Source organism: Pituophis catenifer, unplaced genomic scaffold (assembly GCF_029215685.1).
Source record: "Pituophis catenifer annectens isolate HBS135680 unplaced genomic scaffold, rPitCat1.0.hap2 SCAF_3, whole genome shotgun sequence".
NCBI classification, from domain to species: Eukaryota; Metazoa; Chordata; class Lepidosauria; order Squamata; family Colubridae; genus Pituophis; species Pituophis catenifer.
Window position 1 is genome coordinate 173034437 of NW_027256883.1, and position 72089 is coordinate 173106525.

Sequence of the window (72089 nt, forward strand, 5' to 3'; positions counted from 1 at the left end):
GGAAAAAATATTTGGGAGAAGAAAAGAGGGTTAGAATATTTAATTTAGCCTAAAATATAGGCTAAATTAAAGCATGACTATTGTGATCTTAGATATGTTTAAGCATACAACTTAAATATAGTTATATTTGCATTTTCATTTACAGATAGACTCACATGTTTTGTTTGAAAACTAGATTCAAAGGCCCGGTGACATCCTATAAATGTCTATTTAGAAGTAAACTGCATTGTATTCAAACCCCGGGATGTTAAAATAGGATTCGAGGCTCGGAAATATGTAACTCCACTTAATGTAACTACAACTAATGCCACTCTTGATTTCAGTGTAATTAACTGTATCTGGATTACGAATAACATTTCAGACTTATTTCCTTTATGTTAAAAAAAATCAGCAACTTTTGGAATTCAAAGGATGTACTTGCTATGAGTTCTAGTAACAGTCCCAAAGCATCTAGAAAGTACTACGTAGGAAAAAAAAGTTGTTTGCTTGTTCTTATGTACAGTATATGGACAATGAAAACAAAGTTTGAAGGAGACAGAGCATTTGAGATTTAGGTCAATTGCCTACTATACTGCATTTTCATGTTATAAAAGCAGGGATGAAATCCAGCAGGTTCTGACAGGTTCTGGAGAACTGGTAGCGGAACTTTTGAGCAGTTTGGAGAACCTGTAACAGAAATTTTGAGTAGTTTGGAGAACCGCAAATCCACCTCTGGCTGGCTTCAGAGTGGAGTGGGAATGGAGATTTTGCAATATCTTTCCCCCAGGAGTGGGAAGGGAATGGGGATTTTGCAGTATCCTTCCCCTGCCATGCCCACCAAGCCACACCACACCCACCAAGCCATGCACACAGAACCGGTAGTAAAAAAAATTTGGATTTCACCACTGTATAAAAGTCTCCTAATTTTTCCTATTTCTTTTAAAATGGAAAAGGTACTCAGTTCTTTCGAATTAAGCAAATCTGATGAAGAGTTTATTTTGTGTTGTTTAAGAACTGCCTCAACCATATTTCAAAAGGCTTTTGATGAGTTGCAGAGTTACAATCAATTTATGTTATGTACAAATTGCAGCATAGCCTAAATGCAGAAAGGTAGGCAAGACAGTCTTAGTTGGGTATGAGAAAGGGTGGTGATTACCAAAATCTAGGGACTTTCAGCTGCATACTACTCTGGAGCCATAGTTGTTACATCTCTGTTATATTTTAAAATTAAGTTAAATTTAAATTTTAAAAAAATGAAAATGTCCTTTCTTACTCTAAACAGCATCAGATAGATATTAAACAACTCTCAAATAAGTGAAAAATCTTTAATTTCTAGGAAACGTCTCCCTGGATGAACTATTGTAAAGGATATCACATCTAAAAGTACAAAAATAAAATAAAAAAAACCCCAAACTCCACGTTTATTAAGAACATTCCCAATCCCATTGAAGCAGTTTGCTATTTTTACAATTTCCATACACAAATGCTTTGTCAGCCCTGAAGAATTAATGTTAAGATGTTAATGTTTTTTTTTAAAAAGATATTATAATTTCATTTAGGAATTTTTACTCCTAACTCCTCTTTGTAAGTGCAGTTGAGCTTTTCCAGCTGCATTAAGAAGGTCACAGCATTTTCACAGTTCTGTGTCAGCAACAACCTGGGGCTTCGTTTGGTGTCCATTTTTTGAGGATGGCTGGCCAGTTCCATTTTCCCGAGCCCCTCCATTGAGATTTGGTTTATCTTGCAGGTCAGACTGTTCTTGAGAGGCCACAGGGATTTCAGGGTTGCCATGGCTATCATTTTCGATGTAATAAGGATCTTCACCCTAAAGGGGTTAGAGGTATAAATAATAAGAAAATTCTGAGTTAGACAAAGCTGTTCAAAGGTCTATAAAATGATTTAGATTCTGTATAGAAAATAAAATAAATATCTGTTCTTTCAGTCAGGCAGTTCAGTCAGGGATTTTGAAAAGTATATTAAAATAATACTAGTATTCTTGATGGAGTGAACAGGGAGGCCTTGTGTGTGTATGAAATATATTTCAGTGGCCTATGTGATCAATGAAAATAATACAAGTAATTTGAATATAAACTTGTCAATAAAATGAAAGGTTGGATCAAATACCAAGAATCCAGTATGCAGTTTCATTAATATTTTTGTCTATCCTGGTATCTAGGGTTTGGAGCAGAAAAATTATTCATAGTTTACTTCCAGATTTTTTTAAAACTGGAAGCACCAGAAAATTAATCTGGAGTTTTTTGCTCAGAGATCAGATGTTTTAGCAATAAGCTATGAAATATCCCCATGGATTGTAAGAGGTCTTGCTCTGACACTTTGCCCTATTATATGATTCATGTACAATCTCACCTGCATCTATATTTCTTGATTGTACAGACTGACAGTAATACCACTGATTTGTAGTAATGGAATGATAGTTTAGTTTCTGAAAGCTAATGTAGTCTGCATAATATATAGTTCAATAAGTAAATAAATGGAATAACGGGTCATTCATTAGCTATTGTTGTGTTGACACTGGCATTCAATTTGTCAAGATTTTATACTATTGGTATATGGTAGGACTGTACAGTGCTTTGGATTCAGGTCTGGGAAAAGACACAGCTTCTGTAAAGGTGTTGCAGGTGCTCCTCCCAAATGTTCTAAAATACCTTTCAAAAATTGTCTGTGAAACTCTACAGAGCTCTGTGTTTGCATTCCAGGTTAATGAAGGTGACCTACAGAAATTCATTGTATGAAAGTGGTTATTTAAAGAGAAAGATATTTTTCTTAGAGAGAAACTCTTTTTTTTTTTTTTTTGAAAAAAAATATCCTGGGAAATTACATGCACAGTCAACTTATATCTGACTGAAACCCCATGAATGGTGTTGAAGTAAAAGTAGCAGATAGGAAAAGTGCCCTTTCCCAATTCCAACTTCTCTACTTCGTTTTACCTTCTTCTGGATTTGGGAACAATAGTTACACATCCCCAAATATTAAAAAGAAAAATTAATTACAGTTGCAGTTGTGCATTTAGCTGACATAGTTAAATTCAAAAGGTTTCCAGCAAGCCTAAAGATAGAAGAAACAGAAATTTAAAGCAACAAATGAATTAAAAAAAAATTCTTTTTCTTCACATTCTTTATTTCATCATTTGGTGATAAAATCATAGGGAAAGTTTTTAGTGCAGCAGAAACAAGAGGAGAAAATCCAGTGTGAATTTAAAGCATGAAGATCTTGGGAAAATATGATTCCTATTTGATGGTGTTTGTAAATTGTTTAAACTTACTGTTGAAAAAAGTAAACATAACTTGAAACTGTAGAATATCTTATGGAAATGAGCACACCACTTATAGTAATGGAAGAATAGCAATTCTGTCATTTTTCTCTGCAACTGTTGTTACATGCCCTGAGCTTTCTACTTGTTCTGCCAACTATAAGCACTAACCAGCCTTTCTCCCATGGGACTCCAGCTTCGTCGTTTCATAAGATAATATCCAGCCAATCCCAAAAATGCCAACAGCAGGCCAGTGGTGACCAAGGCAATAAGGGTCCCCTGAGAATGGACCTGGTGAATCTCAGTGCGTTCCTGCTTGTGGGATTTTATCCCAAGCTAAAAGGAAAAAACAAAATAGGATTGAACCAAAGAAGATGAAAACACTTGTCAGGAATGCAAACGGCAGAAATGATAGACCGTTAAAGATCATTCGTCATGTCATACTCCATACAGTTTATGTCTTTTAATAAAATTTGTTACACAGAAAAGGTGCTTCTTCTGAAGTTTTTGTACCCTAGTCTAATACAGCAACCTCCTACATGAGGTAGCTTTAAGGCTTTCACTTTGACATACGCTCACATCTTGTTTAAACAAGACACAGTAGGAATGAGGAAAGGACAACATAACAGTTCCAAACTGTTTAGAGAGTTAAAATATCCAGTTTATGGGGAAGTGGGGCTGTCAAAATGCCCTATTAAATCTTAAAAACAAAGCCTTTAAAAAACAGTTTTAAAAAAGTAAGTTCTTACTAAAGATTGAAGGTTCTATAATCGTCGGTCATTTATCTTTTTGGGCTGATAGCTTCCTGGAAGAACTGAAGAGGGAGAATTAGCCTCTTCTGGGAATAATGGGTTATGTGATGCTTGGGCAACAACTTAAAAACATCCCAAGACATTTGTGCATTATTGCTATTACATATTTCACATGTGCTAGTATAAGCAATAACCTATTGCATATAATACAGATTAATTCTTTATATCATGGTATGACATTAGATCTGAGGTAGACTTACAGAGTATAAAGTAAGACAAAAACAGGTAAATAGCAAAAAAAATTGCAGAAAATGAAAAGGCACAAAGGGAGAGGACTAACAGCAATAAACAACTTCAGAAAGATTGGGCACATGTGCCAATTGGCTATATTTCAGGCTAGACAAGTACATTGGGAGTAAAGGAAATAAATACAATAATAAAAGGATGTGGCTTGAGGAAAAGGAAGAGGATTATATAAGAAAGAGCGAACTAGTGTAAACAATCATCCACCAGTGGAATAAATTTTGCCCTCCATGTAAACCTACCTAAATAAATTATAATTCTTATTCAAAAGTGAGACACAATAGGTGGAATAGTATTGTCCATTTTGGGAGAAAATCGCAGCAACATAAAAGAAAACCCCATCAAATCTCTTAATCCAAAGTAATTCAAAGCACCTCATTCACTGTGATTCTTTCAAATGAGTCAAGAATTCAGTCTGAAGATTCAGTGTGAAAGTGTGAGTTGCTGAATCTCCTTGAAATTGAATCACACAGCTTTAAGATATTATGCATGTTTGGGAAGATGGTTTGGAAAGAGAGAAGTTATGTGTACTTCATATGTTTTGTATGTTAAATTACAACACAAAGGAAACTAATTTCCAGGATGCAATTTCATGTCTTTAAAGAATGAAACAACACCATGAAAACAGTTTCACTTTGTCTTCTGAAATATTCTCTGGTGATTCTGATAGCTAAAAGTGGTTTCTTCACAAGCAGGATACTGTAGATGCCCAGAAGCCTTTTCTGCCCAATGGAACTTCTGATTGACATTTTAAGTTGATAACACCTCAAATCCAGGAAAATACATATTGCTTATTACTTAAATGTGTTATATTTTAGTAAAATACTGATATTTTATTCCACATTCTTTGTGAAAAACATCACTGTTCATTTACATGATTTTAGTCATAAAGGATCCTGGCATACAAATATACTATTCAGATTTTGTAATATTTTAGGTTTGAATTTTTTTTTATTCTGTCTCACCCAACTCCTATATATAAAAGCATGAATAAATTACCGCTTTCAAATCCGGCTGCTTGTCATCCAGAAAGCCACACAATGCTTCTGCACCTATATTTTCTAAAGCAGAGAAAACTGAAATTTACTTTCAGAGAATATTGGAATTATTTATCAAGCAAAGCAGCTTTAACAACACTTACAATATCACTTGCGCTGGTTTTATTCAAAGTTATATATGACTTATATAACTGTGGTTTATTCAATAAGTCACAATTGACTAGAATGATAAAACATAGCATCATTATATGCTGCTGATACATAGTATATATACCATAGCCATGAGTAGATATGCGGTAGAAGTGTTAACTGACTCCATGGTGAGTCAGTTGTTTGGGTCTGGATGAGGAGGAACACACTTTAATTGAATCTCTCCAATAAGGAGTGGCTTTGGATCTGCAAATCTAACAATTACAGAAAAAATCCATTTCTTAAAATTCTAAACAGGTTGTATTTCTTTGTTCAAAGATGATTTTTAACTTAAGAATTCTCCTGTTTGAAGACCAGATGTCAGATACACTTTTTTTGAACAATTACAACTTTGTTTCCTTGATTTGGAGGACTTGCTCATAATCACTAAAGTTCTAGTCACTTCTATTAGATCATAGGTGTCAAACTTACGGTGTCACATTGCCGTCATGATGTTTTGTGATGGTTTTCCCATCGCAAGATGGGGTGGGCGTTGCCATTATTTCAAAATGCTCAACATGGGATGACTCTTTAAGGACCTGTGGAAACTGCAGCTGTTGCAGAATGAGCAGCTGCAGTACTAATGGGAGTTGCCTTAGTTTCCAACTGAATTCTGGGTGTGGTTTAAGGTGGTGGTTGCCACATTTAAAACCTATATAGATCTGATCCTGGTTATCTGGCCATCTTCTCCTTAATTCATTTGCCTGTCCAAACAAATGAAATAGTATAGCAATAGCAATAGACTTAGACTTATAAACTGCTCCATGGTGCTTTACACCACTCTCTGGGTAGTTCACAATGTAAGCATATTGTCCTCAATAATCTGGGTCCTCATTTTACTGACCTTGGAAAGATGGTAGGCTGAGTCAACTTTGAGCCGGTCAGGACTGAACTCCTGGCAGTGGGCAGAGTTAGCATGCAAATACTGCATTCTAATCACTGTGCCACCATAGCTCATAAATAAATAAAATCAACTCTTCCACATTCTATCTCTCCAAGATTATAATACTGATGTGATCCTAGAGGCAAGCATTCTTTGAAACTCCCTTACAATGGAAATGTTACATCACTCTTAGGCTCCAGGAAAACTTTGAAAACCAACTCATTTTGTCTTGCACATGAAGAGAGTATTTTTTTAAATTGAAAGATAGGACACACTGTATGTGTGCTTCTGGAAAATAATTATATGTATTTAAGGATTTCGGGAGTATTTTATCTGTTTACCTCTGTTTAGCTGCCTAGATACTATGGGAACGGACAAAATTCAAGTATAATAAAAATACATAAATAAATTATAAGTAATGGTTTACAAATCAAACTGAATGTGTTTACACAAATTTAACAAACACTAAATAAATAAAATGCTAAAATAAAACTAAATAACACTATGGCCCATGTAATCTGTGAATCCAGTCAGAGTTTCCAATTAGTATTTGAATGTTGTTGTAATATATACCATCTATCATTTTGAATTGAATGACAGGAAGGTGGAAAGAGGTTATAATTTTTTATTTGCTGCTGGCCACAATATCTGGCTGATTTTGAAAAAGCTAAGCTGGGATAGATTGGTTAGCACTTAGATATGAGATCACAAGGAAATCCCATGGCTGTAAACTAATTGGGAAGTAAAAAAACCAAAACAAAACCACTTCCTGACCTTAATTTGCTGTTGAATAGAAGTAACAACTAACTGAGGACACCTAATACATTTTTAAACAGTTGGTTTTTCAAATACTTTCTGCATTCCCCCACACCCCAATCTAGGGATGAAGAAGATAGCAAAAATATTGGGTTTTACTCATCTTGCAAACCCATAATTGCTGGATTGGGGCTAAATGTGTTATATATAAGATTTGTTGAATCAGCCAAAGGTAAAATAATGGTTTCATGCGACATGGAAATCTAGTCAATCTTAGTAAGTCATTCATGGCTTCTATCCAATTTGATTACAAGCTATAATAAATCAGTTCAACTAACCTGTATTGTTAACTGCAAGCAACAACATGCAGTGGTGATTCATATCAGAGTCGGCCAGTTCAATAAGGCATGGCACTTCTTTTTTTTTACAGACCAATTTGCTCAATCCCTCCCCTTTGTTTCTTTTAAAGTTTTCCTTAAAAAACAAAACAAAAACAGAGTTACTGTTGTAGAACATTTTTCCTCATTTGTTTTCTTTACATTTATCCAACATCAAGTGGCATATTAATTATCACTGGTTTCTGTAAACATGACAATATTCCCATGAGCTACAGTCTATTCTCCCAGTAGCATCTATTTGTCGATTTTTTGGCAAAAAAATCTACAAAGGTTAAGAGAAACCATAAACATTAAGAACAATTTTCCAAGAAGGCACATCAACTCCATTTATGGAAGCCCTATTTCCTACTATGACTATTAAAAGTACATGCATAGGAATATTCTTTACGGTACAATGAGCACATCTCTAAAAATGGGACAGATTATGTGAATTATAGCATGTGAAAGGAGAGCTACAGTAGTTAAGACAGAGTTTAGAGCATGTTTTAGCTATATGCTTGGGATTCATAATTTGCTTCCCTGAAGTATAGTGGATGAAAAGGATTACATGTCCAGTTATTAAAACATTATAATAAATCAAAATAGAGAGAATATGTACTGAAATATTTGTCAACACATGTCTGTGGATACTGATTACTAATTAAATATAATCTTAAATTGCTGATTAAATAAGTAATGTTATAACAATTCATTCTGCAACTATATCCTAAACCAGGCAAGGCACTCTTAATGTTTTGAAATCATGAGCACCATGTCCTTTTTCACTGTTACCAGGCAGGAGATGAAGGAAATAACAAGCACAGACTTGGCCTTCCTGTTTCAGAAATGCCTTGAGTATTTCAAATGGTTGTTTCATGGCACATTTTGCAAGGATAAAATCTTCCCACATAAAGATTAAAATAAAATGTCGCCTTTCCCAAACAGTTGTGGAGGAGACAGGAAGAAATCTGTGAGGCTGTAGTTATTTTTTTCCCCTCCACTTGTTCAATTTGGACATCAAAGGAGAGGCATAGGTCAAGGTCAGACTCAGAAGAGCCAGAGCTAAAATAATAATCTAAAGCAATTTAGAAATATAGGCTGGTTCAATAAGTTGGGAAAAAGACAGAGTCTTTCTCTGGTTGTTGAATATTTCATGTCTAGTATGTATTCAACTAATAGAACTTTCTTCTTTAATTTTTTTTTAACATTGTGGAATTTGGAAAAAAATATGTACAGAGGGTTTCTGTCCATCTGTTTGTTCATCAGCACAGTAATTATATATAAACTGACCAGAATGATGCCAAATTTGCACTAGAAAGAGAAGCAGGTAAAAGAAAGTTATAAAATGGGCTGGATCTGCTTGGGAGCTGTGGAAAAAAAACACTGCTGGTAAATTCCCCCTATGCCTCCTTTATGGGAAAGGCAATTAGGCAGCTGCTGAGAACTTTTCCCCTCCCCTCAGAGTAGGATATATGCAATCCATGTTCTACAGCAAACAATACACACACAAAATTTTACTGTTGGGGCAGCAACAGAGCAAAAGACCAATTTTTTCATGCTGTGTCTATATGGAAGGATACTAATCTTCCTGAAATTCTGCCCTCCCTTAAATCTCATGCAATGGAGCTCACCTGTAAAGTTTCATGGCTAGTAAAAATAAATACTTGCATGTGCAGTATTTAATTTACAGGCAGCATTATTACAGATAAAGAATCTACTTTTAATCACAATTGATTATACAAGAAGCATTATCAGTACTTCCCCTTAAGTAAAACAAAAATATAAATGTCTGTCTGTCTATCTAAATATTTATCAGGGAGAAATCTTTCATCTCAGTCCACTTTGAATTACACATAATCCTTGTTTAGCAATCACAGTTGGACACAAGTAGCTCAATTTTAAGTAAAGCAGTTGCTAAGTGAAACTGCAAATGTCTTAAAGTTTTATTTCAGCTTTTCTTTGCTTTACAGACCTGCAACAAAAGTTACATTTCCATCATTGTCATAACTGCACTCAAAGTCTGAGCCAGTCACTAAATGAGGATTCCCTGTATATAACTTTCTACTGTCTGGGGGGATTCATGGATAGATACGCACTTAGTGTAGGATTTTACATATTTAGAATTTGGGATATCAAGTTCAGGTGGTTTAATTGGCTTCAGAAAAATCTCAAATGGTTATTTAATGTGGCCCAATGGAATAAACAAAAGCTACACAATAGAAATAAAAATGTAAACAATCACAGAATGCATTATGCAAGGGAAATGGAAGAATGCAAATAAAACCTAACAAAAACCATTCCCACAGATATTAGTTTGGGATATTAAGGAAAAACACTCTTATGTTTTTTTTTTCTTTTTTGTGGAAAGAATTGTTGAGAGGATGTCAGAGTTTCCTTTCTAGTGAATGGAACAGCTTACTGGAAAAAGCCTGCCAGAAAGACAAACAAGTGAAAAGGTTCATTCTATCTATTTGTGGCTCAGCCTCAGACACAGCAATCAGTCTTAAAAATAATGCATGAGACAAAGAAAGAAGGACTGATCCCAGTTTCCACTAAAAATTAGCCAAGAGATAAAGCTGCAAATTGTGTGTATGTTCAGGACAATAATACATTACAGTATCTTTTCAGTTTCTGTGGTAAGTGAAAAAGATCACAACAAAGAAATGTAGGTGCGCATAACCTACAGGTTTAAACTGATGCCTCCTAGATGTATCAGCTATCATAATCTTTCTCCCATTGGTGGAGGCTGGTGCAAGATTTTAGCAATTAGGATTGAGTAATAATAATTATTATAAAACAATAAATTATAAAGTGATATTTAAGTTTATGCTTGGAATATTCACTTATGCAACTGATTTTGCTTGAAATCACACACACACACACAGAGAGAGAGAGATGATTCAAAGATGAATTTTATAATAGATTCCTGTTCATCATACCATTATAATATCATCATCATCATCATCCATGTTTCCTCCAATAGCATGCATGGTCATCACAATTAAAGAAAATATTATGACCTACGTACTTAGCCATCCATAAATTCCTGTTCATGAAAAAGAAAAACCCTGTCCATATACCAGTGAGTAAAAATAATGTTTCAGATGGAAATCAGACACTAGTTTGTGACTTTCTTTTACAGAATATATTATAATGCTCCATATTGACAAATTAATGTTCACAATTCATTAGTTAGTTGACAATTTTTGCTTATTAGCTATTTTTGTTTGAATGCTAAGTAGTGCCTTATTAGCCAGTACAGCATTATTAGCCAGTTGTTAATAATTTAGAAAAACCTACAAGCCATTACTAATATCAGAATTGTTATTGAATAATATATTGGGGATATGCTAACATGTGATTTCCAAGGCTTATATAAGCCTTTATCAAAAGTTGTGATGACAAAGCCAGAACTTCAGTCAAACGGGTAATTCGGTAAAAGTTTCACATCCTGATTCATTTAGGCAGTTTTCCTAATTTGGTGTCTTCTAGCTGTATCAGAGGGACGCGGTGGCTCAGTGGCTAAGACACTGAGCTTGTCGATTGAAAGGTCTGCAGTTCAGTGGTTCGAATCCCTAGTGCTGTGTAATGGGGTGAGCTCCCGTTACTTGTGCCAGCTTCTGCCAACCTAGCAGTTCGAAAGCACATAAAAAATGCAAGTAGAAAAATAGGGACCACCTTTGATGGGAAGGTAACAACGTTCTGTGCGCCTTTGGCATTTAGTCATGCTGGCCACATGACCATGGCGATGTCTTCAGACAGCGCTGGCTCTTCGGCTTTGAAACGGAGATGAGCACCGCCCTCTAGAGTTGGGAATGACTAGCACATATGTGCGAGGGGAACCTTTACCTTTACCTTAGATGTATCAGAACTTCAATTTCCAGGCTTTCTAATCAATGATTTCAATATATACGTTACTGGCAATGTATGAAAAACTGGCATTGTATAGAACGCCTAGGAAATCTATTGAATGCATGATGTTTTAGTCAAAAGTATGAAATGTTTGTGTTATTTTAATATGCTATGTTTCTCTAGGTATTATATACGTAGACATTATGCAGAATGCCAAAAGCTATTTAGGCAAAGCATGAAAAAAGAATCATGAAAAGGATTAGGGTTAGGATTAGGACTAACATACAGTATATGAAAATGAAAGAAGAAATTCAAAATAAAGTACAGGACTTTATTATTGAAAAAAATAAGATAAAAAGACCAGTATTGAGCTACTTGTTGCAACAAGGAAGGCAAGAATGGTATTTTAGGGGGAGTATTTTATAATTTGCCACTTTGCCTTTCGGCATTGCATAGAAGTCACAGGAAATGTGTGACATATTAAGCATTTTATACTTTGACATCTCATTTTTGGCATTCTATAGATTTCCTAGGGCATTCTATAAAATGCCTAATTTCACACATTTACAGGAACATATAAATTATGTCAATCCTGCAGAGGAGTAATTGTGGTTGTCAATCATGTACAGTAACTCAAATAACAATAATGATCAATCTGATAAAGTTTCCCTAATACTGATCCCCAATACAGTGTGTAAATGAATGGAGTTAAAGGGTAGCTAACCTGCTTTTTGTTATCACAATTTTAAATAAATTATTAACACAAGTGGATGTTCTTTGTTTTTTTGCTTAAATATCAGCCCTCTAGGTGGCACTTATGCTACAAAAGTGAACTTTTGTAGGAGTTTAAGTCAGTAGATGGTAAACATAATTTTAAGATTTGCAAAACAGAAATTTTGTGGGACTTGCAGAGAAGCCATTCTCCCATTTCTGGAACTCTTGCTTTATCCAAGCATTCTGCTCCTTGAACTCAAAACTTTTCTCAACCAACTGGATTTAACACTTTCTAGTCAATGTCTAATCAGTTTCTTTATGATCTCCCTTCCAATTCAGCTTAATTTTCCTTGTTATAAAAACAGGATGCCATGAATTTTTACCTCGGTCTATCCTCCAGGACAGATGCTAAGAACTAACCATAATGATGCCAAAATTAAGAAATTGGCATCTTGACATCACCATGCAAAAACATACTTGCTTCACAATGTCACATATAAGTATGCAATGGATGCGTTGTTTCACAATCTCACAGTGCTCATTTCATCATTTTCCATCCTTTTCCTTTGTCTAGATATCTATGCTTTTCAGCTATTGGACTCAAATGAGCTATTACTCTCTTTCCCCTTCCCTCTTACACATGTAGAGAAGCTATATGCTGTTCCTACAACTATGGATGCTGTAGTGGAAAAAGTGCCTGGTGTGTAAATATGATGCTGGAGTTTGTTGGACAACTTATAGACATAACAAATGGAATGCATGAAGTTTTAGGAACAAAGCATTGACAAAGTCTAGAACCAAATGGGTCATGATGAACATTTGAAATACATGTGATTTTGCATTGAATAGAAACAAATTGCACCTATTGTTTTAAAGTTGGATGTAGGGTAACCATCACTTTTACTTTAACATGTTAGATCTTCCGCACCAAGAAATCCCCCCCCAACCTTTTATCTTAAAGCAAAGCAAAATTTCCATTATAATGAATGCCTCCCTTGCCATTTTCTCTTTCCTGCCTACTTACACAAGATTGGACTTCATGGAGTTCCAAGCATACCACTTCAGTGGCAGGAGGCCGCTGCTTGATTTTCATACATGTGATGTTGAACTAGAAAAAGAAAGGATGGAAGAGTATATCATTGCATTTCCCTTTGTCTAGTGTCATTTGTTTATTTTATTTGCTAATTGCATTTCTGTGAAATCGCCAATTAATTGATATGTGCTTAGAGAGTCCTTGGTGCTCTCTAAGCTTGGTTGTTGGTTGTCAGATGGTTCATCACCCAGACTATGGTGATCATCAGTACTAGCCAGTACTAGTATTACCTAGTTTGGATAATGAAACATCTGCAAGAAAACAATTAAGTTCAGAGAGCACCAAGGACCCCAATTTCAATCCTGAGCTACAAATATTCTCCTTTATTGATATGTGCTTACTGAATAATTCAAGAACAAAGAATAAATGGCATTGCTAATATGTGACAGAAAAAACCCAAATATTTTTTTCTTGTGGAAAAAGTAAATCCCAAAGTATAATAACAGAAATGACTAAAAAGGTCTTTTTATGCTTACATGTGATTTTAAACAAATAGGTGTATTAAGCAGACAAACCAGCAAGTTGGTGTAAACATGACTACAAAGAAGGTGTTAGACAACTATCGCTGAGAAGGCTATTCTATAATAGAGAGATCAACATGAAGAAGACTGTTTCTGAAATACTAGTTCACCTTATGTGATGAGGACACACTGAGCCATACCTGTGAAGATAATTGCAAAGTTCAGGATGGCAATATGTGAGAGATAATTATCTTAGGAAATATTCTCATGGTTCTATTATGTTAGAAAACTTTCAACCATTTTCTGAAAGGAGACATAATTCAAAAATGTATCTGCTTCCATCAGACAAATAGTATTACATGGCTGAAAAGACCATTGGTGAATTACAGGGTAACCTGAAATGGAGATGTCAAACCAAAGAAATCTGCTGAACTTAAATTTTATCCACTTGAAATCATAGGTAAACTTCTTCAAAGGCATCAAATCAAACACATCAGATAAATGAAAGAAGGGTCAGTATCAAGGAATATGTTACTTTAGCATCAGTTTCTTTTGTTTTAGGAATATTTGGCTTTGTAATTCCAACACTGAGGACAGAGTCAATGTAAATTCAGATTAAAGCCAATGTTTATGCAATAACAATTTTTATTGCACAATTAGTTTTACCTGTACTCAGATACATTTTCATATAGCAAGATGAGATTGTGTGACAATTCACATTTTCTGAACACAAAATAGTAGCAAAACAGTAACTAGTAAAATGGTCATGTAGAACATTACAGTGTCTGAATGTCAAATGCTATTAAAAACCTGAATGTGGGAAAGCTCATTAGAGAAGACCACAGCTGGGAGTTGCAAATTTATGTTCCCTCTTCCCTTCACATTTGTGCTCTGGGCATTTTGCCAATCAGCTGTTGAAGCTTCCTCTGCTGAGGAAAAAAGTTATGTAAACACATCCATTCTCTTGCACCCTCTTCCCCAATAAAATGAAATAAGAACAACAATAGCCTAGGTGAGATTCAAAGAAATAAATGGGCACCTATGAGAACCATCCAAGGAGCTGAAGAATATAGGCTGGCACCTTTGCAAAAGTATCTGAAATACCATATCAATGAGACTGATTAATACACAAATCATTGATTTACAGTAATAGTCCCAATAAAGGAGATTAATAGTTTTCCTTTTTCATAACAATCCTAAATTTTCACAATCTTACCATCACATTGTTGTTCTCAGTCATGGTTGTAATAAGAAAATTGGTAGAATTATATGTTGTTGGCTTAGTAGGTTCATGTATTAGAAGCGGTGTTGAGGTTAAATTTTGAATCGTTGTTGTCTCATTGTTAGTAGTCAATGTTGCATTCCACTGTGTAGTAAATGACTTAGCTGTTGTATTTGGCAAAGTTATGTTTGTTGTGGGTGTAATGGGGGCAATTGTCTCTGGCTTGGTAGCATTACTTGATGTCTCTGGAAAGAAATAAAGGAATTGATTGGTAGAGAAAAATGCCAAATCCAGTCTAAACATCTGGCTGACTAACAATAATAATAATCCATGATCAATTTCTACGTACATGGTCAATTTCTTCAAATGATTACATGATCAATTTCTACAAAAGATGAGGGGAAAATGGGTAAAGATACAATTTTTTCATCTGTCAATTACAAAAATCCACATTACTTGGATCTGCATATATATTACGCTGATACATTACAACATCCCAGCTTCTTGAAAAGAACTTGATGTGAATGAAGAACCACACCATGTAAAGAACTGGCAGCAGTGCTTTCACATTTTTGTGTAAATTGATGGGCTATGAGTTGCACTTAATGATCTCAAATAGCACATTTTGATCTGGAGCTTCAGATGCATCAGTCAGCCATACCTAAATATATTTTGAGTAATCTCGCTCAACCATTCTAACCAGCACAATATCTTAATGTCAGGGAATTGTGCAGCTGGTGTCCAAATGGAGTCAGAGATTCTACACGAAAAAGCATTTTTATATAAATAAATATATTTACAATAAATAAAATAGGAAAACAGGGACATTGTCAGATAAATCAACACAGCAGGAACCATGAGGTAAATCACAGAGAGCACAGAGAAAAAAAGTGGGAAATAAGGAAATGCCCCCTTTACTCACAACAACTAATTACAGCTCAGATTCTCTCATGCAGTGGCCAACTCTCTTTAACCAATTAGCTATAACTGGGTGTTTTTACTCATTGTCCAACCCTTCACTGCTCCAGTTATTAAACTTTAAATATCTCAACACTTAATGAAATACTGGTCTCTAAATTTAGGAGAAGTTTGTTTTTGGCTAGATTTAATGCTTTCCCAACAGCTTTCACTGAGGGGAGATATGAGGACATTCCATTTGAGTAATGACTATGCCTCTCTGGCCCGGGAACAATACAGATATTGAGCCATGTTGCATTGTGTAGTATTGTATTGTTCACTTTATGTTATTTCATGTCAGGAGCTATTATCCCTATTTTTAGACTAATGTCCTAGTCATTTTCTCTTCACCTATTGCTATCTGATCAGTTGAACTTTGTTTTATTGAACATAGCTAAATATTGTCCTGTTACCTGCAGTATTAGCTATAACTTATTAATAATCATGTTTTAAATATCTATTGTTCCAGACAAAGTGATTGTTTATTGTTAGTTTTATTCTATTTTTTTAATTGTTACTCACATTTAGGATTCACAATTGTGAACTCTGCTGTTTATTTTCATGACTCACTATTTAGGAGGTATGTCTTAATTTTGAATTTATTTTGAACTGATCTATGATAGTAAAGTCTGATCATTTCAGATGTTTAACAATACTTTCGCATAATAAGCAAAGTATTTTAAGTACTAGCTAAAAAATTGATTTAAAATAATAGCCTGGAATTGGGAAGGGAAGTGATAAATTGATGTCTAGAGATAAAACTAAAGTATAACATCTCATTCCTGATAAAAGGAGTTTAAAAATTGAACAGTTTCTTGAAAAATTGGGAAATTGCACTAAGAATTATTCAATTACATTTCAATATTTTCTTTTTTCTTCCAGGTCAGAATAGGTCAGAATATTAGCAGTCTGAGAAAAGATGGGAAAACTGGGAAAACAGAAATGGCAACACTTTGAGGAAGTTATGTTTTTATCATAAATGATTAAATGAGTCAAACTAGTTCCATAGAAATATTGAAGCCCAGGGGTGAAAGGCTACCGGTTTGGGCCGGTTCCCGCGAATCTGTAGTAAAAATGCTACTCGTTCATCAGAATCCATTGGTAAAAAATGCTTTAAAAATTAAAAAAAAATAAGTTCCAACGATCGCACAGCACAGCTGATTGTCGGAACTTTTAAAAAACTTTTTTTAAAGCATTTTTTTACTACCGGTTCGGGTGAATAGATAGTAAAAAATTATTTAAAAAGTAAAAAAAAGAGGTTCCAACGATCAGCTGTGAGAATCAGCTGTGGCGCGCGATCATCGGAACTTTTTTTTTTACTTTTTAAAGCATTTTTTTACTACCTATTGCCCAAACTGGTATTTTTCCGTAAAGTGTGATAGTTTGTTTTTAAGCTCTCTGTGAGGTTCCTGCTTGTTGCAGAGGCCATTTTGTGTGAAGTCCAGCTGCTTTTGCATTGTGTGAGTCAGTTGTGTAGCTTTTGTGTTATTTTTGTATAAAGTGTGATAGTTTGTTTTTGAGCTCTCTGTGAGGTTCCTGCTTGTTGCAGAGGCCATTTTGTGTGAAGTCCAGCTGCTTTTGCATTGTATGCGAGTCAGTTGTGTAGCTTTTGTGTTATTTTTGTGTAAAATGTGATAGTTGGTTTCCCTAGTCAAATGACCACCAACCCACGCCCACCCAGTCACATGACCACCAATCCATGCCCACCCAGCCACATGATCACCAAGCCATGCCCTCCAAGCCACACCCAAAGAACCGGTAGAGAAAATTTTTGAATTTCACCACTTTTGAAGCCAATTTACCTTCTAGTGATGTAATAGTAGGGCTTAAAGAGGTAATATTAGAAGCAGAAGTAGGAGTAATGATTATCGTCAACTTCTCAGCAATGGTAGTATTTGGAAAAATAGTACTTGAAACATTTTCATCACCAGAGACTGGATTTTCTAAAAATGAAAAATGAAAGAAATGTAAAATATTTATAGTTATTTAGTACAATTTGATGCTGTAGAAGACTCTTTGATGAGGCACAAAGTAGAAATGCTGCAACAACAAGAAAAATATGGAGTCCTTTTTTTTATTGTTTATGGTAGGAAGTTTACTTGATGCAAGTAAACTTTCATATTTACAAGACTGGTCACCACTTCCCAACAAATTGATGTTGCCTGCTTTCCTTTTATACATTGGCACAACAGAAATTGAGGCAGATTCATTGTTTATTATTATTTACTGGACAACCTGTGACCCATTGGGTCATCATTTCAGAGATATTTCCTTACTTAAACAGAGAAGCAGAATGACCATTTGTAGACAAAAAAGCAGTGAGAGCGGAAGCGACTTATGACTTCCTGCTGGTTTTCCCATTGCGTTTCCTTGTGGGAAGCAGGCAGAGAGTTTCAGAAATCAATCTTCCTTCCTTCCTTCCTTCCTTCCTTCCTTCCTTCCTTCCTTCCTTCCTTCCTTCCTTCCTTCCTTCCTTCCTTCCTTCCTGGAGTATGGAAATGTGCAAGAGATCCAACATGGGTTGGAAAAGGCACATGGGGGCAGTGCAGGTCAGGAAAAGTTTGTGGGCAGAGATCAGGGGAGCTTGTGGGTGGTACTGGAATGGGTTGAGAGGGTATATGTGCATTCCTTCTTTTTTGTTCCTCTCTCCCTCCCTATCCATTACTGGGAAATTGTCATGGAACATTGAAAAGCAAGTTCACGTGTATGTAGCAAAAGCAAAGCAGCACAACAACCTCCAGTATCACTGAAGCAGCTACAACTTTCCCAATTTCAATTCTTCCAGTCCTAGATTTTGGACACATTCTGTAAATTAGACTGTTTAAGATACCTTGGTTCAAAAAATTGTTGCCCTATGATGTTCTATTGCACCCAGTTAAAGGTCATGACAATGAGTGTTTCAGTATAGTAGTATATGGATAGAATTCCATCCCAATTCCATGGAATTTACAAAGAGGAGGGTTCACAGATTCCTGTAGGGATTCACAATTTAAAATAAACAGGAAAGCATTTGGGGAGCAGGAAGGGGGGAAGAGAGAGATCAATCTGGCAAAGACAGGCTATTAGTTCAATTGCTTGTACATTGGATCAGATTAAAGTTATTCTGGAAAAAAAAGGAAAATGTGAATTTCAGGGGGGAATTTCAGGAGGGAATCAACATAAGAAGACATTCAGGGAGGCAGTTCTAGGAGTACCTAATCCATGCCAGCTTCTTCTAGAATACAAAAACTGAAAGGGTGGAGCAGAAGGTCTTTGGATGATTAAAATTTACAGGAAGGGATGTGACAGAATAGAAAAGCAGATAAGCAACTATAATTCCATGGAACAGTTTCCTGTACCCCTGAAATATAGCCCTTGAAACCTAAAATGCCTCTACCTTGGCAGATCTCCTTCTGCAGCAGTGGAACTACGTGTCGTACAGTGAGTCAGAAAAATGATTTAAAAGTGGGGATTGCAATGGGAGCACTACTATATTTTCCAACATACAGTATATTTCTCTTGCTAGACTATAAAGAACAAATATATCCACATTTCACCAGGAGAGATCATGTACTTCCAAAGCCACGAGCATGCAATATACACATGTAGAAAGGTATACCGAGAAAATTAATCACATGTACATTTTTCCCCATTGCAGTTGAACAATTTGGGAGTGGGAGATCAGGAGGAAAAGGCAGACAGACAGTTGAGGCTTCTTGCCTAGGCACCAGAGCAACAATGAAAGCAGTCCTTGATAATAAGACTCGGGGACATCTTGCATTGAAAATTACAGTATCACGGCTAATGCAGAGGTAAAATGTCAGGACTGTTAAATTAAATTAGATGTTTTTATCCTATCCTTGCTCGCTTCTTTATTCTGACCCAGTTACATCTGGAATGCAATCACCCAACATACTTCTGAAAGGTCAAAGGTCATATGAAAGGTCAAAGGTCACACACTCAAAACCGTAGAAATGGTGGTAGACTTTAGGAGAAACCCTCCCATACTACCACCTCTTACAATACTAGACAACACAGTTTCAACAGTAGAGACCTTCAAATTTCTAGGTTCTAGTATATCGCAAGACCGAAAATGGACACCTAACATCAAAAACATCATCAAAAAAGCACAACAAAGAATTTTATTTCTGTGCCAAACTGGCACAGCTCAAACTGCCCAAAGAGCTGCTGATACAGTTCTACAGAGGAATTATTGAGTCTGTCATCTGCACATCTATAACTGTCTGGTTTGGTTCTGCAACCCAACAAGACAGACACAGACTTCAGAGAATAATTAGAACTGCAGGAAAAACAATTACTACCAATCTTCCATTGAGGACCTGTATACTGCACGAGTCAAAAAGAGGGCTATGAAAATATTTACAAACCCCTCACATCCTGGACATAAATTGTTTCAACTCCTACCCTCAAAATGACTCTATACATATATTTTTATGTACACTGAGAGCATATGCACCAAAGACAAATTCCTTGTGTGTCCAATCACACTTGGCCAATAAAGAATTCTATCTATTGTATCTATCTATCTATCTATCTATCTATCTATCTATCTATCTATCTATCTATCAATCATCTATCTATATCAAAGGACCAAGTACAGAGACCTGAGAGGAAAAAATCAGACAGAAAACACGGGTCATCTTGAAAGTTTGATTAGATAGAGCTTGACTTGAAGCGAGCCAACTGAGAACCAAATCATGAAGACAACTTTGAAGAATTTTGATAAATGGAAAATCAAACAGAAGAAAACAACCAACTATATCAAAGACTGAACAGATCTTATAGAGATGGAGCAGTGAGGACAGTTGGATGGGAAGTGGAACATTGAAAATACTTTTGGTAAGGGCCATTCAGAGGATGATAGTGGCAGAAACCAGATGGGAAAACTTTAAAGGTAGGATTGAACAAAAAATGCTGGTAGAATGAGAGATAAACTAGTTTAAGGAATTTATGATGCAGGACACAAAGGAAATTAGAGAAATAAAGAATAAGGATGTAACTGAATTAGCATTCACATGCACGCACGCACATACATAACCCTCTTCATTTTTTTTGCAAGAAAGTTCTGTATTAGAATAGATGTTTCATATCACAATACATGCATTTGTATACAGATGTTTTTAATAGTTGATGCTGTTTCTGTTTGAATAATTATTCTGAACTATTCACAGTAGTGCTGGATTGCAACTTTACAACCCTTTACTTTAAACTCTGCTGGCAGTAACTAATAGAAGCTGGAGTTTATCAACAGCTGGACAGCTATCTCTAACCTAATTCTTTGTAATTCTTTAAGCAATATTTAAGATAATATTTCCATTAATAATTCCAGTAATAAAACACTACCTTAAAATATTTATTCCTAATTATTTTGCCATTTTAGGTTAAATGCACTCAAGCTTTCCAAAACTTTTTAAAAAAATTACTTGATTCTAATAACAAATGCTACAATTGCAGACTTTCAAACTTGTGGTTATATTTTTTCTTTAAAGGTCAATACAGACTTGAAACTTAGATAACAAGCGAACAAGCTTTAAATCTTTATTTTAATAATCCACATTCCACAACTTTGTTTGTTCTCTTTTGTGAAAATATTACAGATACCTAATGTAATTTATGAGCTACTATTATTGTTTCTGAAAGCAGACAATTTTTCCTGTGCTTCTTCTATGAGCCATACTTCTCTAAGTACCTTTAAAATTGCTTGAAAGTATTTTAATCATGGTATTTTTTCTACAGGTCAAAAGGCTAGAAGCAGAACAAGAAATCAATTATTTTCCAGGGTTTGGGCAAGGTGTATATTTATATCCATCAGCCTTATTAAAAGAACATTCTGTTGTGCAACAGGATATGTTACCATTGCCAAGAATTCTGGATTATCTAAAAATTAATCTAGAACAAATGTTTAGAGCCAAGTGCCTGAAACAGAGTAATTGATGTCTCATATAACATAGCTCAGGATGTGTGTATTAATGTTGCAAGTTCACCATAGTGTTGGCCAGACATTATTTTGTATTCACTGCATGAAAGGCTATTTGTATACACATTCCAGTTTGCAAAAGAACTAACATTCATGTACTTGTACCCAAATTGTAGACATGTGACAGTTGCATGCTCATTTGTATACACTTCACTGCTTGATTTACATTTAAACTGCTAAATTTATAGTAATTACAAATCTTATTAATATAACCTACTTGCATACTGGGGGAAAAAAAATCAGATTTATAGTCTTCATTTGATTTAGTATTAAATTTATATGCTGCTTCTTGATGGCAATTTAAAACAAAATAGAAGCTCATGCATACTATAAAATATGCAAAGACCTAGCTCTCTGGAGAAGGTTCTAATACTGAGAAAGGTGGAAGGAAAGAAAAGAGGATGACCTCTTTAATAGCAAGGTGGATGGACTTTTTTACAGTGGTGATGAACGCTTCGTTAGAAGACCTGAAAGACCAAGTTAGGGATAGATTGTCATGGCGAAAATCTATTTATATGGATGATAGGAGTAAAAAAAATGACCTAATGGCACATAATCATCACTTATGAAAAATAGAATGAAATACCTGTGTTTTTCCCATTGGTTTAATACTTTGTAATCATGATCCCTCTCTCACTCTTCAATAACAATGCTTGTTCTGTCTCTGTCACAAAGAGAAACTAGAAAGAAACCGATAAAATGAAACTTGCACCCTAGGGCAGATTCTGACTCCCCTCTCTGTTTGGTTGACCATACCTGAAGAGAAATAATGTGTTCAGGCATTCTCAAATCTGCATGGACCCACAGGATTTTCCTGTCCCTTATGATAAACAAGTACTGTAGGAATTGCCTTGAAGACAGGATATCAGATTATCCATGTGGTGGATTGATCAGTTTAAATTTGCCTTCTTCCCACCCACTAGAAACCTGCGTTTTCAAGAGTGTGGAAATGAGTAATGATTAGATATGTTATAGAAATCAAAGGAATTGTTCTGTGAGGTTAAGGTTCCTAATTGTTATGTCCTTATAAGGACATCCGCCCGGATTGGCTGCCAGCCATCGGGCGGGAGATTTGAATCCCTGTCTAGGGGCGGTGCGTCTGCCGGGAGCGAATATAAGGAGAGCTCCGGCAGCGCGCCAGCAGTCTTCTTTTACTTGTTACATTGTGAATAAAGTTGTTACATGTATCGAGCTGGTCACGTCTTCTGTTCCTGCGCCTGATCTAACACTGGCGACGAAGGACTAGAGAAGAGAACCTGAGAAAGACTCACGGCACGATCGCCCAAGAGCTGAAGTCACTTCACCACAGCGACTTCCAGAATGGCTACCCCGCAAGCCCCGATGACCGCGCTGAACCCGTTCGACCCATCCCGGGAGAAGTGGAGGTCATACATGGTCCGATTCCGGCAGTTCCTGCGAGGCAATGGATACCAGAACCTCGATGATGAGAGGAAAAGAGCCCTCTTCCTGGCTCATTGCGGATCGGACGTCCTAGAGATGGCGATGGACCTCGTGGCGCCTAGGGACATCGAGGAGATGTCCTAGAACGACCTGCAGGACGTCTTACAGGAGCACTATGCACCTACAGGCACCCCCATCGCAAACAGGTTCACCTTCCAGCAAAGAAACCAGCGGGAAGGTGAATCCATCAAAGAATTTGTGGCAGCGCTCCGCCAACTCGCTGCCAACTGTGAGTTCGATAATGTGGACAACGCCATCCGGGACCGCATTGTTTTTGGAATGCGAGATGTGGGGCTGCAAAAGAAATTCCTCAGCAGGAAGAGGATTCCGCTTAAAGACGTCCTCGACGAGGCAACAGCGGCGGAGACGTCCGAACAAGCAGCCGCAGCAATGGTAAAAGCAAGAGGGATCCATAAGATCCACAAGTCGGGCCCAACCTCATCAGACGAGGCAACCACTCAATCCGAGTCTGATGAGGAAATGGCCGTCCACAAGGTGTCCCGCCCTCCCAGGCGGGAAACACCACAGCATGGCGACCATGGAGAGCGATGCGGCAGCTGCAGAGGCGACCACCCCAGAGCAACCTGCAGATGGAGGGACGCGACCTGCCGCCGATGCCTGAAGAGGGGCCACATCGCCGAGGCCTGCAGAGCCACAGACCCAGCCCCGGAGCCGCCCAGACCGCGATTCCGGGAAAATCGCAAAGATAATCAGAGGACATCCAAACGGTCCTCAAACCAGTCCCGGCGCGGGGAGGAGGAATATCCCCGAAACAGAACGGTGCACCAGACCACCACCATTGCTCACACAAGCGATGAGGGGACCACCAAGTTCCACGTGACGCTGCTAGCAGAGGGGTCTCCGTGCAAGATGGAGGTAGACTCCGGATCCGCCTTCTCCATCATGGACTGGCAGCACCTACAACAGCTGAAACCGGCATACAAAAGGACCCAGCTGAAAGCCCCGAAAGACAAACTTGTGGACTTTAACGGAAACCCCATTGAAATCCTAGGCAGGGCAACCATCCATGTGAAGTACAACGACTTCGATGGAAAGCTACCCATCACCATTGTGCAGCACAGCCGACCGAACCTGTTGGGCGTGGAGTGGTTCAAGCCTCTAGGACTTTCACTCCAGGGCATCCACGAGATCCGCAGGGACGAACTCGACTCCATCATCGAAGAGTTCAAAGAAGTCTTCGATGGTAAGCTGGGGAAATTTGTGGGGAGGCCAATCTCTTTTAATCTGGACAAGGGAATCACCCCAATCAGGCTCAAGCCCCGCCGAGTTCCATTTGCCCTGCGGCCTAAAGTAGATGAACAGCTGGATAAGCTGATCGCCCAGGGCGTACTGGAACCGATCGATCATGCCTCATGGGAGACCCCCATTGTGACCCCACTGAAGCATGATGGGTCTGTGCGCATCTGTGCTGACTACCGTTGCACCATCAACAAGGCGTTGGCACAGAGCGCATACCCAGTCCCAGTGGTGCAACATCTGCTGCATTCCCTGGGATCTGGATCAATTTTCGCGAAACTGGACCTGGCCCAGGCTTACCAGCAACTGCCAGTGGATGACAAAACGGCGGAGGCCCAAACGATTGTCACGCACAGAGGGGCATTTAAATGTAACCGCCTCCAATTTGGAGTCAGCGCTGCCCCTGGCATCTTCCAATCCATGATGGAACGCCTTCTCCAAGGCGTTCCAGGGGTGGTGCCTTACTTCGATGATGTGCTCATCTCCGGTGACTCGAGACCCCAACTCCTTGAAAGGCTCAGGCTTGTCCTGCAGCGGTTCAAGGCCAAGGGTTTGAGGGTCAGGCGGGACAAGTGCATCATAGGAGTACAGGAAGTCGAGTTCCTGGGCTTCCTCATTGATAGCACAGGCATACACCCCACCAAATCAAAAGTGGAAGCAATCCATGAAGCTCCAAGCCCAAAAAACAAAACGGAGCTTCAGGCTTTCCTTGGGTTGCTCAACTTCTACGCCATTTTCTTAAAACAGAAAGCCACAGTTGCTGAGCCACTCCACCGCCTGCTGGGGAAATCGGCTTCCTGGAAGTGGGGCCAGGAAGAGGAAGCAGCATTCCGGGCCATCAAGGGACTATTGACGTCCAAAAGCGTCCTCATCCAATACAGCGAGACGCTCCCCATCAGACTGACCTGCGACGCGTCGCCCTACGGGGTGGGGGCAGTCCTCAGCCACGAACTGCCCAATGGCTCGGAAGCCCCAATCGCGTACTTCTCAAAGACTATGTCCGGCGCAGAACGGAACTATAGCCAGCTGGACAAAGAAGCCCTGGCCATCGTGGCCGGAGTGAAGCGCTTCCACGAATACCTCTACGGAAGACGCTTCACCATAGTCACAGACCACAAGCCTCTCCTGGGACTCCTCGCAGGCGACCAACCAACCCCGACCTTCATGTCCCCAAGAATGACGAAATGGGCCATCTTCCTAGCTGGCTACTCCTATAGGCTCATGCACCAGCCAGGCACAGCCATAGGGAACGCTGACGCCCTCAGCAGATGCCCGTCGAAGAAGCCGGTCGAGGACCCAGCCCCCACGCTCCACCTACTTCACATTGATGACGACGCCAGCTGCCCGGTGTCATCCGCAGATGTGGCCGTCCACACCCAAAAGGACCCCACACTCCGCCAAGTGAAGTCATGGATCCTCAGAGGGTGGCCAGCGGAAAAGCCAGAGGAAAGGTTCAGCCCGTTCGCCAGGAAACAGGAGGAGCTGTCCACCATCAAAGGCTGTCTGCTATGGGGAGACAGGGTGCTGATTCCAAGCACTCTGCAATGGCGGACGCTAGAAACCTTACACAAGGGGCATCCGGGCATCGTCCGCATGAAGGCCCTGGCACGGAGTTATGTCTGGTGGCCCTCCATGGACAGAGACATTGAACAATGGGTCTCCAGATGTGACCCGTGCCAAGAAGTCCGCCCAGCGCCACCGCAATCCGAAGTCGCGAAGTGGGAGACCCCCAGCAACCCCGGGTCGAGGATACACATTGACTTCGTGGGTCCGATGCAAGGGCGACACCTCCTCATCGTGGTAGATGCCTTCTCCAAATGGCTCGAGGTGGTGCCCATGGCATCTACCACAACAGACGCTACGATCCGAGCCCTGCGCCGCCTGTTTGCCACACATGGTCTACCGGATGTGCTGGTCTCAGACAACGGCCCCCAGCTCACATCCCTGGCCATGGAGTCCTTCCTGGCAGGACTGGGCATCCGCCACGCCCTGTCCGCCCCTTACAGGCCGGCCGGAAACGGACAAGCCGAACGCATGGTCCGACTGACCAAAGAGGCCCTCACCAAGATGGGCCCGGGGGACTGGCAAGAGCGCATAGACAATTTCCTCCTCACACAGCACATCACGCCACACGCCACCACCCACAAGAGCCCGGCCGAACTGTTGATGGGCAGAAGATTGAGGTCACCCTTGGACCGGCTGCACCCCCAATACAGCCCGGAAGTGACCGCAACCGCCAGCCGCCCGCTTCGCGCCTTCAGCAACGGAGATTCAATCTTCGCGCTTAACTTTAGCGGCTCTCCTAAATGGCTGAAGACGCCACATCGACCAACTCCGAAAAAGGTGGGGGGGGCACATGAAAACCAGCCGGACGAGGGAGGCCTACAACACCCCGACGAGGTAGGCCTCCAACACCCCGGCAAGGTAGGCCTGCCACACCCAGACCAGGTAGGCCTACAACACCCCGACGAGGTAGGCCTACAACACCCTGACGAGGTAGGCCTACCACACCCCTGCGAGGCAGAGCAGCACCACCCCGACAAGGTTGGCCCAGCCCACTACCAGATGCTGTCACATCGGCAGCCCAGCGAGGTAGACCGGGGCCAGCCCCACGGGGGATGGCAACACCAACCCAGCCAGGTGGGCACCGGGCACGGCAAGGCCAGGGACCACCAACCCAGCCCGCAGGTAGACCGGGACCTGCCCAGAGGAGGAGCAGCGCACCCCACCAGTTACAGCAGCCTATGCCAGCCCAGCCAGGGAGACTGCAGTTCCAGGCGAGTAGACCGGGACCCAGCCAAGATGGGCACCCCACGACCCACGGGCGAGGGTGGCACACGGCTCACCGACGTGGGGGACCCCCGCCCATCACGGAAGACAGCCAACAAACGACACCCTGACCCGGATGACCCCAGGCACCACCCGACGGTAGACCAGGGACTAGGGGGAAGGGAAAGCCGACAACAACCCGGCCAGGTAGACCTGCACCACCCCGGCAGGGGAGACCTCCGCCGCCCCGCAGAGGTAGTGCCGCAACAACAGCCCGACCAGGTCGACCACCACCGACCAGACGGGGTTGACCAACGCCAGCCCGACCTAGCAGACCAACGCCACCCCTGCGAGGTCGGACAACGCAACACAGGCCAGCACCACCCGCAGCCGGCGGGCCGGTCCAGAGGGCACCAAACAGAACCACCACCCACCCAGCACCAGGCCGAACCGCAACCGAACCGCAGCGCCCGGGAGACCAGGGAGGAGCAACTGATGGACTTACCGAGACTCAGACGCTCTTCCCGGGTCGGAACCGAGCCACCGAGGCGAGGCGACAGATCCACAGGCCAGGAAGAAGACCACCAGAACCAGCCATCCAAGGTCTGCGGTCCGGCCGGAGGCGCTGGGGGTGACCCCGCTCACTCGACAGCCGAACCAAGCCCGGTTCCGGAGAGGGAGCCGGGAGACGACAGAGCCCCGTCCATCCAGGTCGGAGACGGAGAACAAGTGAGACTGCGCAGGTCAGCTAGGGTGCCGAGGCGTCCTACGTACCTGCGGGACTACGTGACTTTTGTGAACGAGATTGACAGTTCAGACTAAGGGGGGAGGAGTGTTATGTCCTTATAAGGACATCCGCCCGGATTGGCTGCCAGCCATCGGGCGGGAGATTTGAATCCCTGTCTAGGGGCGGTGCGTCTGCCGGGAGCGAATATAAGGAGAGCTCCGGCAGCGCGCCAGCAGTCTTCTTTTACTTGTTACATTGTGAATAAAGTTGTTACATGTATCGAGCTGGTCACGTCTTCTGTTCCTGCGCCTGATCTAACACTAATGAATTTAAGTAGCTAAGTCCCCTAAATTTGGATTGGAAACATTGTGATTAAATTTCATTTTAAACTGCTTTAAACATTCCTGATCCCTTCTCTGCTTTAATAAATGTGCTAAATTGGGAATGTATATAAATTTGATAATTTTTGTCTGCTTCCTGGGTATGCATGCTTGCTTGATTTTTAAGGCAAGAAAAGGAAAGTCTTGGAAAAGGGGACTTGTCTAGAGGGGGAAAACTCCTGTGTTTAAATTGAGGCTTAGTAATGGCTGTAAATTAAACAAATGGTAGCAGTGGTTCAACCATGGAAGTGAAAATTCAGAACATTCTGACCCGTTCAGCATCATTGAGGTGATGGTGTCACACAAGAAGGAACAAGAGTGCATTACTTTGTGTTCAATATTACAATGAAATTGAGAGGTGTGTTCACACATCTGTGAGGCACAAGTTGAAATGGAGGAAACAACACCAATATCTCAGTTCCTTTGATTGTTTAAAAAACAGCTGTGGGCCCTCTAGTTACATTAGGACCATAGCACTTAAAAAGGGAGCTTATTCTCTTTATGTGCTCTGCTTACAGAATCAAATGTTTCCATTCTGCTTTGGGAAAATTTGGGGGATGAGGTGAAATTGGGAAAAGCCTCAACGGGAAAATTCTAAAGCTCTTCTGATGTATAGTGCTCTAATCTGACTCAGGTTCACTCACAGCTGCATTTGTCAAAAAGAGAGAGATCCAGCCATGGATCTCATACTATTTCATCTGGTTGCACCCTTTAAAATAATACAAGACATGGTGGCTTTTTAACAACGAATAAACTTACTCAAAAGAATAGTTGTCCTTTCTCAGAAGGCTTTCTTCCAGCAAAAATATTAGTTGAAAGGAGGATTTAATCCAAAAACCATTGCCATGTTTCTTTAGGAAACAATGACTTCATCTAGAGATAGTAAGGCTCTGAAAATGGACAGTTTGTCCCATGCAGTAAGCTACCATACTTTTGGCTCTAGAGCAGCATAAAATCTGCATTAGGCATCTCACCTAGAGGAGATCAGTATCCTTTAGTTCTCATTGGAGTTATTTTTGCTAGTAAAATGCAGATGAAAGCCCTGGGTCAAATCTTATAGTTTGTGAACCCAAGAAAATAGGAATTACACTACTGCATTTAACCCTTCCCAGGGGATATGGAAGGATAAACTTAAAAGATACACCCCCCCCCCAAAAAAAAATCATGATTCAAGAAGTGAATGCATGATAAAAATGCCATCATTTATTATGGTGTCAATGGTATGGTATAATGGACTTGACTCACAAGTCCACATAATGTTTAGGCTGAGACTTAAAATAGTATCATGGAAATTCTATGCTTATCTTAAATACAAAGTAAGTCTAAACTTAAATAATCAGAAAAACCAATATTTAAAATAGGTTTTGTTGGTAATTCAAGTGCAGATAAGTTTGCTTGAAGCACAAGACTAACTGCAGAGAAAACTGTCACTAGCAGCTAAAACATTTACATCTAATGTAACAAAGAGCCAACATTTAATAGAAGTATAGTATCTCATCTATTTTTTCTTACATAGTAGGAAAAAATGTTTTCTGTTAAACCTGTCTACAGCAGGAGGAGAAAGAGGAGGAGGAGGATATTTATTGCAATAACCAATTCATAAAACACTTTATATAAAACTGATGTTGATTAATCAGTTAGGTAAACAGATCAATCAGACAAATTGCTATATATCTTATACTGTATTTAAGTTGACAAAATCTTGACAAAATGGAATCAGTTGAATCTGAAAGCAAAAGTTTTAAATAACACTGGTCAGAGTGACCAGGGTTAGCAGTTCACAGTGAATGTCAACATAAAAATGTACAGTATAATAAAACATGTTTGATGACGCCACATGGGTAAAGTCTGAATTTAATTGGAACACTTTTGTATCTCCCTTCCAACACCACTAATGGAAGTGTGTTGAACCATACCAGGGTTAAACCTAGTTTGAGAACTATAATTAAGTTAACTGGTGGTATATAATACTTCTTTAAACAAGGACTGGCTTGAGCTAAATTTTAAATTGGTTTTAAATTGGGTTGTTTTAATTTACGGCCAGAATATCTAATTATTTTATTACTGTTTTTTAAATTTTGTATGCTTTGTTTTTACTTAGGCTGTGCACCGCCCTGAGTCCTATTTGGAGAAGGGCGGTATAGAAATTTAAACAAATTAAAAAAAAAAAAAAAAGGACATCAGGTCTATTTGAATATCATTGTCCTTGAGGTGGTGCTCTGATTGTCTTTGTTTGTTCAAGCTTACCTGTATATTTGAGTTAACAAAAAACCTAGAATTTCCAGTTTTTAAAGTATCACCATGGCCCAAAAGGAAACACATTTATCAGAAAAGATCCAGGAGTTAGGCTAGAAAAAAGAAGAGTTATATCCAGTATATAAACATGTGTATTGAGGCACTGGATTCAGTCTTACTAATGCCAGTCTCATAATAATATGATCACATTTGAGACACAACATGGGACTTGAAATAAAATCCTGAGAAACATAGTCTATACTCTTTCTATCGGGATAAAAGAATTGTGGAGACTTATTTGAGCACCAAGCAATAATTCTGCTGAACTGAATTCACTAGAGTATATGATTTTCCTAAACTGGTTTTCCCAGTTGCAATGTATGGCTGTGAAAGTTGGACCATAAGAAAGGCTGAGTGCCAAAGAATTGAGGCCTTTGAACTATGGTGCTGGAGAAGACTCCTGCGAGTCCCTTGGACTGCAAGGCGGTCAACCGATCAGTCCTAGAGGAGATCAACCCTGACTGCTCTTTAGAAGGCCAGATCCTGAAGATGAAACTCAAATACTTTGGCCACCTAATGAGAAGGAAGGACTCACTGGAGAAGAGCCTAATGCTGGGAAAGATTGAGGGCAAAAGAAGAAGGGGACGACAGAGAATGAGGTGGCTGGATGGAGTCACTGAAGCAGTAGGCCTGAGGTTGGATGGACTCTAGAGGATAGTAAAGGACAGGAAGGCCTGGAGGAACATTGTCCATGGGTTTGCGATGGGTCGGACACAACTTCACAACTAATAACAAGAGTATATGGTGTCCTTTTAGTTTAAAAGAATATTTGAAGAACTGTGGCAGATCTTTTTGAATTACATATTCCACATGTAGTTTATGTGTGATTGTGGCATGAAATACAGTGCTCAGATGCTTCAATGGTCTCTTCAATTATATGAATATTATTTCAGAGGAGATTGAGTGCAGCAATGCCTTTTCAATAGGGATGGGAGCAATTATACTGGGCCTCACATTTGGGTATAATTCAGTATTTCAAATGATGGATCAATATCTTTCAAGGCAGCAAAATGAATCAGTTAAAATATAACGCTAATGGTATTTTAGTACTTCAGAGCCCCACAAACACTTTGGTTTATATAAAGCTTCTATGGACAAAACAGTGGAGAACAATAGATTAACATGAGATGTAGCAAGTTCTCTCGCTGTATAATATGCTTAAATAAGCAGTCTGTCCCTGTGCCTCCCACAGGAAAGCCCTGAATATAGATTACAGCAACCGCAATACAAGAATTTCCACACCTACAACAGTCATAAACTCATGCCAAAAAAATCAGGTTTATTACTATTAGCAGCACCCAAGCTATTGAACAAAATGGGAACATTATGCCTACTCATCTAAAAGAATATCTACTCAAATTCCATTGACTCACTTCTAAGTGAAGAGCCTGAATCACTAAGTATAGATGGCAATAGATTAAATACCCTACAACCTTTATAGGTAGAGTGCGAAAAATAGTATTTTCTGTTATGGCACCAAGTTTATGAAAGTACATTCTGGGTAAGTCTATAATTATGCCACTTAAAATATAAAAATATATTAGAAATGTATCTAGATTTTGGGTCATATTCAGTCTCAACCGTCCATCACATTTCCCTAAAAAAACCAAATGACATCAAGAGAATGGACTTCAGGAAGTTAAGCCCCTGCTCTGATGTCAACCATTCTTCCAGAGGGGTCCCCCCCCTTTCCTGTGCAGTGCTCTCTCCCAGGAGATACTGTTTGGAGCAACTCCTTTGCCAACTCCTCACTCATCTACTCTGTTTATGTTTCTGCTCCAGAGAAAACACATGAAAAATAGTTCTCTAGGGGATAGCATGAACTATCTGCTAACTCTTGAACGTTTGGTTCTTTGTAAACCTTCTCAGATGGGTGATGTCCTGGCAAGAACAAACCAGCTTTGTGGTCAAAATTCAACATAGTATGCATTATTCAAATATGCAGACATGTAGCAAAATGAAAAGTTAGAAAAACCTATATTGTACTGCAGATAATTCCTTAATGGCTTGAATTCCCTGGATCCTTGAAAAGAAAAAAGTTGAATTATTGTTTGAGAATCTGAATTACTCCATAAAATGAACTTAATTTAATTTAATATCAAATTTCTACAAAAAGAAATAAAGTGGTTAAGGCACTAGGCTAGAAACCAGGAAAATGAGTTCTGTCCCATTTTAAGCTTGAAGGCTGGCTGGATGTCTTTGGGCAGTTTTCTTTCTCAGCCCAACCCACCTCAGAGGATTGTTGTGAGGAAAATAAAAGTATCTTCATTAAGTATCTTCACCACCTTGAGTTAATTATAAAAATATAAAAGCAGTATAAAAATGCTTCTTGTAACCTTAACCATAACCCTAGTAAATGTGATTACTATAAACATTTTACCTTTAAAGATAACCTTATGAAGAGTAATTAAAGAGGGTGAAAAATATGTTAATCCTTCATCAATCTGTATGTCAAGAAGGATTTTTCTCTGCTTTCCTTAAAAGGAGCAAGAAAAGCCATAGGGGTTTTATAGTTATTGAGGAAAGGAAGAGGTTGTCAATTAAAGAGGAAGTCCAGGAAGTATGAGGCAAAATATTGTATTTACATTAAAGTCTCAACTTAGAAATCCTATTTTAGCATCAAAATCCTGGCTCTCATACAATTTTTTTTTTCCTTTTTATCTAGGGGCAGCCAATCTCTGCTCTGGCTACTGTAGAATTGCCTTACAAACGACAAAAGACATCAAGCTTCACAAGTCATCTTCATTCTCAGAGTTTTCAACTTGATGCAGATTCTGCAATAATCAGAAACATTCTGTATAATTCTGTCTGTTCCTCAACCACTCCACCAGGGTATCAGTTTCAAGTACAACATTCCTTTGCCTGGTTGAATTTGAATCTATGAATTTTGGGTTTGCTGCATCTAGTGCAAGGCTGTCAAACTCGTGTTGTCACATGATATATTGGAACTTTTCCCTCCCTTTGCTAAACCAGGCATGAGGGTGGCCAGCGTGTGACGCATCTGGTCCACGGGCCGCGAGTTTAACAGACCTGATCTAGTGTATTAACCACTATATTTCAGTTTGGTTCTATCCTTTTGAATGTGGCTATAGAATCATCACACCTGCAGCATTTGTCTTGACCCTTTGCAACAGCTATTTACAATATAAAACTTTCCTCTAAGGAAGGAAACAAACAAACCAGATGAACAATGACTATATCTGCCTTAACCTGCCATGGCATTTTGAACTACAACTGTTTTCCTCATACATAGCTTTGGAACTTGAAAATTTGCTTGCCCTTTTTTAGGTGAATGCTTCAAATCAGTCATCTGTATTACATGTAGAGGATGCTGGCTGTATTAAATGCAGAGGAAGCTGTGTGGGGCATTTGTCTTTTTTTCTGTTCTGCAAATGGAAAGCTTAACAGAATTTGATCAAACTGCATATGTTTGTTAGAGCTGCATTTTAAGAAAAATCAAATAAAGGAGAAAAATGGATTGCAAAATGACCCCTTTCTCTTTTTAAGAAGATCTATGTTTCTTCAAATCACCCATACCCATTTCTTAGTGAATCATTTTATGACTGTGATAGATATATCTTTGATGAAATAATTACAAGCTGTTCATCTTCCTATGAATAGAGTGGAATAAGTATACACTGAGGTTTATTGCATTGTAAAAGCTGTTAAATGGAATAAATTGCATTGTAACTTTGCTTTTGCTTTGCATGTTCAAACCATGCGCAAGCTAGGCAGTGACTCACACTCTTTAAGCAGAGTTGTAAATCCTCCTTGCCTCTATATGCTCACCATAAGTACAGCTTACTAACTGATGCAAAAATATAGTCTTGGGAAATAGAATTGGACCTAATAGAATATATGCATGTGGGAAATTATATATGCATGTTAGTATGCAGATGTGTACATGTGTGTCTGTAAGAAAGTCCCAAAACTCTGGAGTCAATTGTCAACTCTTGTTCTGGATAGGTTTTTGCTCAATGTCACTTGTCTACAACATACAAATCTTATATTATTTCAGTGTGAGATCTTCCATACTAGCAATTTATAATATCACTGAGTCCTAGCTGTAGCCTAAAACCTGTCATTATTAATAATGCATCACTGCAACAATGGCTGGATTTGCTGTAAAACTATTAGCATGGAAATCCTCAGTATGCATTTTCATGCCTTCTAGACAATGCCCTTGCAAAGTTTTAAAGCAATGTAAGAATGGCCTCTGTATCCTTTATGTTCTACAATATATAGTTTTACAACTATATATCCTCTTATTTGATCAACTGATTTGTAGCTGAGAATTTTAATGATAGAATAGCTGAGACTGAAGGTAAATGTGAAACATAGAAGTTAGCACTTAGCCTCAGACTGCCAAAATTAACATCACACTGCTATGTGGGTAAAAATGAGGTTCAGAATTTCATTTGTTGGAGGACATGGGAAATCAAATTGGAGAGGCCAAGATTTTTGTATTTGTGATTTATTCTGCCAATAATTGTAATGAGTACCACCTTTGGAGATTCTGAGCAACATTAGTCATGAATCTTTAGTTTTGCTCTTCTCCAGCCATGTGGCAGGAATTCAGAAGGGTGGAGTCCCCTTCCCTCTGGAAGTATCTGATAAAATTCTACCCATTCCCTCCTCCAGATGCTTTTTCCTTTTCCACATAGCCCTAGACAGGATATGGGTGTGGGCTTTATACTCACAAATGACACAAAGAAAAGACTGAGGAGAACACGAAAAGGAGAGAAGTTGACAACTTAAAATATTACAACACCTGATTAAGCCAACTCTTTGCTCATCTACTCTACTCAAATGCAATAGCTGAAGTACTTACAACATCAATGTTTTATTTTTTTAATGGATTGTATAGGATATGAATATGAGCTTTGTCATCTTTCAAACTTCAGGAACCAATTTTAAAAACCTCACACCACGGTTGATCATATAATATTAGGATATTATTGCTTAACATTCTATTTCAGTTCAGCTCAAGTAATTTGATTTTAAAATGTCATTAGGATTTGAATTAAACTAGATATAATCCCTATTATAACAGTCTACCCTTTTCCAAGTTTCCTACACCAATCCAGGTTGTATATATTGGAAACAAAATCAACATAAAAGTACTAAAATTAAATTTAGCATTGCTATAGTGTAATCTCTGGGGATTTCAGATTCAGATTATTCCCATTCTATTAGTCCTCCTGAAAACTTTTTGAAATATCTTTTTATTTCTAATTCATGTTAAGTATTATTTATGAGGCCCAAGATAATCTCATTAGAATATCACAACCCCCTTGTAAATAATCATGTTCAATAATATCATTTTCTAAATAATTTAATTAACAGTACTTGCTCTGAGTGCAATATTCTTATTCCAAAGAGCTCTCCCCAAACATTCCAATTGGCGCTATCAATTTGTATCATGAAGTTCACTTCATTCTTCAAAAACTGGTGTTTTTGTCTGTGATACTGTTATACAACACACTACGCTTACAATTTTATTTTTCTTTCTTTTTTTGTTACCATTATTACCATGCAATTTGTTTGTTATATTTTAACATTCTTATTGAATGCAATATTTGGCAAATGTATTAATTTCTACATAGTATTATACAGCATCATAGTTTGCAATAACAGCTTCAATTGCTTTTACAGTATATTCACTCTTGATGAAAAGGGAAGCTATGTACCCATATAGATATGATTCTCAGCAACACACTTCACCAGCGTGAAGTGATAATCTTATAGTTTTACAGTAGTAGTATTCTATATCTTTGTAGATACAAAGCAAAGTATCATTTGATGACTTGATAAAAAAGCAAAGAAGCAGGAGGAACAAATGATTAAATAAATCCCAAGACAGAAACATTTTAAAAATTATCCAGATTTTTCTGTTTGCTGTGGAAAACAAGGTAAAAGAAAAATATGCAATAATAAATCTGTCTTGTTAGATGACCAAAACAAGCAAATAAATAAAGAAAAAAATTTGATTACATATTTTTGATTTAAAAAATTGGAGAACAGTTCCCCAATGCCAAATGTAGAAGTGCACAATTCTCTTTTGTCCTTTAGATTTAACCCAGAAAATTGGCAGTTGACCATGGTCGAGACAGTTGAGTCTGAAATCTGATAAGGGAAAGTTGAAATGAAACATTAAATGGGACTGTTGTACAAACAAATGTTTATCTTTTCAGCCACATGTAAATTAAATCATGTTTCCTATCTAAAGTTGCTTCAGCAGGTTGGGTCTCTTTAGCTCTTTAACTTTTTAACTCTTCTTGATTATGGATTCTGTAAGATTATCAAAAGAAAATGTGTTCCTACATTCCAGGTGCTATCTGTTATTTGTACATCTGTGTATTTAAATCATTCAGGTTTTTCAGTATGAATAGACAATTCTTTAAAAAGGAAAAAGAAAGGATTGATTACAACCAAACGTTTCTGAGAAATTGGCCTCTGGATTTTTCATTTTGCTTAGAGATCTTTCTCTTCTGATTTTTCTTAAAAAATAAGGATCTTAAGCTTGTAGTAAACTCCAAGAAATAGTACCATGACAATTTAAATAAAGTCTCCTAGTCAATTATTTATTTTGCTATTTGCCACATTCATGGAATGCATTGAAGAGATTTGGTTTACTCTTAACTCTAGTAAAGTACTGAATTTACATGTCATTTTGAGAGTGGGGGGAGATATATTAGTATTATAAAGATAGTAGGAAAGAATTCAAGAATCCACAAGTGCACAATAATATCCTTAAAATGACTGCCAAGTATAAACAAATTCGAAAACCAAAACTCCTCATGCATCTATGAAATCGTAAACAATCACCACCACTTTTTGGAAGACTTTTCTCTCTTGGACTCAAATCAACACTCAGTTACATACAGCCAATGGACTTGGATACATTTTCCAAGATGCATCCCAATTTTTTAATAGAACATGAATAAAAATTATGAGACGGATTGAAATATACATCCATATAGTCATTTTCCTGCATATTGGCTACATATTTGCAAATCCAATTCCATATTTATCTAATTTCTGGTTAAGGGCCTCTCTATGGATTGAAACATGTACTTAGACAACTGGGGAATTTGTCTTCCAGTAATATGAGAACTTTCAAAAATGCTAATAAAGTACTTGAAGATACTGCTTAGAATAAAAAAATAGAAACACACACACATAGAGAGACCATGATTACCGTGATTATCTGAGAGTTAATTATGAGGCAGTTTTTATATGTGATACTAAAAAAGGATTCAAGCTATTATTTGAATGTCACATTCAGATTTCCCATTCTTCGCAGGCATGATCAGTTTTTTACAATTGCAAATCAGGGCACAAAGTTGGGTGGCTCAAAATAATATGATCTACTTGTTCCAAGGTTATTTACAGACCAGATAGTGTCCTCATTGCCCCCAATATGTTATGAATATTGACTAAGAGGCTGATTATCTGTGTCCACTAAAATAGCAATGCACAGCTGGGTTTTTTTAATAAAGAATTTCGTCTACACAATATGTCTACTACTGCAGGATGAGTTTGTAAATTCTTTATATGACAGATAACATTGTTTTACCAATATATAATGCATTCTATTCTATCTAATAATAGGCATTTGTCTCCAGAAACACTGTGGATGGTTATTAGGGAATGTGGACAATGTGCAGGTTCCCAGCAGGTGTCTAATATATATTTCTGGGCATTTGGAGAATCAAACAGAATCAAACATGTCAACTGAGAGCAATTGAGGATCCTTTGGGGTGTGCTTCAAAGCACAATGGATATAAAACATTCAGAAAAGAACCATATACCATCTGCAGCTACAACAGCTACACCATGTAGCATCTAATGATATGCTAAAGGAAAAATAGAATAAGTTGGCTACTTTTCTTTTTGGACAGAACATTTTAGTTGGTCTATGGTCCAATCAGTTGTGGGCCATTTTCTCCTAAATAAGAGCAATGTAGTTATCATCATGACAACATCTTCACTTACAGATGAGCTTTATTAACTACAGAAACAAACTGGAGAAAAGGCAATACAATGGCACATCGTTAACTTCCCATTGCTCAGAATGGAAGGACTTTTTGAATGGCAAAATATCCTCACACATGGTCTATAAATTGTAAAATGCAGTATCAACTGGTGAATATATTCATCTGATAAATTCTGCTTTACTGTTTGCTACTGTTAGTATTGTATTAGTATTGGTTTGGATTGTTATTAATGAATGTTTTTCACTAAAGGTATTTATTTGAAGAGTCTGGATATTGCAGTACTTGACATGTTCAAATAAAAAAAACATTTTCTAGTCACATTGTGGACATAAAGCCAGCTAAGTGACCTTAGGTCACTCATTCACTCTTAGCCCTAGGAAGGAGGCAATGGCAAACCACTTCTGAAAAAACCTTGCCGATAAAACTTCAGGGACTTGTCCAGGTGGTCATCAGGATGAACACTGACTGGAAGCCTTGCATACATGTGCGTGTGCATGAACACACAAACAGGCACGCGCACGCACGCAAACACACATCAAATATATTTTATCCTGCTGCATTTTTAAGCATTTACAGAAAGATAATGCATTTGCAGTGGAATTGATAACTGTTTTTGAAACTAAACATTGGACAGTAGGGACTGGGGAGAAGGATACATTTTAAAGAGCAAGCTTTAATAAATAAGACTAATTACAAACTGAATCTACCCTTCTAAGATATTAAAACAATAAACTATATAGCATAGACATTTGAGGATTACAAGCATAGAATTTTTTTTTTTTTAAAAAAAGAACAACTTAACAGTATTTTGGTTTATACTGTAGTTATGTACTCTGGGTTAAGAATGAATGATAAAAATACATGCTAAGATAACTAAGCATTCTTAATGATTTGTGGAAAAGATCATACCATTCCAAAACAATGAATAAACACCTGCATCTATTATCTGTATGCTTCTGTACAGTATTTCCTCACAAAGGGAGACTACATATCTGTAACCATTTCTGTCTATAAATCACCAAATTGGAAGAATTCGATTCCATACTGCGTTCTTTTACTACTTTTATCTGCCCTTTGAACCTCATTACATTACATTAAAAGTACACACTTCTATTCATATTTCATAAACGATGGCATACAGACTCATAAATTCCACTCTTTCACTTTTGTGCATAAGAAGTTCATAGGTTGTATCTTCTATTCAAATACTCACCCAACAGGCACAAAACATAGAAGGTTGCCCAGAGGAGTTGCCTTTCCTTCATGATCTTAAAACTCCACACTAGCATCATTCCCGGTACAGAAGCAGTGCTTAGGACTAACAACTGAATGACTCTCAGAGCTCCCCTCAGATTTAGTTTCTCTGCCGTGTTCTGGAGGCTTCAGTGTTTCTTCCTATTAACTAAAGCTTTTTGAGGTCAGTTCATTGTGGGATAGGATTCTCTCCTAAAAGATGTGCTTGTGGCTCAAGATTGTGAGGTGGAGTTTTCTGAAGTCTGATCTCATAGCTTTATATAGTTCAGAAGAGTCTGTCAACATCATTGTTAAACTTCCCCTCACCCGACAATAGCACATCAGTTAACACTTTCCTGGAAACTCCTTGCTTTTATTATGGACAGAACATAAGCTTTAAATATGTATATATATATGAGAACAAGCATTCTGGGTACTTTAACATGAGCAGTGCTGGAGAATTTTAAAACCACATTTCTTCTATAAAAATAATTTTGATTAGCTGCAAAATTTAAACAAAAAGAAACCAAGAACTAACTGCTGAAAGGCACTTTTAAAGTGAGATTTTTTTTTCCCCATGTAGAAGAAAGCAAACAGAATGAACGATTTAAAATTAATTAGCTTCAAGCCAACCCAGGAAAGAACTTTAGATAGTGGCATACTGAAATTGAAGGACTTGAGAACAAAATGTTATAAAGCCAGTGGAGGGAGCCTTACTGGGCAGCTAGCAGTTTCTTCTTGAACAGAAGATTCTTAAGAATCTTCATAACCTTTATTAAATGTGGGAAAGGGCACTTAAACATTTGGCTAGCTATTTTCTAAAAGCCTCTGGCATAGTAATTTGTATGCAGTTTTTTTTAGGAAGTTTCTTAATACTATGCACATAGTATATTTAGATAATGATTACATTTTTACTGGACTATTGACATGCATTGATCTAGGAAGTGTGCTATCACTTGGGCACTAAAGTCCTGTATTATCTATTGCAAGGGCAGACAATCATCTTAATGTGAGGCTCACATTTAGAATTTCCACATCATATTGACAGTCTCACAAAACTATTATCTTGGGGAGTCTCGCACATTCTTAAAATTTTGTCATGGCGTGCAAGAGCAGTCACAAAACAAAATAGCAGTCTTTTATCAGACATTCCCTATCATCTTCTATAGTTCCTCAGGATAGAATCGTCCCAGCTACTACATTTTTTAAACATATATTTCATACCCATATTCCTACTGCTACAGGATTTCATCAGTGATCTGATATGTATTTTTGAGCATCATACAGTGAAATTAATATAGTAGTGGAGCGAAATGGGAACAGACCAATCTGCATAGGAAGGCTGGGCTACTTAGCCATAATAGTTACTATCTCTGCTTTTTTCTATTTATTGAGAGTCACATTAAGGAATCACTGTTTTGATACTATTCCCATTGAATGTCAGATCAGGCTCCAATACACCCACAGAAAAAAGCCATCTTATAATAGACCGACTCATTGGTGGAATTCAATTTTTTTTACTACCAGTTCTGTGGGCATGGTTTGGTGGGCATGGTGTGGCTTGGTGGGCATGGCAAGGGAAGGATACTACAAACTTTCCATTCCTACCCCACTCCAGGGGAAGGATACTGCAAAATCCTCATCCCCCCCCACTCCTGGGGGAAGGATATTGCAAAATCTCCATTCCCACCCCACTCTGGGGCCAGCCAAAGGTGGTATTTGTCGGTTCTCCGAACTATTCAAAATTTCCACTGGTTCTCCAGAACCTGTCAGAACCTGCTGAATTTCACCACTGGACCAACTGGTTGTCTGATGGATGACCTTCCTCAAAAGAGAATGTGCAACCTCTTTTCCAGTGGGTTTTGATACCACAGCTGGGGTGAAATCCAGCAGGTTCTGACAGGTTCTGGAGAACTGGTAGCGGAAATTTTGAGCAGTTCAGAGAACTGGCAAATATCACCTTTGGCTAGCCCCAGAGTGAGGTGGGGATGGAGATTTTGCAGTATCCTTCCCCTGCCACGCCCACCAAGCCACACCCACAAAGCCATGCCCACCAAGCCACACTACATGCACCAAGCCATGCCCACAGAACCAGTAGTAAAAAAATATGGATTTCACCACTGTACCACAGTAATGCCCAGTTATGCTTTTCTTTTCCTGCAAGTCAGAATTACACATTTTAAAAGCAAGATTAATCTGAGTTTTGGACAGTACAGAGTTTTCAAAATTTGAATGATATGCCGGGTCTAGATGGGATTCCATTACTTCTTGAAGAACTGAGACTCAGTCTGGGAAGGGGAGAGGGTCACAATAAATATATTTTTATACTTCTGTCCATTTAATTTCGTTCTAAGAATAAACCACAGATGAAACTTACAACACAGTTGTTTTCAATCTTCATTTACTAAAATAAGCAGTTTTATGCTCCTTGAATTCTTTTATGTATTCACCCAAACACATGTTCAAAATATACAGTGCACTCCTTTTTCTCCTTGCTTTTAAACTCCAATTGAGCCTTATTCTCAGCAGTAAATACTTAAGCAGTGACTATAACAAAATGCATGTTTTCTGAGTTCATCTCGACTCCGGAAAGCTTTGAAAATGAAAATTTAGCTACTATACTTATGATAAAATGGCTTATTTTTCAGTGTTCAAAATTGTAATGATCAGCTGCACACACCTTCCTTATGTTGAGAACATCTTTTACAAAAATAAAATTCTTTTACCAATCATTTATATTTGAAATATGTACTCTTAATGGAAGTTCAACATAGAAGTAACATTTTGAAACATTTTAAAAGTAATTTTGCATACATGATCTTTCTGTTTTATGTTGATAAAAATTGAATGGTCCAATTCTGCTGAACCTTTTGTTAAATTTCAACTTCAGAGGCCCCGTAAATTAAAGGAACAGCTCATAATTTCCAGTAACAGGATTGGACTGGTCACCTATACACACTTGCTATATGTGCCCCTGCTGGTTTCTTTTTCCAGAGCCATGACCCTTGCAGGTAAATGTGATCTGATACAGCTTTAGAACAAGTCTACGGCAGTTCATTGCTAGACAAGATTCAGGCTAAGAGGCCAGCTATGGGCCAGCCAAACTGGAAGAGAAGGATAAGCCAAGACAAGAACTAGTTGTTGCTATTGGAACCTGTGGCTTGATCTAATTCAGATAACACCCCTGGATAAAAGCCATTCAACTAGGCAAAAGTCACTGGATTTAAAAGGTAGATAAATTTAAAAGGTCAAAGCTGGAATGTCCCTGTAGAAATGGCTAAGGAGGGTCATTGCTCATTCATTTTCTATTGAAAAAAAAAAGTTTGACATGCTGACATGTTGAGAGCACCTCCAGTGTTAATACCTTGCAAGGCAATGAAATGCAATGCAATGACAAGTTAATGGTGAACTTTTTATGGAAGGAAGAAATAGCTAGGGTTTTTCTTTTAAAGCTGTGGATACCATATGTAAAGATGCTTTTGATTTTCCGGACTTTAAAACATGTTTGACATGAAAAAGACATTGATTTCTCTGCAAGCTTTATTGGAGAATATTACTTGGTGCTATAAAGTTCTGTCAAATTTTTCATTCTTCTATAGCAGGAAATGAAGAATGTTGGGCACACTGTGTTCTATTGGATAGAAAATTAAATTTGACTCCAGCTATCATGAAACATTAATGCTCTGGAGTAATCCTATTTAAAATGGTTGGAAAACTTTTCTTTTAAAATCTAGGTAGAAAATAAGATTAATGCTTTCAATCAAGTAATGTGTAATGACATCTTTACAATGTTGGAGGGATTATAAAAGGAATACTATATAACATGCATAAAACATAAAACAAAAAGAGCCCTGGTGGCGCAGTAGACTAAAGCACTGTTATTATCATCAGCTGCCTGCAATTACTGCAAGTTCGAATCTCACCAGGCTCAAGCCTTCCATCCTTTCTAAGGTAGGTAAAATGAGGACCAGGATTGTGGGGGCAATAAGCTGACTTTGTATAAATATACAAAAGTATGAAGGCTATTGCTTAACGCATTGTAAGCTGCCCTGAGTCTCCGGAGAAGGGTGGCATATAAATCAAATTTAAAAAAAAACAAAAACAAAACAAAACAATCAAAATATAATTTATGTATCTCTTAGTTTTATTGTTTGGCTCTGATATTCTCTTGGCTTCCAACATTTCTTAAGCATTCTCTATGAAAATGCCTTTTCGAGGACCAAACCAACATTGTTCTGCAAAAATTAAAACTCTACATCAAGAAATGTAGACAAGAAACATACATGAGATATGGAATAGTGAGTTGGAATATCTTATGTTGCAAATCAATGCCATCAGGTGTTTTTTTTTTAAGAAAAGTATGTTTTACATGATTTCAAAATTAATTTCATACAGGAAAAAAATATTGTACTGGATTCAAAATGTTGGTTCATTAATTAATTAATTAATTTTAATTTATCAAATTTCAGCCTTTGAAGTAGATTAGTTGTGAGGCAAAATTAGACAATACAATTTCCCATTGCATGAGTTTAATTCAGTAATAAAATTTGAATAGTAATGATGTTTATATACAAATATATAATTAATTTTTTATAATGAAGAACATGATGAAATTTTGAAATCTTAGATACATTTTTAAAAAATAATTATTTTTTTTGTTTCATTCTTTCCCCACACCCGCTTTTAGTTAATATTGCTTACAGAAATTCCTTTATACAGTCATAGTTTATTTATTTATTTATTTATTTATTTATTTATTTATTTATTTATTATTTATTAATTTAATTTGTACCACCCTTCTCCCAGAGGGGACTCAGGGCGGTGAACAGCCAAAATTAAAAAACATACAAATACAAAAGTTAAGATAATTAAAAAGAATTAAATCATTAGCTTTCCAATTTAAAACCCATAAAAATATATGATTCATAAAATATATGATTGTTCTTATGTGTTATCAGCTGTAGAGTTGGCTTTTCATCAGAATAGAAGAGTAACTGCCTATTTACTGCCCACTGCCTATGGGTTACTTCCACACATCTATAACAATTGATAGGATTGAAACATATATCTTTCCAAGAAATATTATCTTATGTGATAATATATTTTGAGAAACATGTATAACCCAGAACTAATATCAATAGATTTGCATACTAAGACGTTCTGTTGAAGCTTTAATAATGTAACATGTTCACAATTGAGCTGAAAATATTTTTTCAAATGCCATCATAGTATGTAAGCCAAATATTTTTGATATTTTTCCAATGATTCATTAATGATTTTTATTTTATATATACTTATATTTTTAACATCCTGCCTTTTTACTGGATGACATCACAGAGTAATAAAAATTCCCAATAACAACCTCATTCCCTGCTCAGATCCTAATACTATGCCAGCTGGAAAATTCTGATCTCATTCGTTATATCAAACTGAGGCAAAGGGAAAACTTGCCACAATAACCAATTGACTCTGTTGCAATGGAATTAAAAAAATACTATCGTGTTTCAAATTACTATCTAACCAAAGACATCCAATTCATAAAGAATGTAATTCCAGACAAAGTATACAGAACAAAGTCATCTGATAAAGTTCTTGTGAAAGAAATGTCACATCCTATTCCAGCTTTTTATCAGGTTATGCTGTGGTGCATATTTGAGGGTCCTGAATGTACATGTGAGCTGAGGATTAGTCAGTCCCTGGGAAGAAAGGAATGTATATACATATTGGCTGCTTCAGTTGAAAAGAATAGGAATTCTGGTTATCGGAAGACAGCAGCCTCAGAGGAATGAAGAAATTAACCCAGAATTTAATAAAGCAAAATATTTGTTAATGTTTGAACCAACAGTTCTAGCAAACATCAATTCAGAATCTGAAATCAGGGCTTGTAATTGATGATCCACTAGTCCTTTGTTAAAGAACAAGATGGAATATTTTGTTTTCCTCTTTGATTTCTGATTAACTTAATCTCTTGCACAAGGTAGAGGACACAAATAGGAATTGTTTGACTTTAGGCATGCTCTTAAACAATCAGTTATTAGCCTAAGCTATTTCCCTGTTATATCCTGACATAGCCAATAATTTAAATAAAGCTTAAAGTTTACAAATATAAAGTTTATTTTTATATTTACTTATTGAATTTCTAGGCCACTAGAAACTTCTTCTTCTTTACATAAATGCATTATGACCAAATAAGACTTAGATATAAATAACATTGATATCTATTGAATGTACTTTTTAGGATGGATATATAAGAACAGTGTCAATAAATTACTAAATTGAAAGAAACCATACTACGTCCTGCAGTCTTTGTCTCCATGTATTAGTATGTTGATACTATATAAATATACTGATTAATTGTGGCTAATTAGTGACTCCTTTCTTAATGATCTACAATGGAGTCAAAAACAATATATATACAAAGATGCAAATTAACTGATGCAGTATGTTGAAAATAACTTTATGCAGAAGGACAAAGTGCCCTGACATAAATATTTAAATATATTGCTTGCCTCAATTTTGCAATCTAAATGGGAGAAAAAACTATAAATTTTGGTTCAGGTTGTTGTGGCATTATATCATTCAGAATATTTAAGGCTTACCATCATCATTAGTGCTTTCAATGAGTTGTCTGTTTTGCTGTTTTGCACCATAATTCAAATGCCTCAACTTTTATTTTTTTAAATATGAATTACATTTGGGAAAAATCATAGCATTGGCAATATAGATTGTCAGTGTGATGTCTCTGCACATTTTGTCTAGATGCTTCATTGTCTTTTTCTCAAATTGCAGATATTTCATGTTTCATGGTCACCGACCACAAGCCTATGAATTTTTGAGCCTACAAAGATAAAATACAGCTACTTCAACTTCTTCATCACCTCATTCCATTTTGGCATTGTCTTTTTGTTTCATGTTAATACTGATGCCACACAGATTTCTGCAGTCCCAACTTTCTCCTTTGTTAAGAAATTCCTTCAGTCTTTCTCACTCCCTGCCATCAAAATGATAGCATATCTGAAATTACTGGTGTTTTTCTGATCAATTTTATTTCTAATTTCTGTTTATTCTGGTTCAGCATTGCTCATGATATATTCTTCATATAGTAAGAATACATGTAAATAAAGGGATGGTACACAATGTTGCTTCACTAATCCTCAATTTCGGACTATTTAATTGCATCTTATCCAACTCTTAACAGTTGCTCCCTATTCATCATGTTACTAGGCAAATGAGGTGGCCTGATATCCCCATGTTTTTAAAAGGCTATGCAAAGTTTGTTGTAGGCTACATAGTAAAAAGCCTTAGTATAATCAATAAAGCAGAAACAGATGTCTTTTTGGAACTCCCTTGGCTTTTCCATTATCCACTGGATGTTAGTACTGTGACCTCAAGTGCCTTTGCCTCTTCTGAATCCAACTTGCACATCTGGCGATACTTCTTCTATGTATTGTTGAAGTCTGAATTGCAAAAACTATTACCTTCCATCTCCTATATGATGACACATGTCAGCTTTGCATTTCAGAATATATTTGTACATATAGAAAATATATTTTTAAATATATTAAAAATTAAGAAGATATTTAGTCTGAATGATATAGGAAATAGAATGTAGAAGTTTATTTGTGAGAGAATCACCATGTAGGATAAACTTCACAAAGCAGTCTGAGTTACACATTCCATGTTACTGATCTGTTTGTTTAAATAAACACCCCAGCATGTTGTACATGCTCAATTAAAACAAATTACACAAGTTCAGTTGAGGATAAATTTTATGATTCAATTTCAGCAAAACTGATATTCCTTGGAATATATCACATAATGAAAACACTCCAGCATCAACAGCATCTGCAGTGCTGGGGGAGTGGAGTGCCAAAAAACTCAAGATGCATTGCATATAAAAAAAAGTACACAATTATGGCCTCTCCCTTGACTTTTTTAGGACTACCCCTCCCCCCAGATGTCCCTAAACAATATACTGTACCTGAGCATTCACAGTAGTCATTTCTTTGAGAACTGAGTAAGTACAGCTTCTTTCCATATATTCAGAATCAGACTCTTTCGAGAAGTTGAACACTATATGTCTGATATGGAATGTATCCTTCTAACTAGATTTTTCTCTATAATTTCTCAGATTATACAGATAAATTTATGCCAATATAGGGAAGGAAAGATCTTTTTTTTAAAAAATTTGATTTATATGCCGCCCTTCTCCGGAGACTCAGGGCGGCTTACAATGCGTTAAGCAATAGCTTTCATACTTTTGTATATTTTATACAAAGTCAGCTTATTGCCCCCACAAACTGGGTCCTCATTTAACCTACCTTAGAAAGGATGGAAGGCTGAGTCAACCTTGAGCCTAGTGAGACAATTGACAGCTACTTTATTGATACTATTAATTAAATAAATGTCAAATATAACATTGTTGCATCTGAAAGAACATCTGGTTTGGTAACTTCCATGAAATACAGCTGCTATAACTGTCTGCATCAATATTCGCCAATGTAAAACCATGTGCTGCATGTCTTGAAACTCACAGTAAAAGCTCATTATGCAATTTTTGGCCTAAGTATTTTATAGTTTTCCTGTTTTTGTACTGGTGAAAATGAAAAGGAGGGGAGCTCAAGTAGGACCATTAGCGTTCTCTTTCCCACAGTTCTTTAGCATTTCTGACAAACACTATTGATCTTTGGAACATCCCTGTAGCAGGATTTGCCTTCTACATTATCAATTGATTTCAATTTCTCCATATACAATCATACCAGCTACCGGCCTATTAATTCAAATAAGTTTATTAATAAAACAGTACAGTTTAGGAGTCAGCCAGCATGATCCAATCTTTTAAACACTGAAAGCCATTTTGGTGTTAATCCATGTGTTCTTCCTGTTTAGCTTTGCAAAGTGCCTAGGACAATAAAAACATTATCTTGCAATTAGTAATTTGGACTACATGCATTCCTTTTTTTATTATTATTATAGTTCAGTACAATTCTCAGGCAGAGTTCTATAAGAAAAATAAAAATGGGTTTATATAGCTGTAAAACTTTCTAGACAAAAAGATCACCTCATTTTAAAGAAAAAGAACATTTTGTCCAATTGAAGGTCTAGTTACAGAATCTGAAAAAGGGTAAGGCTATAAAATTTGGGCTGCAAAATCCTGGATGACTATTAGACTAGCAGAGTTCAATTTTTGCTATTAAGATATGATAGCCTAAGAAAAAATCTCAGGAAAATGACCACACATGTGGCTTCTCCTATGCTTAGGAGAAGTGAAGAATAATAACGACTGAAAACAGGCTGGCTTTAAGATAGTACATGGCAGTGTGGGATGTTCTAGGCATTTCATGATTGGCTGATATAACACCACTGGATTCCATGGAGTTTCTAAATGCAATCCAAGATGCTGATTATAACTTACAAAGCCAGTGACTGTAAGCCTCTTACAGCCACTTCAGAGGACTCAGCCCTAAAGGTGGGCTAAAGGTGGGCAAGGGATGCCACCTAAAGACCAAGGACATCCTTTGCCATCCATTCCCATCCAAACAACATTCACCTATGAAGCTAAACCATTTTTTTAAAAATATAAAAGTCACTCAAAGCTAAGATATAACAAAAAGCTCTGGAATGTAACAAAGCATTCTAATGCTCCATTTCTTGGTTTCATAATAGATGATAACAATTAATGATTTTATATCAACCATTTCCAAATTGAAAGCCTCCATGTTTTGAATTTTCATAACGAAAAGCCGATTTTACTTGCTAGAATTATGCACATTGAAATTTAAAACAAACAAAGAGTACCCAATTGAGATTGTTGATACATATCCTAAAAATATGAACTTAATTTTGCATGCCTGTATTGCTCTTCATATGAAAAATGTCTCTCTTTCCTTACAATGATCTCCTTCATCTCTTTTCAGCAACAGGTTATTTCCCTTTTACAATGTTACAAGCACCTATATTATGTATGTGTGCAGTACCTCTAATTGTTAAGTGGTCTGAATTTACATAAAACACTGTTAGAAATTTGTTTTTCTGTGTCTCACATTTAATGTTCTGCATTTTTTCCAGCTGACTCATCAGTAGGCAGCAGCCCCAGGTAAATATTTCATTTTTGTGCTCTCATAGAAGGTCAAAATATATGTCTCAGTTCCTACTGAGATTTTTATTTAAAATATTTTACCAGTCAATTTTCCAGCTGGCTGATTGACTGCTGTTATTAACCCACAGTTAGTGAGGAAAAGCTAGGAAATTATTACCTGATTGCTGTTGTGTTTGGAGAAATGTGATTCAAACGTATGGAATCATCATTTCTCCTTGGGAAATGATCTGAGGTTTGTGAGAGAAATTTGTTTGTTTCCAAAAGAATAGTCAGGTTTTTAAGAAAGGAGGCTGGATTGACAAACTTTAGGGAAGGATTATGAATAGTTTGCCAACTTGATTGATTGGACAACATCTCTGTTCCTCATAAATACAGACCATCCCTGGAAGAAATAGTATTTTTGCTTATTTTGATATTCTGGTGATTTCTTCTGTCACACAAATTCTTCAAGCTCATAATGAGGCTAATTTGAAGTAGAATAATGAAGAAATATCAAAAAAGTGCTCAGCTTGATGGTTTCTTCAAGATTTGTATCTTTTCTCAAACTTGTGTTATAGAACTTCTCCTATTCTCATTGCTTTCTAGGACTTTTTCCAAACAAAAGGCGATGACCTGTGGTGCATTTTTTTCTACCATTTCACAAGTATTGATAATGGCAACCTAAGACATTTAACTGCCAAAGGCAGAACAGCAAATAGAATTCATACTCCACCCCAACCTAGTCAAAATGAAAACTAGCCAAGATATTTTGGCACTTGAAGTAGAAACTCCCATAAGTACCTCTTCAATTAATAAAAAATGCAATGAAAATATAATAAATAATGGTCAATTTTCTGTCGTCTCATGACACTGAAGTCATGATTTTAGCTTCATTTCCCGAACAGCCCGGGATATAAGTGTATTACCAGGTATCATCAGCATATTGCCAATACTAAACCTCAAACTTTTGGATGACCTCCAAAAGCCAGTGACTTCATGCAGATGTTTAGCAGCTAGCTGCAGTTCAGCAGTTCAAATCTCACTGGCTCAAGGTTTACACAGCCTTCCATCCTTCTGAGGTGGATAAAATGAGGACCCAGATTGTTGGAGGCAATATGCTGATTCTGTAAAACCACTTAGAGAGGGCTGTAAAAGCATTATGAAGCGGAATATAAGTCTAAGTGCTATTGCTATTGCTATGTTACAGATAATGGGACAGGAGATCAAGCCCTGAAGAATTCCATATTGTAGAGACTGAGGGCTCAACCCTTCATTTCCATACACACCAGCTGGGACAACACACTTATAAAATTAACTGAACCATTGGAAAATGGTGTCCTGAATTCTCAATCATCCTAGCCAGTCCAGAAAAATACCATAGTCAATGATATTGAATGACACTGAAAGATCTAAACCTTGCACTCCCCTATCTAAGACCTGCAATAGATCATCAATATGAGTGAACAATGTAGCTGTCATGAATAAAGAAGATGGGTTTGAAGAACAAAACCTGATCTCAAGCCAAGAAAATAGTTTGTGAATAGGCTTCAAACAAACTCCTCTCTTCAGTTCTCATTTAGATAAAAAAGGGACAAAAGGCAGCACATTCAGACTTGGAAGATTCTGTAAACCTCTTCTAATAAAACTATCTTTCGGTTGGACACCGACTATTTCTCAGTCTTGTCTATCTGGTAGGGCTGCAGGAGCTTCTAAGCCAAGTCCCAAAAATAGAAAAAGATTTAAACAATCCATTTCTTTCAGAGCTTTTTGTAGTTGATGGTGCACCAAAAAGGAGAGTTTATTTAATAAACTACTGGACAGTAGATATTTAATCTAAATTGTTGTCTAATCTAATCTAATCCAATCTAATCTAATCTAATCTAATCTAATCTAATCTATGATGAATCTGGGGAATCTGGGGAAGATGGTTATACTGAAATCCTCCTCAGGGCATTACACTTCAAGCATTTGGACTGTTCTTATTTGGAGAAATAGAGATTTACCAACTATGATATATAAGCCTATAGTGCTCTGAAAAACACTCAGAGATAATTTCTCATTAATTTTATTTCCAACAAGCACCTTAGCACTCTGTTCTCATGTGGTAAGGAGAGGTTTGCACTGCAGCAGCTACAGAAACATTTGTTCCCTTGAAAGTGAAGCAGTGAGAACTGGTTTGAGTGGTCAACTGAATCCAGAGTTTTAGCCATATAAAGGTGAATTCCACAAATCTGATATCAGTTCCTATCCATACCATTGTAGAAGAGTCATTATTCTCATCACCTTCAACCTTCTTATTTCCTGGCTGCTCTTTTCAGTCACTTGTTTTTCCTCCTGTCCACACTGCCTGGTTTCCTGGTATTCTCTCATTACATTGAAGTGTGGGATTGAATAAAAGAAAACAGCAAGCCCATCCGGACTATAAGTGGCAGACTTTGACTTGCTTTTCCTCCCAAAAGAAATCTAAAAATAATACTAAATCATACTAAAAATAGGATAAATTTCAACTTACATGCTCTTGGGTGTGAGAACCAGAAAGGTTGGTATTTCCTAGTGCGAATGAAAATTGATTTCAGAATTCTTGATGGAATACATTTCCTGAGTAGGATAGCTAGTTACGAGTTATGATGGAAACATGATGAACATTGCTGATTTTGTAGTCATGTTAAGATACATGTAGCTATGCAAGAGACTGAAAACATGGAAAGTGTGATACATAGTTCTTTCTCAATTAAAGTGAACTCCTATCAATCAGTAACTTTACTCAAATAATGATTCCATTGTTCCATGGAAAATGGGAAAGTATGAAAGAAGACACCCTTCTTTACTCTCTCTTCTCTGTTGTATTTAATACATCTGAGCTCCAAGAACTGATGGTTTGTCTTCAGAATTTAAAGGTGAATTGTGAGGTTCCAGTCTCATCTATTGTAGCTAATAACAGAAAGTGAGATTAGACATAAAAATAACTCTTGGCATATTAATTATGATAAAAGTTCAATCATTGCATATATACTTTCCCCCTCAAAAGTGCTCTCATCATTTATACTCTGACTGGTAAATTGAAATCACATATATATTAACTTTAAGAAACCTTGGTTGTTATTCATTCATTTAAAATATATTCCACTATTCTATCAATATAAAGGGCTTCATAAAAGACTTGCTGGTATTTGAATAGGGGATTGTAAAATCTGAAAGTGGTGACCAAGAAAGTTCTTTTTGGATTCTCACTAGAAATTCTCTGATGATGGGGATCCCAAGGCAATTATCTAACCCAACCATCCTCAAAGAATCACTTTCAGTTACATAGAAAATAAAGATGGACTTTCAAAGATCATCGCAATAAGCTCTGTATGACTGTATTTTGAAAACTGAACATTTATAAGAAGGATGTTCCCAGAAGGATATTCCTAGAGTTATGAAACTGAGTATAGTACTAGAAAAGTGAATAACTTAATAACTAGGAAACCCTGAGAGACAGTTGAAATCCTGCTATTGTAAATCAGTACAAAAAAGCAAGCCAGGTCAGGAAGCAAGCTCAGAGAGCAAAATAGAAATTAGAACAAAAGAATAACCAAAGGATGCAGAACACCCCAAATCTCAGAGAAATTTTGCTTAGTAGGGAAGGTACATCTGGAACAGAAAGCACATACATTGTTCCTGTCCAGGATGATCAATTGGGCAGGCTGAGTAAGATGATGCTCTGATGTGATATTTAAATGAGAATTTGCATTCTGCACTTTCATGGCTCACAAAATGAGCAACTGCACATATATTTCATTAGTTTCTCAGGTTGTAGCACAGCAGCAAAAGAGCACTTGTAGGACTGTAGGAGTATACTGGTTTTTGTTTTTTTTTTAATTTGGGAGGGGAGAATTCCCTATAGCAACAAAGAATTTTCCAGTAACAACTAGCAACATGTAAATTTGCGTTTAGAATGCAAGCTGATTTTATCAGTATAATCAGTTTGAATCATTTTTTGTAAGATTAAATCAAGTGTCTTCTGTTCTTCCTACAATAGCTTGGGCACCCTCTCTTATCCCCATAAGGAGTTCTAAAAGAACTGAAATAATAACTAGATTCCTCTCATTTATGCCTGTTTTTATTTCCCTCGCTTTCCATTTTTCTAGGAAATACGTTTTAAAACATTTCAAACTCAGTTTAAATATGAAATGTAAATTGTTCCAAAAATAATCATCTGTTGAACACTCTTCACATGTGAGGGGCTGAGATATGTGTGTGCAAGAAATGAATCTCTCTGACTCCGGAAGCTACAGTTGGTAGCCTGGGAGAGAGAGATAAGCATCTTTTGGGAGGCCAAGAACCACTGCTGATTAGAAATGGTTCACTTCCTCTTGCTTCGGAAACAAAAGGGCCACTTTTGGCTGCATATAAAGGCATCTTGAAGTGACTGCTTTTGTGTTAATGCACAAAGGAGAAGGTATTCCATTGTCTCTCTCGCTCTGTATTTGTGGGTATTCTCTCTTCCTTAATTCCAAAATTATATTCTTAAAGAAAGACTATGTAAACAAATAGTTTGGAGAGAGTTAATTCATATGAGACTTAATTCATAGACACATATGCATAGGTGTTACCTTGCTAGGCTAAAATCGAGCTTTATTAGCAATAGCAATAAACATAGAATTTTGCCTGAAATATAGGAAATTGTCTCATTTGATGAACAATAGCCATCCTCTCTTTCCAAATCCTAAAACAGGCCCAACTTCAGCTTCGGAGCAACTGTCGTCATTACATGAGCTAATTGGTTCTGCAACAGATATTATTCCTGGGAATTTTGAAGTCAAACACATCTGCAAGACACAAAATTAGCAGCAGATGTTATAGTACGTTAAAACAGAACTCTCCCAAGAAAGAGCCATGGTTTACAAATCAGAGGGGATGGATTAACATAACATATGGTTCATATTACTATATGAAGATATTGTAATAAAGTGTCTAGTATTAGAAGAGAGCCTTGAAATTCATGCATGACAAACAGGTAGTTTGCCTGTTTTGCTTTAGGTTTGCCATATTTTAAGTAGTTTATGCTAAATATTGATAATTCACACAAAGACCTGAAATCCTGACGATTACCATACTTAAGATGTAAATATGCAATCAACAGAGAAGACAATTATGTTGCTGTATGTGTTAGTGAAATATAAATATGTGTTAGTGAAAATCAATTTCTTTGACTTCAAAAATAGCTCTGCCTTCAAATCTATAGTTATAGTTTATTGATATTGGTCACACATTGTGAAAGTGTGAAGGAGTTTAATTACCATGTTTCTCCAAAAATAGGATATGTCCTGAAAATAAGACCAAGCCTGATTTTTGGGGTGGGCCTAAATATATGTCCTCCCCCCCAAAATAACCCCCTTCTCTCCCACATGCACACACAGGTCCTTCACCCCCCCAACCCTTCCAAGGCAGCCACATCCCTGCAAACTCCTGTGCCCCCCCTCCCCTTTCGCCACCCATGGCACCGACCGTAGATCTCGAGTGCCTGCTTCTGCTCCTGTGCCATAGTGGTGGCCCACCCCCTCTTGCCCCTGCACCCAGTTGCTGTGTCCACATAGCCTGCGCTACCGAGCGCCTGCCAAGCAGCTCCAGTGCAAGCATCTGCCACCGGCGGCAGAGAGGCCTCCATGTGGAGGACTACAACAGCAGTTGTGAGTCTCAGCAGGAATGGCTGAGGTGATGCAGGTGTTGCTGCTGCTGCTGCCTGTGGAGGTCCAGCGGCCCCCTGCAGCCAAGCTCAGCTGTGGGCAAGGAGCATTGGCTGTGGCTGGGCCGGCCAAGTTGTGTCTGTCGGGGCTGTCCTCAGTGTGGCTGTCCAGTGTCTGGAAAGAGTAAACTGGACCTGCGGGAGGAAGGGAGGGCAAGCAAGAGTCCTGCGAGGCTCCCTTCCCCAGGAAGAGTCTGGCCTGATCACTGTCCAGTCCGATGACTCCCGAGGCAGAGGGGCTTCCCGGGCTTGCCAGCCGTGCTCCTGTCAGTCAGCGGTTGAGCGATCGGAGTGGAGATGAGCAGGGGGGAAGGGGAGGCCTCTGGCGACAATCACCATACAGTGGGAAGCACACTCCCAGAGTGGCCGCTGCCCTGGCTAGGGTTTGAAAGCCACAGAGGCAGAGTTTGGGGTAGAGAAAGAAAGACTTATGCTGCTTCTGCTTTTGGCTGCATGCAAGGAAAGCAGCAGAAGCAGCATAAGTCTTTCTTTCTCTACCCCAAACTCTGCCTCTGCGGCTTCCAAACCCCAGCCAGGATAGTGGCTGCTCTGGGAGTGTGCTTCCCACTCTATGGTGATGGCTGGAGCTGGACCCTGCAGGGAGAGCTGGCCCAGGCCATGGCTTCCGCGTGGGTGCTGGTGGTGGGTGCTGGCGGCATTGGCTATGAGCTCCTCAAGGACCTGGTGCTCACCAGCTTCACCTACTTTGATGTGGTAAGGCCTGGGAGGTGCGCAAGTGGGGGTGGGGACAGGCACTCACGCGGCTTGGTGCCTTCAGGCCATTCTTGTTCTACACACACACACTGTGGGAAGGGAGGGGCTTGATGACAGCATGTGAAGGGAGCCTCTCTCTGCCAGACTCCCGGCTGTGAGTGCGCAGGCCGCTCAGGGCCTCCTGCACCCCCAAAATAATAAGACCCCCAATAATAAGGCCAAGCCTTATTTCAGGGTTCAAAAGAAAATAAGATACTGTCTTATTTTCGGGGAAATACGATAATATATACTGCATCTGATTATATTCTCATTTTATAACAGATAAAATGAAGTGCTTTTGTGCTTTTGAAGTGCATTTTGAATTTCTGAACTTTTGAAATGCATTTACATTTTTGGCATTATGGAAGTAATTATGATGTTTCTGCCCTCAGTGATGACTATATTTACCTTTTAAATTTCATAAGGGAACTGATTTTTGAAGCATTTTAGTAAAAGTGATCACATAATTACAGTCTGTTTGGAGATGTTTTGAATTTCTGGAGAGCCAATGTTCATAACCTATTTCCTCTCTCTATCTTATACTTAAATGTAGTGAGTATGTTCTCCAGTCCTGAATACAATTTCTTTCTTGTTTCCTTTAGAGTGCAGTTGCAAGTCAACGTCCTCTAGTTGAGTTGAGCTATTACTGTCAGGGCCTCTTGGGCTTCCTTCTGCAGTCTGAAATTTGATGGTGTTTGAAATCTCATACATCTGGTGAGATCAAACTTGCTTCATGAAAAGTCTTCAATTCTAAATCTTCTTGCGAAACCAAAGTATCTATTCCGCAAAGTAGAGCAAAGGAATTATAATTCTTTTAAAGTATGGTTATATTATTTAGAGAGAAAGAGAGAGAGAGAGAGAGAGAGTTTGAAGGGAGAAAATTATGCTTTGTGTATTTAAGCCTTTTAAGTACCGTATTTTTGGAGTATAAGACGCACTTTTTTCGTCAAAAAAAAGAGGATGAAATACATACTCTGAATACATAGCCCCGCCCAGCTTCTCAAACGGAAGTTTCAGAAGCTGAAAAAAGCATCAGAAACAAAGCTTCGGAAAAGAAGCCCCCAAACAGAGCTTCAGAGGCTTTTTTTCCCTGAAGCTCTGTTTCGGAGGCTTTCAGATGCAGGGGAAAAAAAAAAAAAAGCACAGAGCTCACAACCAAGGAACCTGTTGCTAAAATTCACCTCTGGGAACAGCTGATTGGGGGTATTCCAGGAGGCCGATCCACCTTCCAATTAGCCTTTTTCTTATTTTCGTCCCCCAAAACAAAGGCGTGTCTTATATTCCAGTGCATCTTATACTCCAAAAAATACAGTAATATTTCATCAGTTTATGATTTTTATGAGTTAGCCATCTATTATTGGAGCACTCTGAGCATAAGACACTTTGACATCCTGGTCAGCCAATGCAGCAGGAGAGATCTTCAGCTGTAATGGTTCATCATGCCACTGTCAACCTTGAAGCTGACAGCCACTATATTAAGGTCTCATCTGCCAAAAGAGTGGGATTGCCCCTGTGCAAGGGCTGTTCCACTTAGAACTTCACTTCTCACAGGTTTCTGTTGGGCAATTCATCATCTACAACATCTGCAAATCATCTCAGTCCAAACCTAATTTGCTGAGTCCTGTGGCAATGGGGGAGTGGTGAAGCACAAGTAGAGATGACCATTGGCAATTGTAGTTACAAACCTGCAAATGGGTGGCAGTGGACATTTGTCTCAGTACCCAGAGCAGCTGAGATTCCAGTAGCAACCAAGGTGATTGGACAGCCTTTCTAAGATAACACTCCCCACCCTTGCATGAGAGAACGGGTTAGAAAAGTGGCTAGAACTCCCTACTTCATCCTCAGTATTCATTGGCATGATGGTGTCTCCAACTGAAGGTCTTCAATTGCAGAGAGTCCACTAGCATCAAAACCCTGATTATTAAAGTCCTGATGAAATAAGTGGGATGCATCATCACAATGGATGACTGTTGTACACTTTGTTGCTCTATATTGTAATGGAGTCTGGAAAGAGACCTTGAGGTCAACCACACAAGAAACTATGAAAGAACCCCTATGCCACTGTAATATTTAGCCAAGGGAACTAGAAGATGTAGCTGCTGACAGAACCCACTGGTGAGCCCAATGCTAAGAAACTTCTACTCCCTTGGAAGACAGGTCCACCAAAAACCATGAGTGGTAACACAGAATAACACCAACAGTTATTACAACCATAAACTTTCAGTGCCCCAGTTGTGCTAGACTTTGCACTTCTGTATCCATAGTTGAACTTCTGAACAGTGTATCTTCTTCAAAGCCATAACCAACAGTTGGGAAGAAAACCAACAGCTGGAAAGAGAAAAGTGGAGTTAGGAAAAGGAAGGTAAATATGAAAAAGAAAAAAGAAATAGCTGCTACTAAGAGAACACAAAGATAATAGGGATTGAGTTTAGTGAAAATAAGCTCACAAAAGGTTAGTGATAAAGATAGCCTAGTGGTTTTTTTTTTTAATAGGAAACCAAAAATTTAACACAGACTGAGATTTGCTGGTCAGGACTTCTTAATAATTTATTAGAACATTTAGATTATGTCAGAGCTCCATTAACTTGGTTGGTTTCATTGACTGCTCTCCAATGCCTCATGGACCAAAGTACTTAACTATAATAAACGGCATCACAACAAAACAGCAATAAAAATCATTAAAGCATAAGGTTCATAATTTAGTACACAGCCTAGCTTTTCATACTTGCTGTGCAGACCACTGATTGCAATTTATTCCACCCATTTATGGATGTCACATCAAGGCGTGCACTAGATTTATGAATCAGATATTCTATCCATCAACAGTCTTGACTGGCAAAAACAGGCCATTACTATCAGAGATAGATGTTTAATTTAACTTTAATTTTCAAAAAAAAGGGTCGTTTATCACTGACTATATTCCACATAGTATATTATAAATTGACATTTTTCAATTTAAACCACCTGATATTGACAAGTATCTTATAGTTACAAGCAGCAGTTCTTGATGCAAGTAACTGAAAATCAAATAATATTGTTAATGCACAGCTATTAGAAAAGCAAATGGTGCCCTACTCTTGACTTTCATGTACTGCATGATAAAGTTTGGAGAAAAAAAAGAAGAAAAAAGAAAAAAGAGGAGAGAAAAGAGGAGTGGGAGGAATTGGCCATTTCTTAGACTTTTTTTGAGGAGGATTCAGGACTAGCTACCTATGGATGCATGAGCCAACTATTTGTAATATTAGAATTCAACTATGTCACTTATGGAATGATGTGGAAGGGAAAGACAGAGATATCTGCCTGTATTTTAACTCAGAGACATTATAATATTGCTAGGATTTTGAATCATACATTTGACATGCTCTAGCCACTGAAGGGACAGATACCATTTTAAATTGAGATATTGCGAAATGTCAAAATATGAAACCCGGATGTAGAAAAATCAACTGTTGCTCATTAAATGTCTTATGCTGGTTTGCGTACATTAAAATGCATGTGGGCGTTGAGTATGCATGCTTCTATAAAACAAAACCAGAATAAAAATGGTTGACAATCCCTAATTGAATGAGGTAAAACTGGCCTATGTGATCCTGCAAAATATTGTAGCATAATAGAAACTATGGTAGAGTATAAAGTGACCTAGAACAAAATATAATACACAGTGTAATTACTGAATCAAAGCAACTGGCCCTCTTATAATGCAAATAACACAAAATGATTGTGTTGATTGCTGCCTGAAGTGCTCTCTCTTTAAAAAAAAGGTTAGTGAGGTGCAGGTCCTTTATTTGTTTGAATTTTTTGTTTCATTTTTGTAAAATCACTCTTTTTTATTCACAGAACTTTACAGCTTGAGTGTTGGGGCATCTCATGTCACATTTATAATTCTCCTCTGTCTTTCCAGAATGGAATGTTATTCCATTCCCTTACTAGAAAATACATTGCAGATGAAGGATGAAATATCTGTATGATCTTTTGAATAAGTAGCACTCAGAGTTGTCTATCTGGAAGGATTTAATATCTTGAAGAATCATAGTGATTGGCTACTTTTTTTTTTTGCTTTATCTTGGCCTTGTGCAACATGACATGTTATGTCTATTTATTTACTGTATTTTTCGGAGTATAAGACGCACCAGAGTATAAGGCGCAGTTTAGTTTTTGGGGAGGAAAATAAGAAAATTTTTTTTTGCCTACCAGGTATTCATCTGGCTAGCGTACTTAGTCTGGTCAGCTTCAGCACATTAGTTTGCTGATTTTGAGCGCACGTGCATGCTTTTTATCCCTTAGTTGGGAATAAAAAACAGCTTCTAAAGCACAGCTGATTGTCGGAGAGAGAAGCAATGAGAAAAGCAGGCAAAGCGCAGAAGATCGCTTCACTCGCTAGCGCCTCGTTAGGGCTGAAAGAAAGCTTTAAAAAAGCTACATCTGGAGTATAAGATGCATCCAAATTTTCAGCCTCTTTTAAGGGGTGGAGGCGAAGTGCATCTTATACTCCGAAAAATGCGGTATTTATATCCCACATTTATTATTTTTATAAATAACTCTGCAGGACAATAACCCATCAGTTCCAGCTGACTGGCCAAATAGCTGTGTTGACTTGAGATATTGAAATTTTTGGATTAACCAGTTTCAGAAGAGAGCAATTTGGGACAAGTCAACATCTATTAGCAAAATGCAGGCAAAACACATCTGATGGGGGGGAAAAAAATCCAGATTTTTGACAAGTCAATTTCAATTGAATATTTATCATGGTCCTCTCAAATAGAACTAAAAATATTCATTTTCATTTTTAGTGTCTCCTTTCAACATTTTTTAAAATCAATTGATTGATTATGCAGTAAACTAAGCCTCTGGTCCCAGTGATCAACCCAGATTGAATCCTGCAACATTATCCTGCAACATGTATATCCGCCTTCATTCATCACTGATTGAGTGCCATCAAATAATTTTAGAATAAGGATTAGATGGTGTAACATGCCCTCTTGTGGCTACTAGTGTTGCTATTGTTTCTTACAATAGGAGTCTAACATTTTAAAAATATTTTCTTTTCTCACAAATTATTAGTTAGTTGTACAATTTTGATAGCACAAAACTGAGTGTGAGTAGCCAACTACATACATGACATGAACTGAAAGTTCTCGTATATCTTTTCCTGCTTTATGATCTGATTTAGCAATGTATTTCATGATTAATCATAATCACAAAGGTGTTCTGTCATAGATGAGATTTGTACAGTCCTTCTTATATAGTGTTGTAAGCATTGTAAGCTCCGGAAAAGGGTGGCATATAAATCGAACCAATAAATAGTGGACTGAGGGAAACCAAACAGTATGTGTCATTCTGACAAAAAGGACAAGTGATTTCTGCTTTGCCTAACAGACCTCACATTGGTGAGCTGTAAAGCTTAATTCTCTCATTTGCTGAACCTATGTGTTGTCTGTTCCATAAAATGAATTTGGTTAAATAATGGACAGCATAAGGCTTGGAATTTGGCTGAAAGGCTGATGTACAATTCTTAATACAACTTTCTCCCACTTGGAAAATAAGAAATTGGAAACTTAAGATCCAGAATTCAATTATCATATCTAGGCTGCAAAAACCCTATAATTGTTAGATCCATATCACCACTAAATAGTAGCAAATAAAATTTCCTATACACCTTAATTGTTGCCATTTAGTGGTATATGGATTTTGGAAGTTGTGGTTCCAAAGCAGCAGGAGCAAGTCAAGTTTATTTATTTATTAGCTGCTCACAATCAGGTGACTCTGGGTGCAGAGGTGGGTTTCAGCAGGTTCTGACCAGTTCTGGAGAACCGGTAGAGGAAATTTTGAGTAGTTCAGAGAACCGGTAGTAAAAATTCTGACTGGCTCCACCCCCATCGATTCTCTGCCTCCCAAGTCCCAGCTGATCGGGAGGAAATAGGGATTTTGCAGTTACCTTCCCCTGCCACATTCACCAAGCCATGCCCACCATGCCATGCCACACCCACCAAGCCACACCCACAAAACCAGTAGTAAAAAAATTTGAAACCCACCACTGTCTGGGTGGCTTAGAAAAAAGTTGAGAAATATTCTCATCTTCTAGTTTGATAAGCTTGTGAACCTCAGTAATGAACTTTTTTTTTAAAAAAAACTAATAAATTAATAATTAATTGATTTCTTTAATTGTCTCAAAAGTAGCCCATCAATCAATTGGTCAAGGAATAGAATTGTGCATGCTATGAACACTATTAGGAAAAAATGCTTGCAATGTACTAGCACAGGGCCTATTGTGCTATTCTTTAAAGCAGTCCTGCTTTTTCTGACTTCTTTGTAAACTGAACAAAATTTATGGTACATTAATAGCAACATTAACTTTAATGAATTAACCCTTTGTGGAAGCCTGAGAAAATCCGACTGCTTTAATGGACAGTAGAGAGGTGCTATACTTACTGTAGGTTTGCACAAAGCCCAAACCACTTCCTTTCCATAATGTTCAAATGCTGTACAACTCTGTTAACAAAAATTCACTGAACGATATTTAACAGTAACAGAGTTGGAAGATTTATTAGCAATCACAAGACTGCTTCATATTATTAAACCAGAACACATCCACAGAATACTATGGCAGCAGATAGAAACAGTCTAATAGAAATAGATGTGCCCAAAATTCTGTCGCATCTGTTCCATTTATATATAGCTTCATCTTTCTTCCAATCTCTGTCATATAAGGCATGCTGTTATCTTGCTTTTATTCCAGGAAAATTCCCTTCGATTTCTCAATCTTGATTCTTTTTAGCAAATTGATATCCCTTTTTACATGGGTGGAAATTATAGAACTTCTACTAAGACAGTTTTCCACTAAACTTCAAATCTTTTCTCTTGCTTCCTTTCATATGTCCTTTCAACTAGGTTGCAGTAAGTGCCTTTTCTCCATATTTCCACTTTAAAACTAGTCAGTGGTGGAAATTCATCATGAACCCAGTTATACTGGGATTCCTTGATCTTTTGCAATCTTGTAGAAAAAAAGGACATTTACAGTAGTTAACTTTTCTGCTTCCCACACCTATTTTTAGAATCACTGTCATATACACGAATGCATAGGGGAAAGAGGAAATACTACTAAAAATTTTCAACTGTGCAGAAATGGATAGAAATGGATAGTTCTCACTTGGAACTCAGGGATAAAAGCAAAACGTTGTGCTATAAAATCTGGGCAAAATTCTACGAATGGTTAGATAAAAGGAGGATAGCCAAGACAAATGTGTAGTGTTAGATTAGAATCATATAGTGTGTAGTGTTAGATTAGAATCATATCATTGAGCTGAGGTGGTGCAATGGTTAAGAGTGCAGTATTGCAGCTATTTCAGCTGACTGCTAGTTCAGCAGATCAGTGGATCAATCTCACTGGCTCAAGGTTGACTCAGCCTTCCATCCTCCCAAGGTGGGTAAAATGAGGACCCAGATTGTTGGAGGCAATATGCTATTTAGTATATTGTCTTTGGTGTAAGCCGCCCAGAATCCTCGGAGAGTGGCCAGCACAGAAATACGAATAATAAATAAATAAATAAATATAGGTTACTATAGATAAATATGTATGTGAATTGTATAGATAGGTACATGTAGATATAGATATGTATAATTGTATAGGAATAAAGTATAAATTATTATTATTATACTATGTTTAAATAATGTATAAGGTCTAAGGAATATATTATCATATTATCATTAGTATATTATGTATTAGTTTAAAGTGTTGGAAGATGCTTGGGACCAGTGATGTCATATCTATTTCCAATGTTTTTAATTTTGAACTACTAATAAAAAACTTTTTTAAAAAGAATGCATAGGAGAAGCATTCTTATGAATGCAAAGACAGGCACTTTCCCACCCATCAGTTTAGTCTCCAGTTCTCCCAAAACATTTGTCTTGCTTGAGGCTGGAAGTAGAAATGAGGCAAAGAACTCAAAAACATTAGCATTTTTATAAGCAGGGAAACCATGCTTGGAAAATGTGTTTTTTAATAGAATCATGCAATTAACAAAAAACATTCAGGTTGGTTTTGGTGGTCATTTCCCCTGTAAAATTGACTAGAGGTAGGCCTGAGAAACAGTTGCATTTGACCTTGGGTACATCTACATACCATGCAGGTGGTGCACATCCACCCTGAAATGATACAATGGTCTCTGAGAATGTCCTTGAGAGACACTAGATGGTGGTGGTGGAGGTGAAAGAGCAGAGGAGGATCTGCAGACTAAGCAACAGTAAAAGAAGGGTCAGCTGAATCCATAGAAGAAGTGAAGGCAAATGTCTTAGAAGGTATTCTTCATAGTTTCTTGGACTATAAAAGTGATAGGGGACAGATGACGGGTGAAATCCAGCAGGTTCTGACAGGTTCTGGAGAATCAGTAGCGGAAATTTTAAGTAGTTCAGAGAACTGGCAAATACCACCTCTGGCTGGTCCCAGAGTGGTGGGATTGAAGGTTTTACAATATCCTTCCCCCAGGAATGGGGAGGGAATGGGGATTTCCCTGGAGAGGGGTGGGAATGGAGATTTTGCAGCATCCTTCCCTTGCCATGCCCACCAAGCCACGGCCACACATCAGGTAGTAACAACATTTGTATTTCACCACTGGGACAGATGTACTTCAGATTCTGATACTATCACCTTACAATAAAGGTAGTGTTGGTATTCATGGTTGATGCTTTTTGTCTGTTATCCCATAGAGCTGACAGATAAAGGAGACAGGTTTTAGTACTATGGTAGTAACCCCGTAGTATAAAAAGGCTCTCAGTCATTCCACTAGTTGTCTGAGAGGCCTGAAAGAGATTCCTGGGCATGCACTGTGCATGCACAGTCATTTTTCATTTGCCAGATCCACCAGATTAGGTGCTTGGAATAATAGAAGGAAACCAATGTAACAATATCACTTTTAGAAACAGAGAATGGGCAGGGCTATTTCATAAAGCAACTTCAGGAAGTTCTTGATGAAGGTTTGATGAAACCTTTGAAGATTTGTGTCCTATTTAAAATCTTGGGTTAGGTAATGGGAGAAAATTAGGTAATGGGGGAAAAAAGCAGACAATCCCCAAAGTTTAACATGCTCCAAACTGCAAATTATAAAATAAAAGGTATTGTGATTTGAACTTGCCTGCAGGCAAGCAAGGACCCCCCTCCTCCATCAGTTCAGATAACCTTATTCAAGTACAGTATGGCAGTCCTGTGCTAAAGCTCTATTGGCACAAATACCAAATGTGAAGAGCCTTGGTGGCGCAGCAGACTAAAGTGCTGTTAAGTAGCACCAGCTGCCTGCAATTACTGCAAGTTCAAATCTCACCAGGCTCAAGGTTGACTCAGCCTTCCATCCTTTCGAGGTAGGCAAAATGAGGACCCGGATTGTGGGGGCAATAAACTGACTTTGTATAAATATACAAAAGTATGAAGGCTATTGCTTAACGCATTGTACGCCGCCCTGAGTCTCCGGAGAAGGGCGGCATATAAATTGAACCAATAAATAAATAAAATAAATGTGCTGTCCCCAAGTTAAAGGAAGGTGTCTTTAATAGGAAGGGAGAATTCTCAAAGAGAATAACAAAATTTTCTTTTATTTTAGCACTCTGATGGTGTTTCCCCTCCTAAAATGTACTTGCAACAAAGAAAGAGGGCTAGAACTCAAGCAAAATGCAAGTTAGAGGAAGAGAGTCTACTAATTAGAACAAAGATTTCAAAGACAATCTGAACAGTTTTCTTTTGATAATATATGTATCTTTGTGTTTTGTTCCTTTTTTTGTTACTATTTTAAAAGCAATAAAAATAAATTTTAAAAGGCAATCTGAACTTGTTTAACATTTCAGAACCCCCCTCTATGGAAAAATTTGGCAGTTTTAGCCCGATTGTATATTTGCTTGTCTTTAAAATTTGCTTCGCTTCAATACTGTGTTTATTACAGCATTAATACACAAGAAAACTACAGAGCTAAACTACTGAATGGAAGAGGACTGCAGGGGGTGCTAGAATCCCAGCTAAAACAACTTAGGTGCATTGTATTGTTAGTTTTGGATATGAAAAATTTTGGAAATGCATCGCTCTGGCTACCCCCTGGTATATCTGGAACATTTAGAGCCTTTTCTATGCCAAGAAAATATATATTAACTTTCCCTTTCTTAATTTGTTTGCCATTCCTATGATTGCTGTATCACAGGAATAAGAAGAAATATTACAAGAAAGGAGATTATTTATATGAGGCAAAACACTCAATCCAGCAACTATTGTATACTTTAGTTAGTGGCAATGGTGCTCCAGATCTTTTACCTTACCTGCTGTTGCACGCTTCTAAATGGAGACATTATAAATTCAATGGAGATTGTCCTTGGATATGGCTGCAAAGCAGGGAGAGGCAGCTTTGTCACCTCTGGATTTATGGAACTTCACCTTTTTTCCTGCAATTCAATTCAAAACAATTCAGCAAAACAATTCAGGAATTGGGTATGTCTAGTCTAGTGAAAAGAAGGACTAGGGGTAACATGATAGCAATATTCCAATAGTTGAGGGGCTGCTACAGAGAAGAAGGGTCAACCAGAGGTGGGTTTCAGCAGGTTCTGATCAGTTCTGAAAAACCAGTAGTGGACATTTTGAGTAGTTCGGAGAACCAGTAGTAAAAATTCTGACTGGTCCCGTCCCCATCTATTCTCTGCCTCCCAAGTCCCAGCTGATCGGGAGGAAATGGGGATTTTGCAGTAACCTTCCCCTGGACTGGGGACAGAATGGAGATTTTACAGTATCCTTCTCCTGCCATGCCCACCAAGCCATGCCATGCCCACCAAGCCATGCCATGCCATGCCATGCCACGCCATGCCATGCCACGCCCACCAAACCACACCCACAGAACCTGTAGTAAAAAAATTTGAAACCCACCACTGGGGTCAACCAATTTTCCAAAGCACCTGAAGACAAGACAAGAAGCAATGGATGGAAACTAATCAAGGAGAGATTCAACCTAGGAAAAATTTCCTGATAGCGAGAACAATTAACCAGTGGAACAACTTGCCTTTGGAAGGTGTGGGTGCCCCATCACTGGAGGCTTTCAAGAAGAGACTAGACAGCCATTTGTCTGAAATGGCATAGGGTCTGTGCTCATGCAGGGGTTGGACTAGATGACCTCCAAGGTCCCTTCCAATTCTGTTTTTCTGAGATATTCTGAGCATCAACCAACATATGCAATGACAAAGGACAGTGGAAATTGTAGTTCAAAACATATATCACGTATCTGATTTTGAATGCTTCCTCTAGGGAAGCAAAATGCAAAGGAGGATGTGTGCTTGAATAATGAGCATCACTGCCTTAATAGATATTCAGCCTTCATATTGTTCCCAACACTCTTGAAGCAAAATTCACATTTCTTTTGGTTCTTCACCATGTGCAGTTTAAAAATATATTTGGTAAAATCTAATCTGTAAATTTGGTTTTTACAAAAAGCACCTCAGCCAACTGTTTCTCAGCCACAGTCAAGATGTGTTATTCATAGCATCGAGATCATTGAGGGTGAGTTCCATCTATAGAAGGAGTATGGAGGAGGAAAAGAAACCCAGGATTTTTAGTCATTTTCTAAAGAACTGTAAACAAACATGGTGGTGTTATGAAGAGAGCAAAAAAGAGCCATATTCATTAAATTTTAGGTGGAAGCCTGTGAACTACAGTTCCTTCCACTGCAACACAACATGTCTAGCTTTGATAGGGCTGTTACTCTTAGACTGCAAAAGATCCATCTGATTGCCTAGACCAGGGGTCAGCAACCCATGGCTCTGGAGCCACATGTGGCTCTTTCATTCCTTTGCTGCGGCTCCCTGTTGCCACCACAATTTTGAGAGGAGCGTCCAGTTATGGGGAAGAAAAGCATGGCGCACCAGGAAGAAACTCTATGATAAGGGGCGGGTTTTCCGGTCAGCTCCACAATTGATAGGACTTTCAGTTAGGACAGGTAGAGCAAAAAGGATGTCATGCTAGGAGACTCTATGGTGGGGGAACCAAACTTCCGGTTGGCTTCAGAATTAGGACCTTGTGGTTCTTTGAGTATTTAAGGTTGCGGACCCCTGGCCTAGAGAGTGGCAAAGGATTAGAATTTTCTTCATCTCCTTACTCCATCTAATGGTTGTTCAGATCTTTAGACTCCACAATATCTATCCTTGTAGTCCTTCATTTTAAATAATTCATAAAATTCAGGACACAGGTCATTAGGATGAGCAGGCATCCTAAAAACCTCTTGAGGTTACCCTATTTGGAATGCAAAAAATGCAAATAAACGCTAGATACAGGAAAAAGATAACAGAAAATTGAAGCTCTTGTTTGCCTTTAATTGATCATGTAGATTTTTACAACCCAGATATGCTATCTTTAGAGATTATGCAAAACAGGAAATGCATATGTCAGAGAAGTGAGTGTCTGGATTCCAGCTCAAAACAATATGTATCATCAATTAATCCTGACAGCAAATTCTCAAATACAGAAACAAGGGAGATTACTAAAATTAGGCATCAAGACTTTCTTAAAACTATTTGGTCAGCAAGCTCAGCTATCTAATTATTTTAAACTTGTAAGACTGCCCATATCATTAACAGTCAGGTATGGTTGAGGTTGTACTACAAAGCATCTTCCTTTTATCTGAAGAATACTAGGAAATATGTGTATCTATGTAATTATTCATTTTTCCAATGGGCCAAAAAAGAATAAGAGTAAACCATCCCTCAAAACAGTACTTCAGAGTGATTTTCTTTGATACTGTCTTGCTCAGTGGTGAAATGCTCTGAAGTCTGCTACTGGTTTGCTGCGCGTACACATGCGCGGTGCGTGCCAAATGCATGCTGCGTGTGCGAACATGCACACCACAGGCGCTACCGCACAGCACTGAAAAAGGAGGTTTAAGAAGCTTTTTCTAAGGTAAGTAGAACAGCGAGGAGTGGGGGGAACAGCTGTGCCACATGATTTAGATTTGCTAGAAAGCAGGATTTCAGAATATAAATCATGCGGCACAGCTGATCATCAGAAAAAGCGGTTTGCCTGAACCAGTAGCTTTTATTCAGTGGTGAAATGTAAAATTTGTTACTACCAGTTCTGTGGGCGTGGCTTGGTGGGGGGTAATGTGACTGGGTGGGCGTGGCCAACTTTTTAAAAACTTTTAAAAGCATTTTTTCTAAGAGGTTGTAAAAAAAAATACTTTTAGAAGGCTCTGATGATCCCAGCTGAGTTGCCTGATCATCAGAGCATTTTAAAAAATGCTTTTAAAAGGCTCTGATGATCAGGCAACTCAGCTGGGATCGTCAGAGCCTTTTAAAAGCATGTTTTTTACAACTTCTTCGGCCGAAGAGTTCATAGAAAAAATGCTTTTAAAAGGCTCTGACAATCCTAGCTGAGCCGCACGATAATTAGAGGGTTTTTTTTTTTTACTTTTAAAAGCATTTTTTCAGCCGAAGAAAAAATGCTTTTAAAAGTTAAAAAAAGTGCCTCTGATGATCACGTGGCTCACCTGGGCATGGTGTGTGTGTGCAGGGATTTTTTGCTACCGGTTCTCCGAACCACCTGCCGCCATCGCTACCGGATTGGGCGATCCGGTCTGAACTGGGAGCATTTCACCCCTGCTTTTATTACTACTGGTTCGCCCAAACTCGTCTGAACTGGTACCATTTCACCCTCGTCTTGCTCTTTTGCAATTGATAGCCCACAGACATTTTAAAACAATGATCAGCAACTAGGAGATTTAGTGTCTACTAACTCTTCCTTCTCTCATGGTTGTCTTATTCTGCGCATAGACTATTTGAGGTATGATCAATTTCGTACTTTAATTAAGTATGTTGTGCCTCATACCCCTTTCTTGCAATCTTATACCATTGGATAATCTCCAAAAAGTTATATAGTAGCCAAATAAGATTTAACATTGATAGAACAAAAGAGAAATTTGTCTATATTGCAATTATCATCTTGATGGGACATGTAACTTTAAAGTTCGTGGGACATCATTGTGGGACACAATGAATATTACTCATTCCAGGAAAAAGGTCAGTCACAACTAACAAATCAAAAATGGATCCTCATGTGTTTCTTACTTTTTATATCAGAAAAGGTACTGTTTATAATACTGAATTGTGTAAGATACAATTAAATGTTTGCTAATGTCACTGTGGCATAACAGATGCTCACTCATGGATTATAAGATCTATATGGAATGCTTACAGAGTCACCATCTGGGGGTAAATGCTTTTGTCCAAAGCATGGAAACATATATTTCACATGGTGTATATAGCTTATACTATGACAGCAGTAAAAAAAAATATTTCTATTGCATTCTATTATTTGGCCAGCCACTGGTGAATGCTAATTTCTTATATAACACACACAAATTAAAGTCTTAAAAATGTTACTTATTTTGTATTTTTCCCTTAAGAAGATTCACATTATCCATCTTACCATATCTTTGTTGTGAATAAGCTTTTGATGATGATTGATTCAGGCTTCTGCTATCAAGAAAGAAAGCTGTTTGCAATAATTTAACTGACCTTTCACTGAATGCAATGTAATTGGCTTTGGCCAATTCTATCTTCTCCATAGTGTTATTCCTGTGCTATGGCAGGGTCCATTTATTGGCAAAGCTGTCTCCATTTGGGTCGATCCAGGGAATCTTCAGGGGTGACACTCACATATTTAATGTCCACTTTGATGCGATCCATCCACCTTTTCCTGGGTTTGCCATGAGGTCATTGGCCATTAGAGTCCAGACACATAGCTGTTCTTGCCACTAAATCTTCTTTACCACATATACAATGTATCTGTACCATCTAAGTCTTCCTTCCTGCATTTTTGCTATGATTGGGATGACTCCCAGTCATCATTGGATGTCGTCATTCATAGTGTGATCAAATTGTATTAGTCCTTAGCATGGTTGAATCATGTTAGTTAGTCCTTTGACCAATTCTATGTAGACACTAAAAAAATAGAAGTATAAAGAGTTACCTGCCATCCATTCCCAACATGATTATTGCAATATAACAAACCTACTTTGTTCTAATCTATAGTAGATAGGAAGCTGAGATGAGGCATCAGAAGTAGAGGCCTTTACCTGTTAATACTGGTTTGTGCATAATTCCTGAAAGCCCTGAGCATTGCAGCTGCCAAAGATACACAGTCATAAGCTACTATTAAAAAAGAAAACATTTAATTAGCAAGTTAACTTCATAAATTCTTTTTACCTTCCTTAAAAAAGCACAAAACCATATAGTTTGTTGTTTTGTTTTAATTGTTTCAGCTGTTTGGAAACAAGAACATTCAGTTACAAAATTATATTGGGTCATTTTCCCAATTTTTCCATTTTCCTCATATATCAAATTGAAGAGACCACTCAGATCATCAAAGTCAACCTTCCCTATAAGGCCCCAAATTAAATCCTCTTCAACAAATGATCATTTATTCTGCTTTTGTGTCAACACATCCAGTGAAGGGGAGTCCATCTCCTTTCTTGGTAACTTCTTCCAGTGTTGAAATGTTTTTACAGCTAGCATTTATATGCAACACAGGGAGTTCTCACATAATTTTCACAATTGGGACTGGTAATTTAATGCGGACGTCATATGATCACATCCGCAAAACATCATATGACCACA

At 38.0% G+C, this 72089-nt stretch overlaps 1 protein-coding gene across 1 annotated transcript; it reads right to left on the minus strand.

Annotated features, from left to right (window-relative positions):
- Window positions 1-1063: 1063 nt before the first annotated feature.
- Window positions 1064-40144, minus strand: CD34 (CD34 molecule). The gene is made up of 8 exons (XM_070941566.1): window positions 39887-40144; window positions 17610-17750; window positions 14845-15095; window positions 13099-13182; window positions 7470-7605; window positions 5305-5366; window positions 3422-3586; window positions 1064-1804 (listed from the first exon to the last, which is right to left on the minus strand). The coding sequence occupies exons 1-8, from the start codon at window positions 39963-39965 to the stop codon at window positions 1613-1615; spliced, it is 1110 nt and encodes a 369-aa protein (XP_070797667.1). The 5' UTR covers window positions 39966-40144; the 3' UTR covers window positions 1064-1612.
- Between the last annotated feature and the right edge of the window lie 31945 nt (window positions 40145-72089).

Excerpts from the sequence above, each read along its gene's own strand:
- CD34 (XM_070941566.1), bottom strand. The coding sequence starts at position 39,965 with ATGATGCTAGTGTGGAGTTTTAAGATCATGAAGGAAAGGCAACTCCTC. Across the intron at positions 15,096-17,609 it reads TACTATTACATCACTAGAAG|AGACATCAAGTAATGCTACC; the intron begins GTAAATTGGCTT and ends ATTTCTTTCCAG. Across the intron at positions 13,183-14,844 it reads CTGAGAACAACAATGTGATG|TTCAACATCACATGTATGAA; the intron begins GTAAGATTGTGA and ends TTCTTTTTCTAG.